A 70,824-nucleotide genomic window follows, 5' to 3' on the forward strand; every position below is an offset into this window, starting at 1 on the left:
GGACAGGCGTTTTTCTTTTTTTAATTTTCTTTCCAAAACAGTATCCAATATATTAAATAGAAAAGTAATTACAACCCTGCTATTACGTGGAAGGCATATGTAAGATCTGAATAAACTAAGCCGGCATCTTTTGCCGGCCCAGCCAAAAAGAATTTGTTGGTGGAGGTGTATGTGCAATACATTTATTACATTTATATTACCTTGGTTTTGTTCTCTCTTTTTTTCTGCTCATATCTGTCTGCGTATTCATTTTGTTAGGTAAAACGACAGAAAATCTGAGTAATGTTGGGAAAAATAATACAGTTTGACAGCTAAAAGTTTGAAATGTTCCATGATTTGACCTGATCATCGTTTCGGTGGCTCAATTTTTTTTCTACACTACATTATAGATAATGTAATATAAATTGACAAATTTTTCTATAGAATACTCAAAGTTTCTGGTCTTTGCTCATGCACTCCGCAGAAACATGATACGGCTCAAGTACAACCCAAAACTGATAATTTACGGAAGAACACCATATATATATATATCTATTATTTTATCATTTTCGGGTTAAATCAAGACACAAAATGCATAGAAAAGACAAGTTTGCCCCTCCAGAGAGCAGCATGTAACTTGGTTGGGTCTAGTTCAAACCAGACCCGAGCCCCATTCCCTCCACTGATCCCATCTCCGAAAACCTAGAAATTGAAGTCTGCAGTGAAACATACCTAGCCGGGTTACATGTTGTTGGCCTGAGAGATAAATCGTCTTTTCTAAGTGTTTTTTTCCTCCATTTGGCTTGAAAATGATAAAATAATGGTCACGTTATCTTTTGGCAAATTACTACTCCCTCCGTCCCATAATATAAGGGATTTTGAGTTTTTGCTTGCACTGTTTGACCACTCGTCTTATTCAAAAAAATTTGGAATTATTATTTATTTTTTTACTTACTTTATTATCCAAAGTACTTTAAGCACAGCTTTTCGTTTTTTATATTTGCACAAATTTTTTGAATAAGACGAGTGGTTAAACAATACAAATAAAAACTCAAAATCCCTTATATTATGGGACGGAGGGAGTATCATCTTTTTTAGATGACCTTGAGTGTGTCACATCTTTGCGGTGTCCAAAGCAAATATTACAAACTTTAAGTGTCATGTAGAAAATTTTGCTATTTAAGTTTCATTTGTTGCACTACACCTGTAGATGAACATTAAAATTTTTGTAATACTCCCTCTAACCATTTTATATTTGACATGGTACTTAATTATTCTTAGGGTGTGTTTAGATTCAGTGGTGTAAAGTTTTGGCGTGTCACATCGGATATTATATAGAATTTTGCATGGAGTGTTCGAGCACTAATAAAAAAACTAATTACAGAATCCGTCAGTAATCCGCAAGACAAATTTATTAAACCTAATTAATTCATCATTAGCAAATATTTACTGTAGCACCATATTGTCAAATCATGTAGCAATTAGGCTCAAAAGATTCGTCTCGCAAATTAGTCACAATCTGTATAATTAGTTATTTTTTAGCCTATATTTAATACTTTATGCAGGTATTTAAACGTTCAATGTGACAAGGTGTAAAATTTTTGCATGGGGTCTAAACAGGGCATTAGTAGAAAGCAAGATTTTTCTTACTATTTTTGACGGGGTTACCGTTATCCAAAGGTGGTATTAACCCAGAGGTTACTAAAAAAATATGTTTCCAAAATCAAGAAGATTACCGCACGATGCTACCACCTTAGTCAAAAAGGGGTAACGGTACAAGATTGCAACAAAAGAAAAAAATACACAGTACAATTAATATAGGCATAGACTCTTATCTCTAAGTTTTGCGTCGATAGTTTCTTATATACTCCCTCCTTCTCTAAACGTTTGACGCCGTTGACTTTTTTAAACATGTTTGACCGTTCGTCTTATTCAAAAACTTTTGTGAAATGTGTAAAAATATATGTATACATAAAAGTATATTTAACAATAAATTAAATGATAGAAAAAGAATTAATAATTACTTAAATTTTTTAAATAAGACGAATGGTCAAATATTTTTAAAAAAGTCAACCGCGTCAAATATTTTGAGTGAGGGAGTATTTTTTTAACATTGTAAAATCATATGGATCCATTTGGTGCATCTGCTATGAATTTAGAGCTGTCTGTGTGCATGTGGTGGCTGCGGCTGGCTGCGGCTAGAGGAGAAAGTGAGCTAGGAGGGGGTGACGTGGGACGCCGCGGAGGCGGCACGTGGCGGGGGAGCAGGGGAGACCATGGTTGAAGCGAGCGAGCGGGCGCGCGAGCTCGGCGTCCGCGCGGGGAGCAAAACTCCCGGGTGGGAGGAGAGAGAAGAGGAGGGGGAAAAGCTTTGAAGAGATCCGAGTTTGCGGGGGGAGGGGGTGCTCTGGATGGGGGCACCACGTGGGGCATTGCGGTGGTGGTGGTGGTGGTGGCGGAGGAGGCCGAGGTGCGGGTGCGGGGGAGGAGGAGGAGGAGGAGGAGGAGGAGGAGGTGGAGGAGGAGGAGGAGGCGCGCCGCAGCGACGGTGAGGGTGGAGGACGCCGGCGAGGTGAGGGGGCTGCCGCCGCCGTCGCCGGCGACGGGGCCGCACGCCGGCGGCGGCAGGTCGCGCGGGGCGCGGCGGCAGGGGGAGACCATCGCCAAGGGCCACAAGAACTATGAGCTTATGCTCAACCTCCAGCTCGGCATCAGGTGCGTGCGTCTGTCCCGTCTCTTACTCTTCTTCTCCTTCTTGTTCTTTTTTTTTTATTTTTTGTTCGTTCTTTCGATCCGGGTGCTCCATCCAAATTTTCCCTACATGGATTTCCTCTCCTTTTTCAATGTATTTATGCTGATTGCGCATTTTGAATTTCGTATTATGCAATGCCATCGCCAATCTACCGTTTGCAAAAAAAGAAAATGGTTACAAGGTGATGTTTATTACATGATTTTAATTAGATTATTCTGGTCCCATGGCAAGCAAAATTTTTCTATTTTTTTCAATGGCTAGCTACAAATTCGGAAATGCCGAATGATTTTACCTCCCCCTCCTGCCGGGGATGTGGCAATTTTACAAGAAGTCATTGTTTGCACGTAGAGGAAGCGACACATTGAAAAATTCAAACAAAAAATTCTATGCCTAACATGTGCATTTGTTTATTGACTCGAGGCTGAAATGGTGGTAAATTGGTGATTAATTGGAATTTTACGACAAGAAGAGGGGATTCTTATTATTGAAAAATTTAATATGAAGTCAAGCATAATAACAGCAGGACATACTGTGGGCCAAAAGCATACTTGCATATTTTCATTTAAGCAGATATTATATCTTCTTACACTAGAATAGTAAAATGCATGTATTTGCAACAGTTCAGAATGAATTTGTCTATGCTCTAATAACTTTGTCTGGGCAATAGACATGCAGTAGGAAAACAAGGCCCGATTACGCTTGATTTGAAGTCATCAGCTTTTGACCCAAAGGAGAAAGTATGGACAAGGTTTCCTCCAGAAGGATCAAAGTACACCCCTCCTCACAGTTCTTGCGATTTCAAATGGAAAGATTACTGCCCGCAAGTGTTCCGGTTGGTCATCACTCCAATGACTTATTTGTGTGTTATGTCTGCATTTAGCTTAATTCATTCTCATCAGCAGTACAACTTGTCCTGGATTGAATCACAGGACACTGCGCAAGTTATTCAAGGTTGACGCGGCAGATTATATGTTATCCCTTTGTGGTGATCAGGCTCTCCGGGAGCTCTCATCCCCCGGTAAGAGTGGAAGCTTCTTTTATCTCACGAGCAATGATCAGTACATGATAAAGACGATGAAGAAATCTGAAGTAAAGGTTGGTGCATCATGTTTCGTTTGCCCAAATGCTTTCTGAATTCACATCTAACACTTCTGTACTAAATCTACAAAGAACTTGCTATCATGTAGATATTTCTTAAGATGCTTCGAGCTTACTACAATCATGTTCGGTCATTTGAGAACACACTAGTCACCAAATTTTTTGGTCTACATTGTGTAAAGTTAGCTGGAGCTAACCAAAAGAAGGTCAGTACTTAATATATATCTGTATATCATGCTAAAGCTAATTTATTAGCCAATAGATTCTTATTAAGCCTATAAATCAATATGTCATGTCTGCTCATCTGTTTGCTATATTATTACCCAGGTTCGTTTCGTCATCATGGGAAACTTGTTTTGTTCTGATTATTCCATTCATAGACGATTTGATCTGAAAGGCTCATCACTTGGACGTACAACTGACAAGCCACAAACAGAAATTGACGAATACACTACTTTGAAAGACCTCGATCTTAACTTTATCTTTCGATTGCAAAAACACTGGCACCAAGAGTTCCTAAGGTAAGTGAGACTAGTGCAAGAGTGAGTGGTCATCACATTTTTACTCGTTGTGTTAATGTAGAAGTTAAATGTGTTCAAGCAGACAAGTCGATAAGGACTGCGACTTTCTTGAGCAAGAGAACATCATGGACTACAGTCTTTTGGTTGGTGTACATTTCAGAGACAAAAGAAATCTATTAGCAAGTGAAGGTAAGATGAAAAATATAATCAATTTAAGTTTTTGACATGGTTGTTCTATACCTTACGAAGTGCATGGGTTGAAGGTTCCTTTGATAGTGATAGTAGCAGAGCATCATCGCCTCACCTGTCTCGAGGAGATACTGATCCAAACAGGTAAAATAAGATACTTGATTACTCTTGTTCTTGTTGTCAATACTTTTCAGGCATACACATGCTATACGATCTTCCATATTGAGATGCCCCATATGCTTCCTTGATATTCGCCTTGATTCTAATGTTATGTTCAATGGGCTTCATTGCAGTAGAGATATATGATACTTGTCATCAAGAACTAATAGGCAGCATTCATTGCCACCACCATTTTACCTCCTTTTCCTTGCACTTCTATATGATAAGAAATAATTTGGCTGTATTGATGTCTCCAAGTTATAATTTTAACATCACTAAGATTCTTTGGGTGGACAGGTTTTCGAAGATAAAACTTGGGTCCAACATGCCAACAAGAGCTGAGCTAACTGTACGAAAGAGTGAATGTGAGCCTCAGATCATCGGAGAGCCTACTGGGGAGTTCTACGATGTTATACTATATTTTGGGATTATAGACATCCTTCAAGACTATGATATCAGCAAAAAGCTTGAGCATGCATACAAGTCCTTTCAGTATGACCCAACATCTATTTCAGCAGTAGATCCGAAACAGTATTCCAGACGCTTCAAAGATTTTGTGTACAAAGCGTTCCAAGAAGAGAAGATAGACATCTGAAAACACATTGGGACTCCAGAGCTACCGCAGCTGCCGACATAGATGCTGGTCATATTTCAGCAGGTTTGATGCCTCTACTTGTATATGATCAAGCAGAAGCCATCAGGCTGATCAAGGCCCTGCTTGCAGACCCCCAAGGAATTCAGATGGCTCCGATTGGGACAACGGTGCTTTTCAATAATCTCAGATTCAACAGTCTTTTCTTCCCCTGAAAAATAGACACAGCTTCCTATCTACAGCTACTTTGTTACAATGGCCAGTCTAGCATAGCACATCAATGCCAGGCTATGCCTAAATATAGCTATATACATGCATATAGAATCCACTAATGTTAGTGTAGATGCTGACTTGAAGATTCATTCTTTTTTTTGGCACACTTGAAGATTCAACTTACAGACAGAAGTTTGTAGTGACAAAGTTCAGAGATGTAAATGTTTTATGAGATAACATGTCGCTATCCTCTTGTTTATGTGTGTTATTAACGAGGGCATATTCGCCTTATGTAACTCATATGAATCATTCTAAAGTCCATAACTTTAGGAGATTCTTCACTGTTGAAGTCAATGGCATGCAGGAATATCTGAGACTGACACCATTTTTGCTACCACCTCTGAAATCAATGAAACGTATTGCTCAGGGTATTTTCTTAGCATTCCTGAACCTGATATCAACGGTAAGATGGTGTATTTTAGCTATGGTGCTTAGGTCAAAGTAAGCACATACTGTTGTTTTTGCCGGGTTGTCAGATTTCTTCCAAGATATTGGGGAAAATTAACTTAATGATTTGCCACCCGGACCCATATGTCCGACATATGAGTGTTAGAAATGTAGGATCATTAGGTGCGGATCTAGGGGTGATATGCTATTTTTTCACGAACGCGCAAAAGGATTGCACGTCAATATAGGGGGGGGGGGGGATTTGATATGCTAGCTCATAGCAATAATGGGTTGATGTTCTTGAGGGGTGAGCGGAGGGAGAGAGAGAAAGAGAGGCGTCGGACTTGGAGCTTGATGCGGCCACGGCGACGGTGTAGCGGAGTGGTGTGGCGTTGGTGTAGATGACGACGGCGGCGGCAGTGAGACCGTGAGGAATCCCCTCACTTCAAGGCCTTCCTAGATCGGAGGGACTTAGGGTTTGTGGGGAGCACGTGTGCACGGGAAAAACTCACTTCGCGTGTGTCGGTGACTCCCCTTTTATTGTGGCGCTGCGTGAGAGGGGCTCACGGCCATGGAACGGCTAGCGCCCCCAATCAGGGCGCTTACGTGCGTGGAGTGGGGAATCGGGAAACAATGAGGGCTCACACATCATTGATACATAGGTGCCAAATAGTTAAACAGTTAAACGCCAAATCTAAGAGTGGCAAATAGATATTGGAGATGCAACATTTGTGAGATGCATCTTGTTTGCGCTAAAATTGGGAGCATTCTTCATTCTTCGGTTTTCAGTTACACAGAAACTCTTCCCAATTCAAATGCTATTCATTGTCAAATTATACATGAGGAATTACCGGCCAGACGCTCTTGAAGTGGACGACATTTACTTAGCATGACTAGCTATTTATATTCACAGTAACATAACAAATATTACTTCATGTTGACTTGCAACAACTGACTCACTAACAACAACAAAAAAAAAGATTGTGTTTAGAACTCTACAAAAATTCATGCTGAACTCCCTAATTTCATAAGAAGAAGGAAATAATAAAAAATTACATGGGATTGGGATCACCAGAATCCTCCACATGTTGACAACAACATCTTTGCTATCAATCGCAGCGAACCAGCGGTCAGTGATCCGTCGATGCCTTGCCGGCAGTCGTCCGAACCAGCTTGCATACCATCAAGCAAATTAACAATGTCCCAGAGGACCAGCATATGCCAGTCGCGGCTGCTCCGTGTCAAGGGGCTCACGCGGCGCTTCATGATCAAGCTCCGCCTAAGGCCAGTCCCAACCTAAGACATTAGACATAGTTTTCATAAACTCCACATCATCAACAAACTACTATTAGATACTACTCTTTCAATACAAACACCATTATTCCATACTTAAATTTAATTCTACTTATCTCTCATGATGTGTTGGATGTTGTGTATATACTACTCCCTCCATACTCGTAAAAGAAGTCGTTTTGGACAGCGACACGGTCTCCAAATACAACTTTGACTTCTTATTTCTATAAAAATATTTATTAAAAAGTAATATATGTATACTTTTATAAAAGTATTTTTCAAGACAAATCTATTCATATAATTTTTACATTTTCAAATTCAACAACTTAAAAGTTATTCATGATTTATATTCCCAAGGTTTGACTTAAGCATTGTCCTAAACGACTTTTTTTACGAGTACGGTGGGAGTATGTCTTATGCAAGACCTGATTTTCTTCTCTTTTCTCATTTTTTCGCTTGCCACATCATCTTTCATCATAGGTGATAGCTTATTTAATACTATAGAGACCATCCTGATCATTGAGTTGGAACTGGCCTAAAAGCCGCGCAACCTCTCGATCCAGCGCTGTGGCCGGCCGCCGCCGCCATTGCTCACCTCCCGCTCTGCTGGCGGAAGCCGAAGAGTCGTTTCTTCTCTCCGTTTGGATTTTTCGTCGACATCCAACGGTAAAAAATATTTTTTTTGCCGTAACAGTATTGAGAGACCCATCATACTTTCGGCCCGGAACGATACTGCGGCCCACATGAAGCCTATTGTGTTTTTGGTCCGGAATGGGATTGCCGCCCACATGAGGCCCATTAAATTCTGGTCTGAAAGGAATTACGGCCTACGCGAGGTTTCTTTTTGGAATAAGATCACCGGAGGTTCCTCAACTTAACAGCGAGATTTTTTTGAGATCTCTTAACCACAAAACCAAAAATCTTCACCCCTAAACTATACAAAACCGTTCACTCAAGGTCTCTAGGCAGTATATATGAGTGGTTTCACTGACGTGGCATCCTAGTTAGCCAAAAAAAAATTAAAAAATACGTGGAGCCCACATGTCAGCTGCACTTTTTTTTCTTCTCCTCCCCACATGTCAGCTGCACTTTTTTTTTTCTTCTCCTTCTCTTCTCTTTTCTCTCTTCTCTATTTCTCTTCTTCAGTGAGGGAGGCTGGCGGCAGGCGGAGCAACGCGCGCAGATGTGGGTGGCGCAGCAGAGGGCAAGCGCCAGCGGAGCCGCAGCGGGCGCAAGTGCGGCGGGCCAAGCAGTGGAGCGCGAGCACGGCCGCGGGCAGAGAAGCGGAGGGCGAGCGCAGCGGCGGGTGGAGCGGCGGAGGGCGAGCGTGGCAGCGGAGCAGAGGTGGGCGAGCGCGGAGACGCATCCAGCCCACCCCAACCGACCAAAGCACGCCCTTTGCCCTCGGCCATAAGCCCCGCCGCCAAGTCGCCGTCGCCGTCCTCCTCGTCGTCGCCGAGCGGCAGCGATGACTTCGCGGTGCTCCTCGACGCGGAGCTCGAGCTCACCTCCGCCGCTGACTCGGCCTCCGCCGGAGACGACGACTTCGAGGAAGACCCCTCCCAGCCTTCCCTCCTTCCTCCTCGAGCTCCCTCATGCCGGCGCCGGCGCCTGCAGGGATGGGAAGCCGACAGTGCTGGCCGTCGTGGTCAGCTCGCTTGCCGCGGCAACGCTGGTCCCGGCGCTAACCGGCTGATGCGTCCGCGGATCGATGCCCTGGCTCATGAGCTTGCGCTTGATGTGCTGTTCCACCTGCAGAACCAATCAATCAGCACCAAGAACACAAGAAGAGCTAACCGGAGCAGATGACAACACGTTGAAATTTGTTTTGCTTACTTGTTGTCGAGAAGGGCGTGGAGCTTGATGGTGAGCTCATCGTCGTCGTCGGTGAAAGTTGCTGCACTTGAGGTCGGGGCTGAGGTAGTTCATCCAGTGGAGGCAGCAGCTCTTTCGGCAGCGGAGCAGCCCCATCGCCTTGGGGAGGGAGAGAGGGTCGACAGGGAGAGCACGCCGCTCGTCGGGCGGCGGCGGGGCCCGTGGTCGAGCACCCGGCACGTTCGAACATCTCCGCCGCCGAGCTCGCCGTCGCGCCGGCCGCCACCTCTCCTCCGCTCCCACCGCCGCCGTCGCATCGACCGCCTCTCTCTCCCTCTCCGCCGCCGCCGTCTCCGCTCCGCCGCCGGCCACCTCTCTCCCCCCGGTCGCCGCGCCTGCTTGAGACTCGAGAGAACTCGGAGAGAAGAGAAGAGAAAAAGAAAAAAAACATAGAAATGTGGGACCCACACCATTGTCTCACTTAAATGTGGGCCACACATTAATTTTAATTTTTTTTGCTGGCTAGGATGCCACGTCAGCAAAACCACCCGTATATACTGCCCAGGGACCTTGAGTGAACGGTTTTGTATAGTTTAGAGGTGGAGATTTCTGGTTTCTGTGGTTAAGGGACTCGGTATAAAGTTGAGGGACGGCCGGTGAACTTATTCCTTTCTTTTTTTCCGGTCCATTTTTCTCGGTCCAAGTGAGCCTTACGGTTCGGTTTGTCTCTCTCATGTTGTTCGCTGTGTTCTAATTTCCACTACGTACGGTACGACACAGCATGGCATCAGAATGGACAAGGGAAAATTACTTGCAATGGTAATAAAGCTAAGCTTCAAACACAGATTGTTTATGCACCAACAGGGTTCTCATTTAATCATTTTCTTTCTCACCTTCATCAAACCAAGTGTTATAAACCAAACAACCGTACAAACGCGTAACTCTATTCCTTCCTTTTGAGTAGCCACACAAAAATACAAATATATACTGTTATAGCGCTGGAAATTTTTGTTTTGAATGGCACCCCACCTTGACACATTACATACAGGAGACTATAACATCACACTCAAGTTGCTAACTCGTGCAAAGCGATACGATAAAACCCGTATTGGAGAACAAAAATAAATTTACATTCTCAACAGCAATTCCTACGAATGATTAACATGGATGGGAAAAGAATAACTACCAAGAATATACAATCGTGGAACTGAATGAACATCCTACCTTGGACTGTCCCAAGGAGAGGGCGGCTTGTTGTATGGAAAACCCTGAGAAGCGGATCCATGTCCTAAATCGAGACTGTGGAGTTGTTCCATCAGTTGCGACCTCCGCTCTTTGAAGAAGTCTAGCCTAGTTGTCAGTTCTACCAAAGTGGAGGAGGCCACCATTGGTTGCCTCCCATAATCAACACCCTGCCATACGATAAAAATAAGAACAATCTTCCTTTGGAGGATATTAGTAGTGCTAAATAGAGTGGCTGTGATTTCCCTAACCTCAGTAAACTTTGGGGCATTGATAGCCATAGCAGTGTTATCTGTTGGCATGCTCGTCGATGCCTCCATGCCTCTTGAATCGCTTGAAGATGCGTCCAAAGAGAGCTTGCGGGTGAGTGGCCTTGAAGAACCATAAGGTAGCACATGCTGCTTGATATTTCTCCACTGTGATGAGTCCACCGAGCTCTCCTGCCATGCCAAAATATGATCCGATGTTAGTCAGGGATACAATGCCAATATCAGATTAAAGCGAGTGTGTTTCCTTCAGTCCTTCTGGTGGAAACTCCTAACAATATTATCGTGCAAGAAATTGTTTGGGTACCACAACCCACACATCAAATTAGAGCAATTATTATTTGTTTAGGAGACATGATCAATAGCAGTAATATCCGTTTCCAAAACTGAAAATGAGTAAAAACTAATAAAACAGTATAATAGAGCATTCTTGTTATGCTGATGTGCACAGGGGTCAAGTTGGACCTGAAATTCAACACACCTCTGTGTTGTTATTAAGCTCACAATGTGTAGAGTAAATAGTTCTTAACAAACCTCATTTCTCTGCTTCTCTTGGTTGCAGAAGGCAAGGTTCATGTCGAATCCTGGCTGAACAAAGTTCCTGGCACCAATAAAATAGTCAAAATAAGATACTCCTAAATCATTAAGCTCAGTAAAGCATATCCAATATGTCTCGATACATTGAGCTATCAATTAGTACTGCACAGATTGTTTTCCAGTGAAATGTTGTCCACAATCAGATTTCAAGTAAGCATCAGTTGCAGCATAATTCTGTGGCTGCATACCTGCAGCCACTCTTTACAGAAATGGGGCCACTTGGATGAAACAGAACAATAAACACAATTACAGAAAATCAAAAGGTGCCAAACCTACTGAACTAGCAACATCCATCCGTATAAATAGCAGCAGTAAAAAAGAAAACAACAAAGTTGATTACTTACTGCTGCGAAAAATGGCCAGGAATACGGTGGTAACGATCATTTGCATCTACCATAGGGCCATACTGGTGTTGGCGCTGTTGGTTGAGTTGGAGATGAAGCTCTGCAACCTTCTGCTTTAACCTTGCAACATCAGCTTCAGCAAGAGCAATCTCCTCAAGTTCAGCTCTCGTCTTGAGAAAAACAATGAGTGAAAATGAGACTCCGTAAAGTAATTCCATAAAGTAGAGCGGTCACTAGAGGTACCTTCGTGTCCATAGCACGTGAACTAGAAAACTGACTGGAAGACATGCTCAATCCAACCTCCAATGCAGCTCTAAGATCTCTCTCTGCCTGTAGTTGCTCTTGCAACCTAGACACCTATCAATATCACACTTGTAGAAATTACTATCTGAATGTTTCAGTCACCATCAAATATATCACAAGTGTTCAGCCAAAACCAAATGTAAGGGAAAGTATCGTTTTGGTTCCTCAGTCTATGGGCTATGGGTAAAAGTGACTTTTGTGCAGGCATTATTTCATTTTAGTCCCTCAATTTTACAGCATTTCCAATGCAAGGGATGAAGGCAACCTCAGCAACAAATTAATCAAACTTATCTAGCCTCTGGGTCAGGGTTAAAAAAAACTGGTGGTAAGCAGTCCAGGTCCTGGGACTGGTTAGGGGATGCTCACCAACAGGAATGATGTTGAGATTATATTTATAATTTATAATTATTCTGACAGTTATCAGTGCAGTAAAATCCAGTAACCAGAAGGTTACTGTATTTCACTGATGAATGATAATACCAGGATTATTGATATTAGGAACCCTGATCTGATTCAACGATAAGCAAGGCCCAAGGAGCTATCAGTTCAAATGTCAACGAGGGGATCCAAGTCTCTGCCTGGACCTCATTCTGAATTGCTGGAAATCCAGGCAAGAACCAGGATTTCTGTGTTTTGCATGTAACTAGTGAACAGTGAGGCTTGTGATTGCTATTTTCAAGGAATATAGACAGTGCTGATGATTCAACGTGTAGAAAAAGAAGAGACAAGCTTCAAGAAACACACAAAATAAAAGGCAAATGAAAAGAACGCTAGCTGCACAATGTCAATAAAACTAGGCATTTTCCAGCAAACCAGTGGGATGTTGGATTTGAAAGAATTCTAAGATTCAGAACCTGCCTAAGGGACAAAAAAAAAGGGTATCTTTCCCCAATATACTATAGTAAAACATATGCACTTGACGACCAAGCAAATTTGATGGTACAAGGGAATGCAACATACATCCTGTTCCAGGGCCAAACGACGTTCATGCAGTGCTTGTTTCCTTCTTTCCAAACTTGCCTGTAGAATTGCATTACCCCTAGCCTGAAGCCACTCCTTGTTAGATGGCAAGCATAAAATAGAATATTCTTATGTGCATTTTCTTCACATACCTCTTTGGCAATTCTGTTCTGCAGATCATTCTTTGCTATTTCGAGCCTTTGAATAGCAAGCCTGGAAGTTTTTATTTGCAAAGCAAAATTACAATCAATTAATCTATGGTATGCATATTCAACAAATGAACAGCAGCAGCGTACAGTAGCAATATCAGCAACCAGGGAGTGTCCTTAGCAAGTTATTGATCCTTTAACTTCTCTGGATTAGGTTAGGCTTAGTTAGCAAGTTATGGATCAGTAAGTTAAAGGATTAGGTTAGGCTTAGTTAACAAACAAGTTATTGATCGATATAGGAAGGTTTGGGTGTTCAAGGTATTCCATTATGACGACTACTAAGACTTCTGTTTCAGCCTCATTCAAAACAATGTTAGACCCTAGGTTAATCCAACGTTTCTCCATTTGGATAGGGGAATTCCTATTAATCTATCGACAGCTTATTAGTTGGGAATATTAAATTGAGTTGTTAGGGGCATTATCATCCTTTTCAGCAGGCAACTAGGCAAGAAATGAAAATAGAAGTCCGTAGACTCTCCCTTCTCAGCCAGAGGCCTCAGTGCCTTGGCAGCAGCAATGGAGGGGGTCAAGGAAGGGCAAGTGCTAGAGCATTGGCAAACATTTCCACAGTCAATATAGAATGGCCTAATGCAATACAACTGCTCAGATTCACAACTTTAACAACTAAACTCAACGAAACAGCACTGTAAAGTGTAAACAAAAATGATTTGTTGGTGCTTTAGTGGCAAAGGGCTTACTCTTCTTCACCAGATGAGTCGACTGATTCAGAGTGTTGACTCTTTCTTGCCTGCATAAAACATGCATATAGAACTCAGAACAGAATAAGGTTTCTAATAATTCCAGAAACAACTTCAGGAACAATATGGAGCCAACTAAACCATAATTCGATGGAGTAGGAAGGTGGAACAGCAATGCACTATTAATACCCAGTAGCTCCAAAAAAAAGGCAGAAAAGAAATAAACATAGCTAGGTTTTTCTTACATTATTCCTCCCCCAGAAGTTACTGCGTTTCACATGTGGGTGAGATCCATTGATTTTGGCTGGCTGTCTGCTTTCTACAGAATATTCACCGCTGTGATTAGCCAAAGATATTCCAGGATCCAAAGAAGAAAGTATTTCTCCCATAGACAGTGGAGTCTCATGGCTAGATATTGGGTTAGAAGGATTCTTTTCACTCAGCAATGTTTCCATATATGCTGAACCATTTTCAGTTGAATGACTTTTTGGACCTTTGCTTAACTCAATCTTTACTTCCGCTGCCTTAGCATCTTCAGAACGTTCAGCATCTGAATCATCAGCATGAACAACCTGTTCAATCAGGTGAACATAAGAAATAAAGTATTAAGATTGGGACATTCAAAAGTACACAGAAATAAAATTAAAAATTGCCTCTCAACACAGTATTGAAGCTAGAAAGGGAAACGCACAAATGAGATACTCATATAACCTAGAAATACAACCACCAAAACTTCAAGACATTTCTTCCATGGAACAAGGTAATATTCTAAAGTGGAAGATCTATAGGCAGAAGCATTTAACAGAAGATGACAGCCTTCAGGGTTATATTACCATCAATATAACCATAATAGATCCATGCCGCAAGCTCTAATCCATAAAATACATGGAAGTGGAAATTTACAAGCATAACCCAGACTGGCATGATTAAATAATACTGCAAGATGATAAAAACAATAAGCAAGGGTTCTCAAAATATTGTTTATTAGTTTTTCTGAACCCAGGCAGTTTATCGCTTGGCGGGACATTGCTGGGTTCTAAGTTTGCATGCATTCAAACTCACTGGCTGACCAGGTCAAATGGTTTTGAGAAACCATATTTGTTCAGACCTAGCAACAAAGATTTCACCCGAGTCTTTCGTATCTGTAATGATATCTACTGGCAGGGGTCAAAATGGGTCATCCTATCATATCCTTTGGTCCTCCAAAAAAAACTACAACAATTACATTTAAATTACATATTCACAGTTTGCAGCTGAAAATGTACTGGTGTCCAAAAAACAAGTTCCTCATAGATGTACAACAACTCAACAGGAAGTCAGGAACTACTTTTAATGCCCTACTAGTTTTTATCTTCATTCTTAAGACCATAAAAAGGCATACTTATACATGTACAACAATAAATAACAGCAGTAATAACCAGATTAGAGATTTAAAAAGTAGGAAGCATATCAAAACCTTGTAGTCATAGAGGTCACTGCCAGCGTATCCACTGCTCTCACTCAGTTTTCCACTAAGTATTCGTTCTGCGCCATTCTCATCATCCATTTCCTGATCTACATCATTTTCAGCATCATGAAATCCATTACCCTTGACATCCAAATTTACATCATCTGTTGATGCCTCGCTACCGCTATCTTCAATTTGAGACTCTGGCGACAGGGAGCATCTAAGGTTGTGTTCACCCTGTAAGATATATAAATATGAATGATCAATAGATTAGTGTTGTCTTTATTTCTAGTTCACATTTCAAAATATGTTCTACACAGAAAAGAAAAAGGCATAGCTTCCAGCAGACAGATTCCAATGAAAAAGAATTAGCGCAACTGTTGATGTGAAGTATTGTTAGCTTTTCGATGGATAATGGTAATATCAACAGATTGTTCACAGAAAAGGTGAATCCACAAAAGGAGTTGAGAATCTTACATCAAATATACTCTCATATTCCTCTAAGAGAGTTGTGACAATGCCTTGAGCACTGTTAGCGGCATTTGCAGCAGCAAGAAGCTGTGCAGAATCATCGCCATCCATATCAAATACCTCATCCATTTCACATTCACCAGCAAGAAGTGGACGCAACAACAGAGGAGCCATACAGGCAGCAACTGCTGATGCTGTCATTCGGTTCTCGGAAGTATGAGAAGCGATAGTATACATCATTTTCAAAATTCTGCAAATAAAATCTCAATTAGAAAAAGGAGTTTTTGACATATGATTATTATCCAAATTCTAATTGATCAAACAAGACATCTAGATAAAGATTATTGAGGTGTTGCTACTTCAAACTTAAAATTCAACCAAGGCTAAAATAACCAGGTTAGTATATGCTCTATTCTGTAAGGGTTCCAAAAATCAAATTATGGAAGGTGCTCTTACGCTTCACCCTTTGAGAACCGCCACAAAGTTTGAAGCATAAGTCAAGGGTGGATTCCAACTACTTACCCTTCACTAGTGCTTCAAGATTTGTGTAACTTGTATTACAAAACATGAAAGCACTTGTAACAAGGTTTTTAACCCATAAACAGTATAAATCATTTAGCATAAGCTGGCGGACTTGAAGCCCAAGCGAGAGTAATAAAACTTCCTAGAACATTTAGATGCAATCCAGTATAACAAAAAAGAAAAACAGAAAAAAAAATTGATATGAGGAAAACCATGAAACTAACCTCTGCAGTAACCGCCGATTAGGCTCTGGAAATGTCTCAGCTATAGCTGAGCGCATAGCATTTATCCGAGCATCCTTAGTCTCCAACCCTAGGCAAGTAAAGCAGAATATAGACAGTTAGTCAAATAAAAAGACAGCAAAGGAAATGAGAAAGCATGTAAGATCTTAGCGATAAATGTACATCAACTAGCATCTTAGATGCTTGCCTAGATCAACTAAAATTCAGAGGCAAAGAATACACGGGAATAGAGGAGCATACTATGAAACTATATAGAAATATAATCATCGCCATACAAGGGGACATGCCAATGCCAGGCACTTTTGAGCAAAATAACTACATAATTCAAAAAGATAATTATCCCCATTTCCACAGTTATCTACAGACTTCCTGGAATAGACTGAGATGGAATTAAATTGTAAGTGATACACAACAGGACCCTAGGTGTGTTTCCTAGTATCCTATGCATATGTCAATACTCAACAGCGACGGAATATACTAGAGCAATATCACTTAGTTTAAACTGAATAGAACACTTACGAAAAGCTTCCAATAATGCTGTACAGCAGGAAGCAGGAACTGGAGAGGATGGTAGCTCTCGGAGAACATGCTGCAGAGATGTTTACATGAACATACAGTTAGTGATAGAACGGATTATTCAAGCTCCCAGCACAAAAAAGAAGAGGTACCGTGACAGAGTTACCTTTACACAATCACCAACAATGTGAGAATCTTCATCCGGTGCAAACTCCGTCCTTCCTGGTAGGGGATATAAACAGGCACAATAATGGAACCATATGCAAATTAATCAATAAGCGAAGACAAAAACAAAACAGAGCTACCAATACCATCAAATTAACAATACTAGTCATAGAATAAACTAAGAAATGGTTCAACCTTGCTCGTATTCCTGCAATCTCCTGTCAACCTCCTCTACATCTGCAGCCTGGCGTAGAATTCCTTCCACCTTTATCCCTACAAGAAAAGATTAACATAACTATTGTACATTGTACAGATGCTAAACTAGCAGTACTCCAGGTTCTAAAGATGGTGCTAGTTAAAAATTATTTGTGCACCCACCATATTTCTCAAGAAAACGCAGAGCTTTTTCTAGAAAAGAAGGGCTTCCATCAATATCCTCAAGTGCAAGAAGAATTGGCCTGCCAACAACTAACGACTTGATCGGCCTCTTCTCTCTCCCTGCAAATAATTGGAAAGGCATGAGTTAACAACAAACAAGGTTGTAATGTTTAGGAGAAGAAAAAAAAAATGAAATAGCATAAGTAGACCAACAATTTGGGATAGCTCCATCATATGTGTCAGTCGTTTCATTACGAAAGATCCCATTATGTCCCATCACAAGAGCTGCATTTGGAGCCTGCGCAAGAGCCTCTTCTAATGCTGTTTTCCACTCAAATAAATCTTCAGAAGTTTCTGCCTGTATTAAGCAAATATACAACATTCAGAAAATACTAATAAGGAGTAAGGAGCATGAACATATGTCTGATCATTCAATCTCTCATCTGTGTTGAGATGATCCAATTATTGAATAGGAAAGGAAAAACCATCTTACCTTAAGGGTGAATGCACGACCATCACGGCCATCTGGGAAAAGGACAGTCAATAACTTCTTGTCTTCTCTGACTACCACACTGCAAATGATAAGAGCTTTTAATACAGTATTATCTGTACATCCTAAAAGGGAAAAGAAAATCTCAAGAATGAGGTAAATACCTCCCAGAATTATTCAAGTCAATTCCTCCCAGAGTAACATTCACTTCACCACCTCTCTGGGGCAAGGTACTCTACAATGTCAACAAAAGGTTTATCAAGAATTAGGAAATGGTTGTTGTTACACAAGTTATAACTGCACTAGTGGGTGGGTGGGAGAGAGAAAGAAAGGACTCATTAAATAATTTAACTCAACTCCCTATCGAAAATAGAAAAGGAAATGCACATCAATTGGGAGAAAACAAGTTGTTCAAAACTTAAGACAGGAGAGCTTATATAACCAAAGCATGTTGTGTAATTGATTTGTTATGAGCACTAGATGTTGAAAACTCATGCATTTCAAAGTATTGCACACATGCGAAAAATGGGTCAAAAATTGAAACTATATACTATTAACTATCAAATTATCTGTGCACGGCAAGGTGGCAATGAACTTTTTTCTCCCTAGTAGGACTTGTCTTACAAGCAGAACAATTTATAGTAGTTTCAACAAATAAGAGTGATGGCACTTAAAGCCAAATAATCACATTCTGTGGTGGTTGTGCTTTTGCCGGAAAAAGTTCATATGCTATACTTCATCTATAACATCAACTAAATTCAGGGCTCTGAGAAACAAGTTATGCAAAGGTATACCAGGCTAATTATTGACTTCTCAAGCAGAGGAAACATATAATGATAGAAATACTAACAGGATCACTCTTGAAGAAAACCAATGATGTTCGTGTGAGGATGAACCACCGTTTTTTCCATGATTTCCACCCAATTCCTGAAAATTATATATAAAAAGAGTTTTATTTACTGTAGAAGAATATGATATCATATTAGAAAGTTGTAGAAGACATACCAAAAATAGACAATGTGATACTGACTCACAACACATGATTTAATTCAAATATGAAAGGGTGATTTTGGTAGATTAACTAAATTACAATTCGTAGGAATCAATCTGCTCAGGAAAATCATGATTCAGCTGGCAGGAGTCATATTTGGCACTCTAATTGAATTTCTGAGGCATAAGGCAATCCAAACTATCATTTGGTTTGGATTTTGGAGCCTTCCCCATGGCAACAGGTTTATCTTTCCCACGTAAGTTGGTGACAAAGGCATGATACAAGCATATCTAACTTTGAGAAAAGTTATTCTCTAGATAATTCCTGGATTCGTATAGTTCCTTTGTGCGTACATGATTGCTAGCAAGATACTTCAACCTGATTAACCTATGTTGGAAATTACAGAACATATGTTCCTCCCCCTTCGCTTATAATCCAAGAAACCAAGAAATAATTAATATCACAAAAAAGAAGAATATTATGGCATCCTCTATATAATCATGGTGTCGGCGTTCATCACCAAAAATATGTGAGTGCCTCAATTCTTTGAAGAATTCAAACAGAGACACAAGAGAAAATGGGAATATTTGGACTAACTTTACATGTTTACATCACATAAACGGCCTGAAACAACTTATGATACATGTGACAGAGGTAGAGAGCAAGAATGTACCCTTTGATGAAATGAAGAGAGGTCCACTCTTGAAAACCTGGTTAGCACACTAGTTGACATCAGAAATGTGAACAGGACAATAATATTAAATGTACTAAGAGATTGCAATACCTAGCAAGTACGTAATATGTATATAGACAAACATTCAAAATTCATAGTAGATGAAATGGAAAGGAATTGTATATGTATATCCGATACATGACCACGTTGTTAATTAACTCTTGTGTGTTCAACTCTAGTGCTAACTAAAAGCATACTGCTTTATGCTCAACATGATGAATAAAAACAGTTCCAAGAATTCCCAAATTAATTTTCTGGAGAAAATCACTGTGCATGGACCTAACAAAGTGAATATGATTAGGTTTTCATTACTAAAAGTTGCATCCTGTGATGTCATGATAACAAAATTAGTGTTGATGGTAATGTCATAGTAGTATTGGAATTTGATCTTCTAAATATAGACGAGGTGAGCGCAGCAGGTAGAATGTAGATTGATGCTAAGATGTCTATTTCTATCTTGCTTTATCAAGAGTTAGGGCTTGGGGAACTGAACTACTGAAGTTGATCAATTTACCATGTCATCTGATCTGAGTTTACATGCATGTTTATTTACAATTTACTAATGTAATGGGAAGCCACGCAGAAAGCTTAAGCACATTCATGAAATGCATATGCTAGACATCAAACCATTTAGAATTCCCCAAATCTAGTTTCACGAAATAATAGATGTATCTGCATGTGTAAGCTTCCTAAAGTCTACTCCCTCCTTGTGCTGACAGCTGATCATCTTCCAACCAGATATTATTTCTTCCTTTCTTACCTGTGCACCGCTCCACCCTGCTCTTATCATTTTTGCTCCAAATTATCCTTCACGGTTACCATGCCACAAATCTCCCACCCTCAAATTCTCTCTCCACTCGGCCCCAATTCACGCGTGTCACCATCACGTCAAACCCCACGCAACATCTGACACACCATTCAGCCGTAATCAGAGCCAATCTCAGGTCAAAACCAGGCAAGCTTCACGATGCCCCCATCGACATTCGGCAAGCATCAAAACCTCCACAAATGTAGTTACATTTCCTTATCCATTGCATGTTCCGGTGATTATCCTAAGCTGCATTGCCAGCACCCCGCCAGTATGACCATCGGTATGAAGGAAATCGAAGCTCGTGGGAGCCCCCCAAAAAAGGGCAGCTCATCTGATGCAACCCGACTGAAGTCGAAACCTTCCTATTAATAGCAGCTACGCAGCATCTCCTTGCCAGCAATGCCAGTCTAGAGCAGAAGCTTGCGGCGGCCGCTGAACCCCCTATGAGGTCCAAATTATAGAGCCGCGGGAACACGAAACCGAGATGCCCGTAAGCATCAGATACCAAAACCCACCCCAAAATCCCCCAAGCCACCACCCGCGCATCACGCACGCAAGGAAGCTAGCTAGCTACTCCTAGCTAAGCCCAGTCCACACGGAGAGGAGAGGCGACGCGACGTGAACGCACCGTGTTCCCGCTGGCCGCCGGCGCGCCCGCCCGCTGGTACCGGTCGAACGCCCCGCCCGCCGCCGGCGCGGACGACATCCCTTCCTCCCTCCCACCACCTCAGATCGGGCCCGCTCACCCGCGCTACAGCGGCCGCAGCCGCCGCCGCATTGGATCCGGCCGACGCGTACGGATCCGCTCGGGGCGCGCGGATGGCTCCGCCCCGGCCCCGGGGGGAGGTGGCCGCGACGGAGTGGGGTCTAGGTCTAGGGTTTGGGTTTTAGCGCGGCGGTGGCTCGCCGTCACAGGAAGGATTCGGGCGGCGGCGGCGGCGACGGGGGAGGGAGGAAAGCGAGGCGGATGGATGCGAAGAGCGAAGGGAGAGAGAGGGGGAGGGGAGTAGGATGCCGTTGTGTTGTGTGTGATGGGGCGCTGCGCTGCTGCTTCCGCTTTGGCAGCTGGCTTCGCTTTGGAGCCTTTTGCTCGCCTCGTGTGCGTGCTGCGTTGTAATCGTATCGTACGCCTTGTCGAGCAAGTAGTAGTAGCGAGTAGCCGACGAGTTTACTACACTGGTTGGTAGGTGATGGTTTGGTTTGGTTGATGTGGGTTTTAGCAGCTTACGCTGCGCTGCTATAGTGTGAATCGACTGTGATCTCGGCGATTCTATTATATGTATTAAAATAGATGTAATTTAATTAAAAACAGGTGTCACTTGTCGCGAGGGATACTAGCATTGTATCATTCAGATAACCTTCACAATTAATGTTGATGGGTATTATAACGCGACTTCGCCGAATCGCAATTAGGAAAGGTTGGATTCAAACACGGCCTAATATAGATGTCGGTTTTATGCTCCACTCAATCCTCTTAAACCATTATTCGATCTATACTCGCACCGAAGTTGGTTTAAGAAGATCTAGTTTTTAAAATGAAGGATACTATAAGAGGATTTAGTTATAAAGAGACTTGTGGGATGGCTCTTTTATTTTATCTCAAAATTATAGCATCCTTTCACCATTGATTTTTTTTCCATATCCAATCTTATTTATAGGATTGCGGGTGTTCTTGAACACCTAGGTTTCTACAAGATTTTGTGCATTGATTACTTTATTTCTGTCTCACTCATGTTGTGACTACGTTCTATGATCCAATGTCAATCACAGAGGTATGAAAATGTAAATGTGTAACGAGCCAAGACCATGACAACGACACAAATGAAAGGAACGCAACAAAAATCTAATCAATGTTAGCAATCAAAAAGTACGTTGATGTACCATTAATGATTCTTATGAAGTAGGGAGGAAAATGTAGGTGCACTAAATGTTAATGTTAGGAATTGCCAATTTATTGGTTAGTATTTTGTGCTTGTAGTTGTAGGACAACGATGGTGACTCAAGAAAATTTATATGAAAAACCAGTGAAAATCAAATCTAAAAGTTCTCCAAATTTATATAAAAAATTTATAAAGATAAGTATAAGCGTGAACTACATTACCACGAAATCTCAAGTCCAAATTTAACTTTATTTTAAAGGAAAAAACAAATTTTGAGCAAATAGTAGGGCACTATGTATTAAGGTAATCTATTCATGACTACTTATATACTCCCTCCATCCCAAAATAAACTAACCTCGTACCGGATATACCGGATATGACACATCCTAATTTACTTATCACTTATTTTGGGAAGATCTTTTGTCATTACTAACGACCAATTTATATTGTTAAGATAGGTCCTGGAAAAAAAAACTACTACTACGTAGATAATAGGAAACGTGCAAATATTCATTAGGTTTTCTTTTCCTATATAACATTATTATTTATTACATTTTATTAGCACGTTTTTACATGTCATCAAAATTTATGACTACGTGTGCTGGGTTATCTAGAAACTTTCAATATATCTATTTTTCCTACATTATTTTCAATATAAAATAAGAAAGGCCACTATGCCACTTCCTTCGTCACAAAATATATCAACTTACGATTAATACTCCTTATGGGGCATCATCTATTCGTACAAATCTGAGACTTATCAAGTGCAGTACTAACATGACAGAGAACGGAAAAAAGAAAAAGACATTTGCAGATTATTAAACCCTCTAATAAAGTGTTTGGTGCCGATTTTTTGTTTGATTAAAAGTGGGCAGTTGCTGGCAGGCTGGCTGGCTGGCTGGATGGATTGTTGGGCCGTACGTTGCGCCGCGCCAATGGCCCGTGGGGGTCACCACCACTACCTTCTCCCTTTCCCTTTTGTTTTGTCCTCTCCTCAGCTTCTTTGTCCCTTTGCTCGTTTGCTCGCCTAGCTAGCAACTCCGGCCGGTGGCGGCCACCGGAACCGGCCGGAGGCGCCGGCCGGCATGCCGGACCACACTCGCCGCCGCATCGTAGGCGCTGGATGCTGCCACATGTCATGCTGAATCTACTTTTGTTTGCTCTTGGTTCATTTCAGACGGTACGTGTGTGCACCACACCTCTGCATATGCATGTTATAAGACGATTTGATCTGTCGATGTATCGATTAGATTCGGTAATAACATCTATATAAATTTAGTTAGATACATGAAACAAATACATGTATCCATATATGAATCTATTAAAAACACCGAAACATTTTATGATGTGAAATAGAGGAAGTACTGAATCATTTTACGTTATTTTTAGTTGTCTAAATAGAGGAAGTACTGAATCATTTTACGTTATTTTTAGTTGTCTAGGTTTTTCCTCATGGTGCGGTCCAAATGAGAGTAGAGAAATACGACCAAATGAGAGTAGAGAAATACGATAGCTTTGGTTGAAATTAATCGGTGGTATGGTCACTTTGTGTGTTGATTCTCTGATCGGTTAGAGACCAATGTTGGTTGGTACTAAGTACTACATAATACAGTTTATGCTTGTCTCGATTAGTTCTTTTTCTGTTCATCGTTGGCTCCTTGTTGTCCCGAAGTGAAATGTCAACTTTCTAAGAGAAATAATGAGCTCACAAACATCATTCAGACAACGAAAAGAAATGCATACATGATACATGCAAGAAAAAGCATGGAAAGCTAAGTTAGATGGTATAATTGCCATGTGAGTACTCGCTTTGAACCTTTTTGCGAAAAATCAGGATCCAAAATGACTTTTGCAGTTTTGCTCTCGCCTCCCACAAGAGGGGGAAAAAAGGTTTGCATTTTGTTGTATTGAAAACAACAAATTCTAGTACATTAATCATGCATCAACAACAACCAATGACCAACCTGGATCTTAATGTCTCTCCCACACACACACAGAGAAAGAGAGGGCATTAACATCTAATTAACTTCTATAATGTTTCAGTAAAATTTTATTTCTACATACACTTAGTACTAGTACATGTCAATCGGCAAGTGCATCACATGGTGCCATTAATCTCGACCTATCCATAGTATCCAGGGAGGACCAGGATGCAGCCACCATATTAGCTTATTTTGTACTTCATCTGTTTCATAGTATAAGTTATTTTAGCATTTTTCACATTCATATTAATGTTAATGAATCTAGATAGATATATATATGTTTAGATTTATTAACATCATATAAATATGAGAAATATTAGAATGACTTACAGTGTGAAACGAAGGGAGTAGTACAGGAGATCATAGCTGAGCTTAATTACCCGTTTCAGTTACGACGTAGTAACTGCGGCGTACTGGTCATCAGCGTTAATTCGCTGATCGATGCATCCATCCGAGGTACTACAAAAAAAATTGTCCCGGCAAGAATGCCATGAATGAGTTCTGGGTCCATCTTGTTTTTTTGGTCTTGGACCCGCGTGTAGCTCTGGCAATGGGACTACATGCCAACTATACGGATGCAAATGCGAGCTGAATAATAATGCCCTTCCTTGTACGGTTTGGTAAGGCTCCTTAGTACGGTTTGGTCGCCTCGTGTTCGGTGTTTATCACACGGCAAAAACAATTTAGTACAGTTATATTGTTCGTAAAAGTAATATCTCTATTATTATAAAAACACGGTTGCTCTCCTTTTTCCTGTCAAATTATGGACACAAGTACACACAACCACCCATTCTCAATAAAACTAGAAAAGACAATCAAGTGGGTTGGTTAGAAAAAAAACAATTAATTGTTTTTTAAAAAATATTGAATCATGTCCTATTTTTAGGCCCTTGCAATGTATCCCAAATAGGTCTGTGCATCCTCAAAACCGTACTTTTGCCACGGTTTCGTTTGGCGTTACAGTTAACTATGATAATTTACTAGAATTAATTTAGATATTTTATAGCTTCATTCTTTCTTCAGCTTATCAGCCGTAACCAAAATTTAAATATTTAAAGTCGATTTTGATTTTTTATTACGGTTTATTTTTTTTACATTAACTTTTAAGTCATTAACAACGCATATATAAAATTTTGACTCAAATTAGTTTTTATCATTAATAAATGATAGCGCCTACAATCATCTTGAAGCGAAACGATGGGGCTATAATATGTTTGGCAAACTGTTTTTCTTTATTTTAATTTGCAAGCTAGTATTATTGTCTTTCGAAGATATGAACAAACAGTAGAGAGATGACAATATTTTTTAAACTTTCTTTAAAATAAATTCTCTCAAAAAAAATTCTCTCAAAACTTGCATCCAGATGGCAACCTTTTGCCTTGGTAAAAGGATGCTGCCATGCCGTTAAAAACCATGGGCGTGGCACCAATTTGACCAAAAGATCTTTTTAAATTAAGTTTCAGAAGTTTTATTTTTAAAAATTTAAATTAAAAGGTTTTTTCTTTTGAAAAATACTAGCAATAGCCCTGTAGCATGGAGGACCCCTCTGCCGTTACAACATAGGAGCGACAAATTGCCAGTTCAACTGAACTAAATTACCCTTTGAACTCAAATAGAAATTGCTTCAAAGGTCTTGATATACCACTGAGAATAATGGGCATCTTCTTGGTTATTTCAATTCTTTTAACAAAGCCATGCCAGGGACTGTACTATCAAACAAACAAAGTGATTTTATAGACTGATTATGAGGGGTAAATTATACATCAAGGTAACTCTTTATGCTGTTGCTGTTGGAATCAACTCGATGGAGAGAGACCATAGACACTGGACTTAGAAACTCTCCTCCCTCTGAAAAAGTATCGAACCAATCATAACTGCGATTCCAGTCACCGCAATTGTGAAGAGCAGACGCTTGTGCTGTGCACCATGCATAGGCCGTGGCGGTCTTACTGGTGGAGGAGGACGCACTTCTCTCTCTGGAATGATTCTGGCACTGAAATTTGAAGCATCTTATCAGTACAAGATTTGTAGTACTTCACATTTGGACTAGTAAAATTGCTAGTAGCATCTTGCTAATCATGAAAGGTATAAACAAGAATCATCAGGATACAAAGCACCAGTTCCATTACTCTGATACACATTATCATCTTGAAAGAAGTGGGAAACATCTAATTGAATGATTGAATGAATCTGACCTACATTGACTAAAGAATGCAGGGATCAAGGCTCAAATGCTAAGTGTATATAATTTGCATATAATAGATTGCAATAATTTAGCTTGAGAAAATCTACCTTCACTGAAAATGAACAGTCAAAGAAGTATGCAACTCTCGTATTAAAATGATAAGAATTATACATTACATCATACCAAGGTTACATTAACGATAAAAATTCAGCATGTGTTAAGAGAAACGCCTAAGATTTTACCTTGATGTCTGTGCAGAAGCATTTGCATTTGCATGACACTGTATTTCATGTCCAATCCATTCACGTAGTCTAACATACTTCTTGCATGTTTGACAAAATTCTGTTCGGTTTCCGCATACATCCTGCATCTCAAACTAGTACGATTAAAACATATATCTACGACTTAAAAAAAAGATGTATTCCTTACATATTGTGTGTATTATAAGATATTTGGTTGATGCCATATAGTCTTGTGTATAATTTTCAGAATTAAGGGCAATTATTTTTGCAATTAGCTCTAGATCTTATAGTATATTACTTGTTATAAATCGAAGGCACGGGCATACTGTTAGTAAAAAAATAAAAAAAAAGAGATTGTTTCAAGGTAAACAAAAAAACAGCACCTGATGTTCATGAAGCTCAACCGCAGGCAACTCAAACTCACAATATTCACATGCAACAATCCTTTGTGGGCACTGTTCACTTTTATGAAGATCCCAGATCTCGCGTGTTACAATTTCCTTGCAAAGAGTGCAATTTACCTGTATGTAACATGATTAGAGTGAGCATACATTGCCGAAAAATACAATTGCTGTACAGATCATGGAACATGTAAATTCTAATCTTCTTACTATGGTATATAGAATTGTAATGTAGCATTAGTTCCTGGTTTCAGTTGGTATGCAAAAATATCATGCATTTGGCAAACATAACAGAACGTGTATCCAATTTGTACGTACAACAAAAAGTTTACAGGCTGATGATGGTTGGATGAAGCATAGCAACCACAACCATGGTGTATGGGGTTTGTGGTGTGCAATTAGTAATTCCACAAAAAAAGCCACACTGTCCCACCATCAACCAGCATGCCACAGTGCTTCCCTCTTGCTCTACCCTTCCCTTTCTTTTCCTTTGTAATGAGACTCTGGATACAATCCAGGAAACGCTGCTGATGCCTCATATCCTTGGTGTGGTGGCTTCAAATAGCAAAGAGACAGCAGTGGCTTCAGCGAGCAACATGTGAAGAAATTATGGTGGTGACAGACATACTGACACAAGAAGCAACAGCTGTAGCTACAGTTCATGCTCCCTCTTCCCTTCCCCTACTCTCTGCCCCTTGGTGCATAGGGTCACTGATTTGGCCAATTCGTGCAGTTCAGGTGTCGTTCCACAAGATCCTAAAGTCGCAGGCATAATGCAATTCAGTTCGTGCAATTGAACATGTGGCCTCATGGCATGATTTTGGTAGCTATTGAACGAAAATTGTTCTTGTTTATAACTGTAAGCCTAACACATTTAGTTATTATTATTGCTGCATGCTTTGCTTGCTTCAAAAACCAGTAATCCCTCTACGGAAAGAGTTTAAGAATATTAAAGCTTATTGTGAGGAGTAAATATGTACCTAAAATGATCAATTAAATTATAGGTTGGAGATCTCATCATCCAACTATGGCAGTGATATATTCAATAGCGGAGGCAATCTCATGTTCATCTTTACTACTTTAAAAGAGTGTAGTGGTGACGGTGAATTCGAGTCTACACATTACAAAAAACTACTCCATCAATCCACCTCTTCTACCTATGAAGCTCGAAGCTACCATGTAGCCGGAAAATATGAGATGGAATAACAGAACCACCCTTTGATCCAACATGTAGAGAGTACCCAGAAGTTACTTTGAAACTCCAACATGTAACTGGAGATGTAGATGCACAACTACAAAAAAACTCCAGGGTTACTCTGCTACAGAAATACTCTCTTGATTATAATTAAATATTAGAAAATTACCGTGCACTTTGAAATAGTTCTTTTATGTTGGTTGGGAGATTGTTACCTTTGCAGCGCATGGGCATTTGGCTAGTAACTAAGTTTTCACGCCAATGACCAATGGTAGTAAGCAATTTGGTATGTAACTATGTATACATTAAATTTTGCACGTTCATTCATGGATAATTGTGCCACGAGATAGTGGAAGCCGTATTTTTCAGGAGTTAATGACAACTGCAGGTCCCACTAACAGAGTTACAGAGGAGATGCCAGATGTGCAGGGATCTTCTCTCTCTGTTTTTCTTTTTCACGAAGGGAATCCAGAACATGGGCCACTATCAAAACCTATTTCAGTTTTGATTATGTAACAGAGAAATAGGCTATATTCCCCTTTTAAACTAAAAAAAGATTAATCACATCCCTCGAGTTGCATCAAGTAATACAACTTTCTAAGAGTACCACAAAAGAAAGTCCTAATTGGTGCAGTCAACTGTCGAGTGCCAACATATTGCTCACCTGGGTCCTAAGATAAATAAACAGATAACACTGAAATGGAAACATCCCAAGCAAATCACAAGTATGGTATAATGTTTTGAAAGCCCAAAACTCAAGATTTATGATGAGGTTTTGAACATACTGGAGCATGGCTTTCATTGAAGTGCTCGTCCATAAGCTTTCTGGCCACCATTTCTCCACAGTGTTCACACTTTTGAAGGTTACGAGCGCAGTGTGCCGAATGTAAGTCAATGTTTGACGATGGAATTTCTCGCTGGCTGAAAAAGAAAGAACACGTAAACAAAACTAAAATTTGTATCTACCATCCAACATGGCAAATGAAGAATGGGCATGATGCTCATGAAATCAGCACTGCACCACATATCATAAATTGTGTTGAGCTAGCCTTGACCAAGGGTAGCAGGTAGAAAAATTCTGAAAACTACAACTAATATCATGCATATTTTTTTTATGAGATTAGAAACAAACCCAGAAAGTGTAAAAGCAAGCAAACTGTATATCGCATTAATACAAAGAAATGCATCGGAAGTGCTCTGGTACTAAATATGCCAAACGACGATCCATTATTATCCATTTGGTTTCTGCAAATAGCACTGGGCTAGTTTGATGAAACAATGGTCTACAAACCCAGTGCAAGCACTATCCCCAGTTCCCGTAAGCGCATTAACCAAGCATAAAATGAGCTCCGTTCTCCTCAAACCAAATTAGTGGGTTCTAACGGAATCAGTGCTACCTCAGTTCAATTGTAAGGGTATGCAGTTTCTTCTGCTGAGTGCTAACAATTCCAGATAAAAGTCCCAGCAACAATAAATTTTGCTCTCTATGAAAAAAAAAACACTTACTCGTAATTACAGCCTATGTACTTTGTTTCGTAGACCAATGAATAGATTCTTCCTCAATTATTTTAGGAACACGATACTATAATTGTCTGATGAACTTCGATCCATTACATTGCAACGATGGAGAAGCCTCTATTCAATCCCGATAGCGCAAACGCTCATCGAATCGATCGGATCCTCATCCTCAGCTCAGATCCACTCCCACACGAGATCAAAAAACGAATCAGAGCAGCAGCCTCGCCCTCACCCCCACCGACACGCACAGACACGCCACATGACAGGGAAAAGCAACAAACAAACCGAACCGAACCGAGAGAGGGAGGTGGGGCGGGGGGGATCGCGCCGCACGAACCAGTGGGCGCAGGTGGATGTGGCGGCGGCGGCGGCGGCGGCGAGGGCCGCGGAGGGATCGGAGCCGGCGTCGGCCGCTGCTGCTGCTGCCGCCATATCGCCCCTTCGCTGTGAATCCGCCTCGCCGCTTCCTGGCCGGCGCCGATCGAGCAGCCGGCGGCGGAGACGACGACGACGCGCGCGGGGTGGGTGGTGGCGCGGCCGGAGGATTCGAGGAAGATTGGAGGGGAGGAGGAGTTTGGTGGAGGTGGAGGAGAAGACGAGGCGAAGGGAAGGCGAGAGAGGAGAGGAGAGGAGAAGAGGGGAGAGAATTTATGAGGGGGGGTAGATGGATCATATGGAGGCATGCTTTAATTACAATCGGGGATTTCGGATGGTCGGTCTGAGGCCTGAACAGTGAATACACACCACCAGCACCACCGCCCATGCGTGCGTGCGAGCGTGGAATTACTGTCACTCACTTGGAGGACCATTTCAGGGAGGCATATCAACCATTCTCGTCCAACTGTTAAAGACACACTCTATCTTTTTATCTTTGATAAAAAATTAAACTGCTTTAAGTTTGACTAAATTTATAGAAAAAAATAATATTTTCAACCCAAAACAAATTTATTATAAAATATATTCAATTATTGATTTAATGAAACTAATTTGGTATTATAAATATTATTATATTTATCTATAAACTTAGTTAAACTTGAAGTAGTTTGACTTTGACCAAAATCAAAACGTCTTGTAATCTGAAACGGAGGTAGTAGTATTTCCTTCATTTCATAATACAAGTTGTTTTAACTTTTTAAAATTAAACTTCTTTTAAATTTTATAAAATTTATAGAAAATATAGGACTGGTTTGATTTGAGGCCTAAATTAGGCTTACCAATATTTGGCAATTTCAATAGTGTTTAGTGTCTATTTAGTTTGAAGCCAAATTTTGGCATGCCTAAGAAAATAGATCATTTCAATAGTGAACTTAAACTATTTTGACTTCAATCCAAACACAACTTTGCCTTACCAAAATTAGTCATGCCAAAACTTACCAAAATTTGGCACTGACAAAAATTTGGTAAGGCCTATTTAGGCCACAAACCAAACCAACCCATAATAATACTTTTAACACAAAAAAAATATATTATCGAAATATATTCAATTTTAAGTTTGATAAAGTTTGAAACTAATTTGATCAAACTTGATAATTTTTGACTAGGAAGAAAATCAAACAACTTATAACATGAAACGGAAAGAGTAGTTTAGAACCAAGTCACCAACTAGATATAAGTTTAATATTAAAACTAAATTATAGGTTATCTTTAATTTTCTTTTTCTATCTCTTCTTCACATGATAGCTAGTACATTATATTAACCATGTAAAGAGCGGGCTCTTACATGATAGCTAATACTTCTCTTTTTTTCCTCAACTCCAAATATAAGTTTATAGCATACTATTAAACTTGCTTTAAGAATTTGTTTCTCTATTTTTTTTAGCTTTTACTCTCTCGTTCTCTACACGCACGCTTTCCAAACTGTTAAACGATACTACATTTCTTTATAAAAATTGAAAAATTGCTAGAGAAAAACATATTAATTAATTTAATTTCCAATTTTTTAAGTTAAACTTAATTAGTCATGTGCTAATAATTCGCATTGTTTTGCCTGCATGGAGAAAAATATCCCAACCATTCCAAATGAACGTAGCCTTATCTACCTTAGCTAAGGTACCTAACGGTTTAAAATTGATTTGAGATGTTTTTTTTTTATCATAGCTTATTTTTTACTAGTGTTAACTTTGAATCATTATGAAAATAAATTGCTTTGGTTTACACCATTCATTTTCTCCATGGTTTATTAGCCGTATGCCCCATTTTTTATTTATAATAATTAATAACATTTAAATTGAATCAATAGTAATTACTGAGTTTTATTTTACAAAATAAAATGTAGATAGATAGTGTCCAGGTACAAACCGTTGAGAATCGCGACCGGGTGTGGAGGTTATTCGGAATGGTCCACGATCTTAGTGACCAGCACGGAGCCCATAGCCTCCTCGAGAGAGGATAGAGCTCCAAATCAGACGTCCGATTTCCTCAAAAATAATCGAGTGATCAAATGTCGGGTGAAACATTAAGACCGGTTTAGTTCCTAATTTTTTTAAGTGTCGCATCGGATATACAGACACACATTCGAAGTATTAAATCTTGTATAATAACAAAATAAATTACAGATTCCGCCAGGAAACTGCGATACGAAATTATTAAGCCTAATTAATCCGTCATTAGTAAATATTTACTATAGCACCACATTGTCAAATCATGGCGTAATTAGGCTTAAAAGATTCGTCTCGCAATTTTCTAGCGAAATGTGTTTGTTTTTTTCTACATTTAATACTTCATGTATGTGTTTAAACATTCAATATGACAGGGTAAAATTTTTTATTTTGGGAACTAAACAGAAAAATCAATCACTGAAACATTGAATCACTGTACCGGAGCTGCGTGAATTGCGTGAGCCAGACTAGCAAATTCGAATGCGGAAATCCCTTTTATCTCAAGTGCCCTAGGGAGCGCCTGCGACGGCGTGGTAAGCCTCCTCGCGCTACAGGTTGCCACCCGCCGCCTCCTTGTTTGCCTGCTACTTCTAGTCCCTTTCTCGTCGGCTCTACAGGTTTTTTTCATCTGAAGTAAGACCAGTACAGATCCACGGGAACCAATTTGAAGAAAGCAATTGATTCATGTGTGATCTCTACTACATTATCGAGGATTCATAACACTAGTAATCTAATCAGTAAAGAAAGCCTTTTTTTTTGCTTTCACGAATATCCCTACAAAAAATTGAGTCATACTGAATAATTAAACTTCAGAGTTCAGATGCGGAGATGCCGATCAAAACGATATCTATGATATCACACTCAGTAATTTTGCATCTTGGATGTATTTCTCAGTTGAAGAACCCTGCACCCAAAAGGATCCATGGCTGCACACCGTGTAGGTAGCTAATTACGCTGCTCTCATCATCTCCTACTCCTATCAACTATTCATTCCCATTCCAATGCATGACTGAAACTTGTGCAGAACTTGGACACAAAATTCTAGTGTTACAGATGAAAGAATTCGATGCATGCGTTACTCTATCGGAGCTTGAACCTGCCGCCCGCGCCGCGCGTGCTCGTTCCGACTCCGACTCGGACTCGAGTTGTTAACCAAGAGGGAATCGGATCGGATGCCACCCATCCTCCATAAATCAACCCAAGAGCAGTACACGACCGAGCATTGATCGAGTTAACAGCAAATTAAAGCAGAGAGAGATGGAGCAGCCGGAGGATCCGAAGCTGAACCTGGTAGACCTACTACCCGACGACGTGCTCGCCGACATCCTCCGCCGCCTCGCGCCGCGCCCGCTAGCCGCGTGCCGCTGCGTCTGCAAGCCCTGGCGGGCCGTCGTCGACGGCCACCGCCTGCTGCGCGCGGACCTCCTCCCGCTGTCACTGGGGGGCATCTTCGTCAACTTCCACGAGGTGTTCACGTCCTTCTTCCTCCGCCGCCCGTCCGCGCGGCCCCCCGCCGCCGCGATCTCCGGCAAGTTCGAGGACTTCACCCCCACCGCCGCCAGGAGCACCGTCGTGGATCACTGCAACGGCCTGCTCATGCTCCGCAGCCGCTACGTGGTCAACCCGGCCATGCAGCGGTGGGCGGCCTTCCCCGAACCCCCGCCACCTCGTCCCGGGATCGCGAGGAGCTTCTACCATGACGAGTACCTCGTGTTCGACCCCACCGTATCTCCGCACTACGAGGTGTTCCTGATCCCGAGTGTTACTCCCGAGGAATTTGTGTCCAAGAAACTGAGGCCAAAGGTTGAGGAATCAGAGTGGCCACCCTCTCCTTGCTTCTTGAGTGTGTTCTCGTCGAGCACGGGGCAATGGGAAGAGAGATCCTTCGTACGTGAAGGTGAGGCCGCCGGGACGATCGCGGATATGAGATCGCAACCGCTATTGGAACAGTACAACGCGGTCTATTGGAAACGTGCACTCTACGTACATAGGGAAGCTAATTTTGTTATGAGGTACTAGAACTAACTAGTCCTTAATCATTTTTGTTTATTATATATAATAATATCATTTATATTTAGGGTAATATGTTCTCAGCTGTTTTTGCTTACTACTTTGATCCATTTTGCAGAATTTCTCCGTCAAAAAGTAAGTATCAAGTAATTAAATTGCCTATAGCGCAAGATGGATATGTGGATCCTTTTCTTGCAAGATCGGAGAAGGGCGTGTACCTCGCAGTACTTGATCGGTGCCATCTACGGGTTTGGATTCTCAACGAATCATGTGAGCAGATGAAGTGGGAACTGAAATACGACAAGGAAATTCAACTCTCGTTTCAGCGCTGGAACTACGATGAGGAAAGTGTCGGACCATGGACTTTACACTACAGCCGCCGTGATGTTTATGATGGAGATGACACTAATTACAATGCAGAAGTAGCGGAAAGGAAGTTCGAGTGGGACTCTGACAGCGATGATGTTCTCGACTTGGAGGATAGGGTTCAAAGGTCTTCTCATGGTGGTTTTTTAATCCTTGGATTTCATCCTTACAAAGAAGTTATCTTTCTAGATGAAGGATCAAGTAGAGGATTGGCTTATCACTTGGGTACCTCTAAGGCTCAAGACTTAGGTAGGTTACGCCCCAATTTTTTCGACCATTGGCACGTTGAAGGCGTTAATCGGTCGTTCGTGTATACGCCTTGCTGGATTGGAGAGCTCTCTAATGGGATATAGTTATATATATATCCGACTCGCAGTGTTCTCATGATAATTGTATACTTTGATGTAATTGACCGACTTCAATAAAAGTTCTCATTATCTAAAAGAAGTTGTATATAGTCCCTTTGTGTTGTTTCTCTTCTGATATCACTTTGAAATCAAGAAACATCTTTCACATATTTCCTGATGTTCCTTAACGCTTCCATTTCTCCCATAAAGAAAAATGTTATCCTATAACCTCCCTCTAGATGACAGGTTGAGGCTTTACCCTCATGGCCTACGTATCATCTCTAACCTTAGATGGCCCCTCCGTGTAATTGGCATAAGAGGTTCCTTAATTTTTCATCTAAAATAAGGAATTATATTTTTTTTAGGGAAAGCACTGAATAAGGAATTATATTTGATCAAATCACCCAGCATATCAAGTTTTCATAATCTTCTCTTCTACAAATTAACGCCCGCTCTTAGAACAAAATCAAGGCAATATTCCACAAATACGGGATTTAACTTTAGAGTGACACTTAATAAATCCCTTAATTTTATTTACACACAAAGAAATCTAAAAAGACCACTGTGAATAAAGGTACATTTTCAGTCCTTTTTATACATTAAATTTGATACTGTAGAGGAATATTATTTAGAATTTTCACAATATTTATACTTGTACTAATTGGGGCTCTGCTGCATGAAGAATAAATCTAAAGAGGTAAAATAGTTAAAAATTTCCACATTAACCGGAAATTCCCACATTACTTCCAAAAAAGACATACTCCTAGCTAGCCATCCAATGCACGATACAAGTAATAATGCCTACGAGTAACATTTAGTTTTCGTGTAGATACAAAAATAATTTAACACGGATGGACAAATGCCCTTGATCTTTTTTTCAACCAGAACTGGACAATTTCGTTTTTTTCTCACTTTCATGTCCAATATTGATTACACCCCTACTTTTTAGGGTTTTCGTTTTTTGCCCACACTTTTTTGAACCGAAAGAGACGTTTACCCCTAGTTTAGATGGAAGTTAGTGGGACCGGCTGTGGGGGATACGGCACCCGGGTACCTCACGGTAGCGGCCCAAGTTAGGCTTCGGGGGTGGGCCAAGGGCCCATGACCGATATAGTAAGTCTAACATAGTTGGGCAAGACAGGGAGATTATAGTAACAGATCCCCAATCATGTAATAGAAGACAAGTATCCAAATTGTGAGGATACGGGGTCTTGATTGGCGCCGGCGGCCTGAGATTGTATAAAGAGGCCGGCGTCCTTCCGAAATCCTTTGGGCTTCTCGGTTCATTTTCTTTCCACGAATACAGAGAAAAAGCACACTGGACGTAGGGTATTACCTCATCTCGAGGGCCTGAACCAGGATAAACACCTGCGTCACCATCTCTCCTTGATCTAGCGTACCCCATAAAATATATTGCCGATCATAGAAATCGACAGTTGGCGCGCCAGGTAGGGGGCGCTTGATCGTTTTCAAGGCGGAGATGGCACCCACTGGATTTGAGATCGCCAGCACCACCACTTTCCCCGCCACCACCCAAATCTCCTTCGGCGCATTTGACTTCCTCGTCGACAGCGCCGGCAAACTCCGTCAGGTGAGCCCAGGGGTCACCGGGCCGGTCATGGCCTGTCGCTATGCTCCAGGAACCAGGTTCTCCTTCGGCAGCCTCGACTTCATCGCCACCAGCTCCGGCGTCCTCGAGCTGGCCCCATGCGAGCCCGCGCCACCGACGACCACACCAACCATGCCCCTCGGCATCAACAACTTTGCCGCTTCCGGCCCAAGCACTGCAGGCCGGCAGCATCGGCACCAGCATTTCAGCGACTGCCCCACCCTCACGCTCCCCGGGGCATCATGGCAGCTCCAAGCGCCGACGTCCCCGACTTTCGCAGGAACTCGGATCCCATTGGGTCGGCTTGCTCGATGAAGCCGCACACCCTTCGGACTCAAGCTCAATAAGTTCGAACAACACGCCAACCTCAAGTCATCCGCCCCGCGAGATCTTCGTCGTCTTTCAAGAGACAGATGAGGAGAAAAAGGAACACGAAGAGGAGAAGCGCCGTATCCAGCAACAGCAAGAAGATCTCACTCGGTGCCTCAACGAGCTTCGGCAGCGCGGCCGTCTCGCCCAAGACGCTATCCTCCAAGTGAAGCTAGGAGAACACGGCGTCTTCACCACGCCGTAGAACAACATGATCGCCGCCAAGGCCCTCCTCGACAACATGCTGGTCCCAGTCGACCCGGCCGTGAACACCACCATCGCCCAAGTGAAGGCTATGGTGGAAGCCACCGCTGTTCAACACGCTGATGCACTGCCAACGACTTCAACTGCCGGCGGTTCCTCCGACAAGAGACAGTCCCGACAACCAGCCTTTGAGTTGAAGCGCGTCAAGGCGTCCCAAGCGGGGAGTTCACACCCCAGTCTGCGCACCAGCGACCTAAGAGACAAGATCGAAGCCGGGCGCCGGCTAAACGCCGACCTCCGTAACGTCATGAACGAGCATCGCCGACTTCGTGACGCTGAAAGGTTGCGGATTCACGAGGACGACTTCGACGCTGGCCGTCGTCACACAGACGTCCAGCCGGACGGCCGCATCATCGTCCATCGACCTTACCAATACTACCACGACCACTCACCAGACCACATCCCACACCGCGACGACGGCGCTGAGGGCATACCGGCCTTCACCGACAACCTATGCCGAGTCCGCTGGCTAGCCAACTTCAAACCCATAGGCATCGACAAATACGATGGCAAGACCGACCCCAACGCATGGCTCGCCGTCTACTCCACCGCCATTCAAGCTGCCGGGGGCGACCAGGTGGTCATAGCGAACTACCTGCCGGTCATGCTGACCACCGTCGCCCGAGCATGGCTGACAGGGCTACCAAGGTACACCATCAACAGCTGGGCCGAGCTGAAGGGACAGTTCATCGCCAACTTTCAAGGCACTTTCCCTCACCCGGGCACCCAGTGGGACCTCTACCGGATTGTCCAAGGCCACAACGAATGCTTCTCCGACTACATTCGCCGCTTCACGGAACGGCGCAACACCATCCCACACGTCACCGACGCAGAGGTGATGGCCGCCTTCCAACAAGGCTGCAAGAACGAAGACTTCATCAAGTGGTGGGCCTGCAAGACGTCACTCGGAGGGTGCGCCGCTCTCACCGTCCGACAGATGTTCGACCGCGCCAACAAGGACGCCAACTCCGAGCTAGCAGTCTACGCCCAAATCAAGAGGAGGCCTTCGTACCAGCCGCGTCGAGAAAGCAACTCCTCCCGCAGTAGGCCACCCAAGTGCAAGAGTGATGATAAAGTCAACACCATCGAGCGCAGCAACGCCCAGCGCAAGTTCCGCCAACCCAAGAAAGACGACTTCGACAGGATGATGGACGGTCCATGCCCATACCACCCCGAGCTCAAGCACTCCGCTAAGCAATGCTGGCTACTCAAACAGTATGCCCAGCAATTGGCCGACAAGAGTGGCTCAGGAGGAAGAACACACGATCCCTCTCAAGACAGCGACAAGACCAAGTCACAAGCTTTCCCGAGCCCTCACGCCGAGCTCAACCATATCTACGGCTGCCCCGATGCATACGAGTCCCGACGCAAGCAGAAGTTAACGCAATCTCTGACACACCGCAATATCTACGGTGGTCTAAGACCTCGATCACATTCGATCGATCTGACCACCCCGACCACCTCCCCCACCCAGGTCGCTATCCACTCGTCCTCGATCCGATAGTGGAGGGGGTGTGTCTCAAGAGTTTTGGTATTTTTTACGACCACAGATAAATCCGCAAGCGCACGGAATACCGCTGTAGCACTTCACCTTCGGGTGACCCCAAAAGGATATCGAACTTAGGGAACGTGTGTAATCTATCTAAGGCTAAGACTATCTGTTGGTATTTCTTAACGACATTACTAAAAATATAATTCCCAGCAATGACGCAGAAATACTTCTGGTATATTATGGTTACAGAGTTCATCCGCAAGCGCACGGATATACCATTGTAGCATTTCACCCGAGAGTATTCCAAGGGTATCGTATTTATTTTATCCTGTGGGAAGATCATGTAGAGAGAACTTGACTAATAATTTATATGTTACTTGTGATAATAATATCCTAAGCAGGGGTTAAGATAATCCAAGGGTAGAGTTGTCAGGGTTATGGATACCACATACCTAGTAGTAGTTGACTAAATCTTGGCAGGACCCACCACATACCATGTCTTATACGGAAACAACCTTCGGATATAGGAGGAGTTCCGCATAAGGAAGGATGAATGGAGTTCTACATGGAAACGACAAGTACTACTCGGATTGTATCCAAATTGGTTTCCCTAGTTCTACTTGGACAAGGGGACACCTATGGGTATAAATACAAGGCCCCCTAGGAGGAGAGGGGATACGGAACAATAGATCAAGACGCAAGATCAACATACAAGCCAACATACGCCAAGACAAGCCGCCGGATATCGACATCAGAGATAAGCCTAGGAAAACCCCATAGGGTACCCACGGGAACCAAAGAGAGGAATCTAGGGCTATCTCTGATCTCGTCGGGCATAGATTCGAGGAGGAAGACTACCCTGTTGTCGACTATGAGTCAGCACTTCAGACCGCCAAGTCGACAACAGTTAGATAGGCTACCCCAAATATTGTACTGGTGTAATTATGATGAATAAGAGCAACGACCGGCTTCGGCCAACAGGATGTAGGGCTATTACCTGACAATTCAGGAGCCCGAACCTGTATAAAAATCTCTGTCTCCATCTCTTTTACCTCAATCTCGCATATATCCTAGTACCAACGATCCCCATACTATGCAAATACCGGAATCGCGACATCAAACGTCGACAAGAGTGAACACAACCAGTAGCTACTCATTCTCATAATATATTATCTAAGCTAAGTGGAAAGAAAAGAGAAAGATAATCTACTCCTATACTTTTAATAAACATAATATACATACATTCTAGTTATCCGATATACTAGCTAATACCCTCTATCCGATGCCATCCTGGTACTTCGAGAAGCCACCCCTGACTGCCGAGTTCCTTACGACAGCCCGTCATGACCATACAACCGGGGCTAAATACGGAGGAGTACCCTCCCCAGGAAATTAACTTAGGATTATATACACGCGCGGAGGAATACTCGTACTGAGCTGTCACCATCAGCGGCCCACCTCTCATCCGCAGCATATAACCCCAAAAAATAATATCTCGTAATCTAGACACCACGTCTAAACTACCAGATACTACTCTAATATCATCTTCATGACATAGAGTAATTGCATAAGCAAACATTATACCCGCACCAAAGCATCTCCCAGATAAGCTAGCAGTATATTCAGTATAACATGAACATAATGTAAAGCTAGCATTCATATACTCAGAAAGTATTTCAATACCATAAATGTATACAGAAGAGTATTCTAATAAAAGTATAAAGCTTATAAAGGAGGAAATAAAAACTACTAGAGCCATACCCGAACTCTTCCGAAGGCTTCCGGACCCCTGATTTCTACTCTATTCCTATTCCACCAGCTTAATACTACTAAACTAAACTTGAGAGAATATGAAAGAGCTTTGCTTGAGGTGTGTGAGTGAAGTGAGAAGAGGAGCTCCTTTTATAAGCAGGTAATGACGGTTATGACGGTTGGAATGGTCGGTAATACCCTCCAACCGTCATTGGGTCTCAATCCCAGCCGTCTATCCAAACCCTTCATCCATTGGCGCCCCGGGAGGTTCGGCCGAACCATGGGCTGGGCCAATCTGGCCCATCGTCGGCTGGCGGCCTCCTTTATTACTCTCCTCCGTAGACTTGTGAATTTTGGCCTTATTGGTTGTGTCATTTCTGAGTTCTTGGCTCATTCATACATAAGTCTGATTTTCGACCTCGTCCGATTGATTTATCGTCTGTGTTGATGTCGATTCTCCTCCACTTTATTGTTATTCTCTGCAAAAATGTTAGTAAACCTAATATTAGTGGAATATTATTATTCTAACATATATATGCATTGCAAGCATCACTAGTTCTCTTCTATTTTGGTAATATTGACGGTCAAAACTGATCGATAACGACTGTTAACAAAACTCCCCAAGCTTAAACCTTTGCTCGTCCCGAGTGAAGGATGAAAGGAAACAAAGACTTGGTTGTTGATCAGGAGTTGTTACTATGCTGTATATCTCAAATATACAGGTGCAAGGTATATGTACTCTCTCTCAGGTTAAATAATCTTTGGCACGGTGGCTTACCCTTACCCCTGATTCCCACGAGACACTGCTTCTCCTTGCCTTGGGCGGTTGAAAGACAGAATAGCAATTAGAGCATCAATCACCCAATATTTATTCAACTTCTTATTCCGGAAGTTTTCAAATGATTTTGCAAAAGAAAACTAAGTTCCTCAAATGATCCACTCAGTCTCTCTAAGTGTATCAATTTGAATTCCTCACCATTTCTGCCTTTTTGATTCCTACTCTAAGGTTTGATATGTGGATCTTGGTAGAGATCAAACATGATATACTTGCATTCACATTTATTACTAAGTCAAAAACTCAGACTAAAGCAGATAACTAAACACACTCAAGATCAAGATCAAGATCGTGCAGTGTGTGTGTGGTATATGATGAAAATGGTTTATGAAGAAAAATAAATAAAATGCTTCTCCTTTGTGCTTACTTTCTTCTCCCAAAAATCCTTCCTTATTGATTAGGAGAGGGCATGGCTACATTTTTTTTTCAACATCATGCTCATGCTTGTGAGAGCATAACTTTATTATTTTTCTTTTCATAACCATGTCTTTTCCTCCTTATCTGGTTCACCAACAACAATCTGGTGCAGATGTTCTGGTACAGATCCAACGAACCAGAGCGCTCAATCGCTCATATCATACCACCTCTCCCGAAATCACCGTACTAGTCACATCACATCCCACGGAAACCTAGTCCGCCATCACTACGATCGCGAGGCGTGCGCGACGAGACCTCACCTCGCTTCCCACGCGTCGCACCGACCCCCAACCCCTTGCAGATCACTCTCCCTCCCTCAGTCGCCGATCCGCATTCGTCGCTATCGCTGCCAATTCCTTCCCCACATCGCCGCCTACCCGCGTCACACCGTCTCCTCCTCCTCCTCGCAGATCGCCGTCTCCAGACCTTGAAACCGCAAACGCTCGGAGACGACGCCCCTCCTCGACCAACGCCCGTCCACGAAGTAACCGCCTCATCGCGCTGCTCCACCTCACCGACGGCTACACCGAAGGGGCCGCATCTCGCTCCAGCGCCATGCATGGTGGTTATTTGTGGCCTTCGCCATTGGCGGGGACGGGAGTTCTCCGGGGGAGCGGAGCAGCGGCGAGGTGGTAGGTAGAGCTCTGAATTCAGCGTCTCTGCATCCTCTCCTCAAGGTCCTTCCTTTCATTCTGTTGTCCAGTTTCAACATCTTCTTCGTTCATTGTTTTTCTGCCTGATTCTGTCTGATTTGGTTTGGACTTGAGCTATGAACGATTACGAGCAACATCTCTATTTGGGCACGTACTCTGTTTTGCTTTGCCCAAAGCTCATGAGGTTTTTGCCTCAATGCAAGTGGAACAATCTGCCATTCAGTACATCAATCAATTTTCTTGTCAATCATAGGTAAGTATTAAGTGTATGCCAATGTGTTTGGGCCAACTGATTTTCAGATTGCTTAAAAACCCACATATTGTCCAATGCATTCATTATGATCTGGAGGCTACTCAGAAATAAAGAAATTTAATTTCATGCATTATGTGGGGTAATAGGGCATCTGATAGTTTATTCTACTGATGCGCTGCTGCTGAATTTATCTTGAAATCAATTACTTCTAAAGACGACTTCTCTAACCCAACAATTAAGAATTACTACAAAGCTTTTGTTGACATAAATATCCCTGCATGAAATGAATTGGAACTACTACTCCCTGTATTATACACATAACACAATCTGAACATAATTTATCCATGTAATTGATATCAGAATTGAAACCTACAAAGATAATCCTACTATTCTTGCTAATTAATGACCACTGTCTTTCAGATCCATTGGGCGATACGTTGCAGATCCACTTTCCATTTTGTTTTGGTAAAATTATGGGTCTTCCACATTCTGTTTGGCCCCAGCTAATTTTAAGTACAAGGTCGACCTCCTGTTGTTGCTTCCTGCTCCACCATGATAGGCTCCGTTATGTGTGATGGGTACCACCTATAGGGGTTCTGCCACAGCGATGGTTTTTCTTACTCACCGTCCAATCCTCTTTCAAATTGCTCTCTAGGTCAGGTAATTAGGTACTATCTTGACTATCGCTCTGCTTTTATCTATGCTTTTAATTTTGTTCTATTCTGCAGCATAGAGATATAACATACACTCTGAATTTTGATGCTTTGAATATGAATTTTTCATTATTAACATTTGATATGTTCCAAGACTTGAAGGAGTGATTAGCTCAGATGATTAGCGCTTTATATTTTCAGATGTTCCTGTTGCTTGCTGTTTAGACTTCACATTTTTTTACTCGGTCAGTACACAACTCAGGACATCTATTTTACATGAGTACGATCATGAAAACATTTGACCCATTATCCTATGTTATTTTATAGTACTAAGCAGTGATAAGATATCGAGTGAAATATATAGCCGGTCCTTAAACTTGTAGGGTGATGTTACTTAGGTCCCAAAACTTAAAAATTACATATTTAGGTTCATGAATTTGGTTTATTGTACCACCCCCGTTCCAATTGCCCTTTGACTATGTTTGACCGCCAACGTGTCACGCCGCGCAAGCAGCACTTATGTGCTCAGCCCCCTTCACATCACAGCGCGTCGCTTATACCTCCTTGTAGCTATAGTGACACCCGAATCCCCCCCCCCCCCCAAAAAAAAAAAGTCCCCAAATCATTATTTCCTCTCATTCTTAGAAAATGTAGCCCCGATTAGCAATATGCCATTGGTCTACGCTCCACGATGGCCTTATCCTTGCACAACGTGCACTTAATCAATGGTACCTTCTTCCGGCGACTGTAGGGCGAGGACGAGCTTGGAGAATCCATGCGATGCCAAGTGTGCAAGTTGCCTCCCGCTGTTAATCTGGCCGCACCGTGCCACCGCTTACCTTGCCGGACTGTGCCGCTTCTTACCACTAATCTCATCAGCTAGGCAGCCATAGCAGCTACCTCGCTGCCTCCCACCGCTAACCTCACCGTCGAAACCCTAGCCAATTTGAGGATTCGAGTTGGAATGTACTGGTCAGGGCTAAGTGCAAATGAGTTGCCTGTGTAGCGCGTCACGTTAGCGGTCACACATAGTCAGAGGATCATTGTACTATGGGTGGATGGTATATTAAACCAAGTTAACAAGCATAAAAGTGCAAATGCAAAAAAAAAAAAAAAAAGGATGAGGACGAGCTGCAGAAAAGAGGGAGGCCTGTGGCGTATGCAATGCATTCCAGAATTGCGAGAGCAACCGTGAGCTTCCTGAAGATATTCCTATGATGAGCAGGTAGCCTTCATGTTTGTGTATGGACCAAAGTTTTGTACCTGTACTAGAAAAGTTGCATTGATTGATTTTAGGAAATGTCAAGTACAAAAATCAACTGTCATAACAATGAGGATTGCCCATCAGCTCTGATAAGAACTTGATTAACTATCTTCTATTGAGAGGATCGGATGAACTTATTACCCGAATCTATTCACCAGAAAAATTTATTTATTAGAGGTAGATTCTTACATGACTATGAAAGCCAGTATATATGCTTTAACAATTTTTTTTTTAAGAAATGACGTCCAAGGCATATCATTCTTCTTATCAAAAGTTGCGATTTATTTTATGCATGCGACAATGTATTGAAATTTTTGTTAAAATTTATGTAGCGATTTTCTTTGTAGACCACATGGTAAGAGGTAAAGAATAAATGTCTCCGTAGCCAGCCCATAGCGTTAGCATGAACGAGTATATTATTGCAAAAGTACAATGGCATGATTCCAATTTACCCTTTTTAATTAGTCTAGCAATACCGGCCGTGCGATCAAAATGAATAAATGTTCAATTCATGCAAGAAACATGGACATATATACTTTATATTTTAAAAGTCGAATGGTCTTCGTAAATACTTCCAGAGAGTAAATATGGCTTATATATAAATTAAATATGGTTAGATCAGTACATAACAAGTTATTACGTACGTTGAGATAAACACTTGCAAAGAGTAAATATGACCTATTACATTGATAAGAAAACACTTATAAATTTAATACAGCTATTACATTGAGAGAGAAAAAAAAAACACAAGCGCGCGATCGATCATCCTCTTTGCTGCACCATCATCATATCTCTCCTGATTTTGCTGATGTGCCATTCATCCAACACCTCCTCCGAGCATTTCCTTCGTGCGGGCCAAAGCATGACGCCGACTCTCTCCATCGCACCAAATTTGTTCGCAATACGTAACGATCCATACAAGTCCCTTGCCTCCTCTCCGCCCCACCAGCCATTGTTCCTGTGACTAACGAGGAGTCCACATGTCATCACTCGCCATTTCACTACTTCATCGGCTAGCTTACTGGTAAGATGCGTCCCTGTGGACCATCCTCTGAGTTGCCAGTCACGGATTTTCCTGAGCCGTACCGCTTCTGGCAGGGTAACGATCAGGGTTGCTAGGGCATCTCCGAGAATCCTGTCATCTGTGGTTGATGGATCGTAGTTGGATAATGCTTGTATGGCATCTAGCACGGCCTGTTGGCCAAGGGCGATCCTAGGTAGGTCCTTATGTCCACGGTGCCCAGCTCCTAGAAGAGAACCATAATTATCATTGATCTTGAGGGGCGTCACATCTTCGCGAAAAAGATGGGCGTGCCTCTCGAATGCGTGCCAATCTCCACTCCTGTTGGCAAACCCAAGAACATAGAGGTTGTCGTCGCGCATCGACAGCATCGTCTCGTCACCGTCTCTGCCGATGAGATGCGCCATGTTCCACGACTCTGGGGCTTCACTGACAGGTCTTTGTATTTTCAGGATGACTATGTCATACACTCGTAGCATGCTAGATGTGCTAGTGATGAAGGCGATAAACGTCCGAAGGATGGCATGGTAGGCCTCCCTCACAAAATCAAATCGCAGAACTGTGGGATTAGCCCACAAATGTCTGAAAAAAAAAATAGGTAGCAACTATGTATCAGTGCACGCTAGACACCAAATAAATTTTCACTAAAATGTTATTTGTAAATCCTTGGCATTGCATAGAATCCAAAACATACTTTTCCATTTTACCCCTAGGAGCAATCATATATTTACCCACATTAAACTTCTTTGTTTATCTTAGTTACTACCCACAACACTATATACTCCAACATTTTAAGGGCAAAATGATCATAAAAACTTGACTAGTTTTACATGCATAGTTAAAGTGCCAATTCGATCAAAAGATAACTTAATGGAGAGAGTAGCATATATACCTGTTACGAAGAGGATCCTTCTCAAAGGATGTCACAGGCAAAATAATGGAAAGAAGCACCACCACCTTAATCGTGAAAGTAATCGCCATGATGATAGTAAGTTTGATTAGCAAGCACAAGTTCACACTATATAGCCTTTTCAGATGGTTGTTGGTGATTAGTTGGTGATTGTTAGTTTCTTTTTAGATTGGTGATTATTAGGTAAAAAATGTTAGGAACACAGTAGGTTTCTTGTATACTTGTTTGATGAATATTTTTTTTACCAAAATTCAAAGGTAAATAATAAATAATTAGTCAATAATTTCACATGTGAATATTGTTTGCAGCCCAAATTTACAAAATACATAAGGAAAGTGTCTGATCTAACTCGTTTTGTTGCATATTTCAAATAGAAAATACTGGGTTCGACCAGTTTATGATTTCGATATATGATTTGAAAGTTTCGAGTAGTTAAAAAAAAGAAAGCAATTAACTAGTAATAGCTGCACCTAGTTGGTTTGCTACTAATCACGTGGCCACATACGCTTATTATCTGTAGTGTGGCAGTAGTAGACTCAAGTTAATGCAAACGACGTACATGCCAGTGGGGCAGGCAAGCGGGTATTTTTAGCTCACTTATCTCACTTCTAATTTATTTTTTCTTTTAAATTTTGTACTATCATATGAGAAATGAACTAGTAAGCGAATTTTTATTTGGATAGCGGGACTATCCCACTTGCATCCCTACATGCAGGGTATTGACCACGGAAACTCGTCAATAAGGAGGCTGAAACACAACCATCAAACTGCATCTCTGTCTGCCCCCCCCCCCCCCCCCCCCCCCCTCGGCCTCCGGCGATCGGACTACCCAAGTACTATTTGAATTTCAATCGAAACTAGAACCTTCATTGGTGATCGGATCGTTGATCCGATACTTTGATTCCGATAACAAACTGTACAGACATGTTCGGCTCTCATCGACGATTGGACTGTTTATGTGTTGTTTTAACAATCAAAACATATTTTGCCCCCTTACACACGGGAGTTATTCTTTAATCATAGGCAAATTAACCATCCTCTATTTAACGCCAGCTACGAGGTGCGACGTGCAGATTTAATACACTAACTAGCATGGTGGCCCGCACAGATTGCGTGGCTAGCATCATTATATTTTCTCTCATATAATAGCATATATGTTTTCTCATTATATTATTCAAACATATTAAAATAACATCATAATTTTAAATTTTACAATAACTTTACGAAACTACAAATGTGTAATATTCATATTGTATTTTATATACGTGTTAGTTATTAATTATTTTTAATATCAAATTTTAGTTATTTGTAAGTTATATATATTCCTATATGGACTCTAGACTCATCCTTTAATATTTCTTTTTTTAATTTCGAATTTTCTGTAAATTGTATTTCTATATAGACTCTAGGCTTTTCTTTCAATATTATTTATTTTTATTTCTGAATTTTTATTATTTTTAATTGTATTTCTATGTGGACTCTAAACTCATCTTTCAATATTCTTTAATTTTTAATTTCGAATTTCAGTTACTTCTAAATTGTATTCCTATATTGACTTTAAATTCTTCTTCCCATGTTTTTCTTAATTTTGAATTTTAGTTATTTGTAAATTGTATTTTTATATGGACTCAAAACTCTACTTTTAATTTTATTATGTTTATTCCAAATTTTAGTTAGTTTTAAATTCCTATATGGACTCTATACTCTACTTCTAATATTCCTTATTTTTTAATTCCGAATTTCTAGTTTTTTTTAATTGTATTTTTATATGGACTCTATACTCTACTTCTAATATTCCTTATTTTTAATTCCGAATTTCTATTATTTCCTAATTATATTTCTATATGGACTCTATACTTTACTTCTAATATTCCTTATTTTAAATTCCGAATTTCAGTTATTTCCTAATTGTATTTCTATATGGACTCTAGTCTCCTTTTCTAATGTTCCTTATTTTTTAATTCTGAATTTCAGCTATTTCTAAATTGTATTTCTATATAGACTCTAGTCTCCTCTTCTAATATTCCTTATTTTTTTAATTCTAAATTTCAGCTATTTCTAAATTGTATTTCCATATGGACTCTGCATTTTCTTTTTCTCCGATTAATGTGAGAATTTCTAGGCCATGAGAGTGAACGTGGATGCTCCTTTTTCTATTCCTTTAATAATATAATAGATTGACATCATGGTCGGTTGTCAACACGCTCAAACGGTCTAACAAGCTGACGAAGCTATAGCCACCACAATAAGTTCACTTTGAATCTCTTAACGAGTGGCCATTCATCCCTGAACCTGTGAACCACAATACCGGATATCTCGACCTCCAACTATTAAAACCGGCGTAATTTGACTCCCTCAGCAATTTTGGAGAGCGGTTTCGCTGACGTGGTGCCTACGTGGTGTTGTTGACCCGGTCCTCGTTCCACGTAGCATTGACGTGACGCTTATGTGACATTAGAATTAAAAAAAAAACTAAATAATGCTCCGCGCGTTACGACGGACTATTCATGTGTGCAATGCAGCTATAAATTTTCAATGTATAGACATGAGAGATATTATGTACCTATAAAAGCACCTCACATATGAAAAATGAAATACTTGTTTTAGTGGTTTTTATAGCATACAACACGGGAAAATATGTAGTGCAAACCACATATGTAGTAGAAACTTGGAAACTACCGTTGGATCGAGAAATGGACGTCCGAGATTCGTCCACGTCACCATGAGTTAAAATTTAACTCGCGGATTCACTCATGAGTTAAAATTTTACTGGGAGTTAAATTTTAACTCATGGTGACGTGGACGAATCTCGGACGTCCATTTCTCAATCCAACGGTAGTTTCCAAGTTTCCACTACATATGTGGTTTGCACTACATATTTTCCCATACAACACTAAGTGGTTTGAGTTATCTCATAATCAATGAAAAAGATAACCATTGATATTTAATGTCTATTGGATGGTTATGGTGACGCATGAAAATGATCCAATGGCTCTTGTTTTGTGGTGATGTGGCTCAATACATGTTTAGCTTTTGGTGCCAACTAAAAAGGATGTGAGATTGATGCATTCTAATTAATCAACATATCGTATTCCAAACTGCAGTGGTAAGAAGACATTCAAGGAGGTGGTTAACTGTCTCCAGGTTCGTAAGGTGTAATTGATATTAGTCATTTTGCCATACCCTCCTTGATGGCAATCTGTCCTTCGTCCATATGAGGTTTTTAAGCACAAGCCAAGTGAAAAATCTTGCTTTATATTTCGAAGGTGCTCATGTCCTACAGATCATTCCCCCATATGCCCTTCCCACGTCCTTTAATTGTGTTATGTAGAGAATATATTAATTTAGAGAAATTTTAAAGGGAGCATCAAGCTGATGTTTTTATTAGAATAGTATATATAGGATTTGTTCATGAACAAAGATGATTAAAGTGAACTAAAACCACGTTACTCCTCAGCAACCCATAAGAAAAGAAAGACAAACAAACCTCGAACGTCTTCCATGAAGCTCACTTCTGAAATTTTACCTAGTAGCTTCCAAGGTGATAAAAGAGCACCATAACGGGAAGCCAATGAAAAACTAGATGCTATATGAAAAAAAGAAATTCGTAAAAACCTAGACAATACAAATAAATATAAAGTGGGAATTTCCGAACGCAGGACCCCTGGTCGAAACAGATTATTGTCACTGATTATATACTTAACTAGGTCATGCCCCACGCGCACATTGCTGCGGGAGTTTAGTATAATAGCAATAAGTACAAATAATATGTAAGATAGCTAAACATTAATATGATTTATGGTCATTTAAATATTATATAGTATGATGATCCAAATATAAAAGAAAGGCGATGAGACTTTATGAGAGAATCAAATGAGAGAGGTAATTTAGAACATAGATTAATCATCTAAGGGCTAAAAACAATTGAGGTGATTTGGCTTAATGAGAGAAAAGATACATAACATTAACTAAGTGATGATTAACTATATAGTTATATAAGATATTATAAAAAATAATGGATAGATATATTTAAATATTATGTGAATTATGTGGGATGATTATTTAATATGTTTGCATTTTAAAGCTCTAAAATTTAATAAATATAGAATTATAGATAATATACTATGCACGCAATGATGTTTTAGGTGTAATAATTGTTGGCAGATGATGATATAGCATCTTGTAGGTTGAGCTTTAGGATTTGGTGGGTTATAATTTTATAGTAACCACAATACCGGATATTTCGACCCACAACTATTAAAACCGGTGTAATTTGACTCCCTCGATGGTTTTGGAGGGTGGTTTTACTGACATGACGCCTACGTGACAGTGTCAACCAGGTCCTCGTTCCACGTGGCGTTGATGTGACGCTTATATGGTATTAGAATTAAAAAAAACTAGATGTTGCTCTGCGCGTTACGTCGGATTATTCATGTGTGCAATGCAGCTATAAATTTTTAATGTATAGACATGAGAAATATTATATACCTATAAAAGCACCTCACATATGAAAAATGAAATACTTCTTGTAGTGGTTTTTATAGCATACTACACTAAGGGTCTGAATGTTGAGTTACCTCATGATCAATGAAAAATAATAACCATCGATATTTAATGTCTATTGGATGGTTGTGATGACACATGAAAAATGATCCGATGGCTACTTCTTGTAGTGGTTTTTTTATAGCATATACTACACTAAGTGGTCACTGAATGTTGAGTTACCTTTTAATCAATGAAAAATGATAAGTGTTGATATTTAATGTCTATTGGATGGTTGTGGCTACGTATGAAAATGATCCAATGGCTCTTGTTTTGTCATGTTTTGTCAGTGATGCGGCTGAATGCATGTTTAGTTTTTGGTGCCAACTATATAGGATATATAGATATGTGTAGGGCCCATATGCTATTCAAAAAAAATATTGGGGGACCCACATGTCATCTTCTCTCCTTCCCTTCCTCCTCGGCGGCGGTGGGGGCAACTGGAAGGCCGCCGTTCTGCAGAGCCTTCTGAGCTTCGTGGTAGAGCAGGAGAAGAGCGTTGTTGTGCTGCTCAGCAACCTGGTGAGGTTCGCCATGGACAAGGTCACAGGGACGTCTACAGTGGCGACTGGCGAGGCGGAGGCGCGGGAGGACCAAGATGCGGGTGGAAAGCAGCAGCAGTCAGTGATTGAGCTAGCGCGCAGCTTTTGACGGAAAATCCGCGCTCGGCCGATGGTACCGGGTCTGTGTTGGCACGAACTAAGTCAACGAACAGTCGAACACAACGGTCTGGGAGATCTGCTTAGCTCCAGTGCAGGTCCAAAGGTTGATGAGGTGCGGACGTGCCAGTCAATTTGATCCTGCAGTTGACAAGATATACAAATAGCAGATCAACTAACCGATCGGCTGACAAGCCGATGGAGTGATTCCAGCCGATGCCGGTATCAGTCGATAGTGATAGGATTTTGAGCTATCGGCCATATGTTTGATGTAAAATCTGACACTTGATGTAAATAAAGACAATCGGCTGATGATAATGTAATATAACAATAATATAATCCTGTAGAAACCAATCAGCTAACAATGATATGATAGAACAAGTATTGATCCGAAAGTTAAAGCTTACATCGGTTGAAGATCCAATGTCATAAATCCACAAGATTAGACAAACAGTGAAACCTTTGTTGCTATCGGCTAAATCCAACTTGTATGCAATCCTTGTAAGCCGATGCAATGTCCAGATAACTCATTGGCTAAAACCCCGATGAAACCTTTATTAGCGATCAAGAAGCAGGCTAGAGATTATGGTTCTAAATACGACTTAGTAGGTCGAATGTACTGATGCAGCACTAAGTATGAAACACAATATCTAGACAATCAAGCCCTTGACTGATTTTCAGGGTGGTAGATACCTTAGCTAATCTAATTTGGGAAAGCGACTTAGCCGATACCGGCATAAACCCTAAAACGAATATCAGTCGTTACAAGTAAATCAAGCTACCAAACTAGATTAACTAATATATATGATAAATAGGTAGGCAAATATATCAACTAAACCAGAGCAATCCAAGAGGACGAAGCGGTGCAGCCTTGAACGATGCCAATGTAGCCAATAAAATTGTTAGGGCCGGCGCAACGTAGGACTTACCCCCTATGTCGGAGATCGAAAGCCGATGCAGCCCTGCGTCAAGTGTCAAGTTCCGTCGGATGATAAGTAAAAACCTCAGTAAAAAGGATGGCGATGTGCCGAATTTGTATTGATTGTGGAGATAGTTTACAATCACCCCAGGTGTACATATTTATACCCATGGGTAGGTACTAGTCCTTATTGGACAAGAAAGAAACTTTCCTAAAGATAAAGTAAAACATAAAGTCTTTATGGGACACTAAACACACTTTCCTAAAGATAAAAGGAAACTAACAAATACTGCCTAATTAATAGATAACTTGTCATGCCGCATTCAGCATCCTTCTTGAACTCGGTCACTTCTAGCTAAGCTTCCTTTAATAGATTAGTTTTCTTAACCGAATATAGCAAGAATCCGACTATTGGCGACTTGATAATTCTCATCGGCCGATTCCAAAACTCTGAAGCCGATATTGATTTTAGGCTGATGACGTCTTCAAGGCTTACCAAATTTCATTGTTAACACAGCCCCCCCCCCCTCCCGAAAAAAAAAAATTGGAGTACGAGAGCTCATGCTTCAATATTATCTTCTGTCTAGTCTTAATAACTCCAAAATTGATCTTACTTACTGTCTGCATTAGATGAGCTATGCTATCGAACTCGTGGCAAAATAATTTATCCTTGATAGGTGTTGATAGCCCTTGGAATGCAAGATATGCTAGTTGCTCATCACTTAGACTCAAACTATAACATCGGCTGCGGACATTACGAAATCTCTGAATATATTCCATAACCGATTCTCCTTCTTACTGCTCAACCGATATTAAGTCTATATTATTACATAATTCTTCCACAGCAACGCGCGGAGTACCCATCTAGTTAATCATAGACATTAGCACCCATATCCATAATTAATCATACTCACTAGCACACATATACACAGAATTAATCGCTTGCCCATCTGAACATGAATAGCATCATCACAATTCACAAGGTTTGACAGATCTGATAAGAACTGTCCCTACACATCTACTTATTCAATCACATAAGCAGTAAAATGTCTCAGTCGAAAGGTAAAAGTATCAGGCAAATATTCAATCACATAAGGTCCAACACTAATGCTTGCTCCAAAGGATGTCTTCACCCTGAATAGAAGTGCTAAAAAAAGAACATAAGTGCTCCTCTCCTGCATGTCCAGACCGCCATCCATGCGTGCTTTACAGAATGTCCTTAAAAGAGATAGTGACAACACTATTATACTATGCCAATTTACAGAATGCTGCAAACGCCAGATGTGCAACTCCAGGAAAAAGATGAACACTAGTGCTGAAGCAGAACTGAAATGGTATAATACTTGTTTAAGGACCCACTCAAGTGCAAGAGAAATTATAATATAGCACTAATGCCACCATGAGCTTCAGTGGCCCGGCTACTTCTTGCCATTATCTCTGAATATCTTATGATCTAGGTTCAAATTTTTAAATGGAGTTTCAGGTTGCAAACCAGTGCAGTACAACCGATTTACATCAGTAAAATTGAAATATTTCTGAAGTACAAGGCCTATATGTGCTAGTCCCAATTAAAACTGAAATAGTTTTCAATGAAGTTCAAACCGGGAATTTCAGTTATGTTCATATTGGCCATGAGTTGCGGCCAAATTTATCATTGGCACAAAAGACTTGAACATGGGTTCTCAAAAAATCTAGAACCATAAAACATACATATCTATCATACAGTACCAATGTTGGTATTCAGGTAGAACTAGTTCTTGGTGAATCAAAGACAAGGAAATCAAATGAAGGGTACGGTATATAACTTGCACCTATTGTTGCTAGGATGAAGTATATGGTGCTTTCCTTTCTTTTGGACTAAAAATAGATAAAATTGTACATCCTAAAAACAGTAATACTAGATGTGTTTGAATACAGCTAAATTGTACCATGTGCTGCTTGTTCTGAACTTGGTATTTTCAGATTTCAGAGCAACTCTGCCATAGCTTGAGTTCTAACTCTGCTTTTTTTAAGAATATTTACTCGGCTTAGCAACATATCCAAACGAAAAACAGGGATATGGCAGATCATATAAACAATTGTGATGTTGTTGGGAAATTTGGACTTGTACCCACCAAGTATAAGTCTAGCTATGGCTCGATAGACACAAGCACCATGTGGGCCTACCCAGCATGTTTTATCTAGTTTCGTTCCAACTTAAAATTGAGTAGAATTTGGGTTTCAGGTCATAGTTGAAGCAGCTAATGCATATAACTGAAAGTAGTAAGACACAGCTACGAAAAGAAACTGCTAAATTGATCATGCTTCAGATTCTAACATGGCAACAATTGTTTGTTTTGAGCATGGAACTTCCAGAACCTATAATCCTTCGGTTTTCATTTTGATTCACAAAACTGTACATGATAATGCGGCAAGGCAACTCACGAGAATATGAACATCAAAATTACTAAACGACTGATGCCTGGAGCTTTCTCTAGTTCCTGGCAGCTAAGGTAGAAATTAAATTTGAAAATATATTGTTAATTCAATTTTTTCTTATAAATATTCGGAATGTAAATTTTTTTGCGTAAATATATCGCCGGTCTCGCACAAACGTTGCATGAGAACGACGTGAGAATGACGTCGTGGATGGTATCGCGCGGCGAAAGTACGAGACCGCGTGGTCTCGCGCGACAAGACCACGCAGTCTCGCGGAATGGGAGAGCGAGACTGAACGGTCTCGCGGAGTCAAGCAGCAGCAGCAGGGGTCCTGCCTGATGCAGCAGCAGCGAGCCCCGTCGTAGTCTATTTCATCTCCAACCAGCAAGCAAATATTCCACATCTTCTCTTCCTCTTCCACAATTTCATCTTTAGCCGTCACTGCTAAGACGCCTATGGCTAAGTCAACTCAAGCTCCAGCTCTCCTCTGCACATTCTCTCTCCATTACTTTGCATGTACTGATGTAGCTTGTGCTGCTTCAGTTTTATTTTGGGGAGAACAAAGGATATGCATCAATGCTTCATTGTTCATCATCATCTGTCAAAATTGTTGGTTGCTCCTAATTTCAGTTGCAAAATCTGTCAAAATCGTCGATTAGTTTTTCATGTCTTTGAGCTTGTACTCCATCACACATATGCAGTTAATTTTTGTGCTTGCTGGTCGCTGCCATCCGATAATCACTCATCAATTATCACCGTATTTTATTATTGTTAGCTGCTTATCATAATCCCATTTTACATCTCCAAATTATCATGATGGCTTGGAGTGGTAGTTAGATCATTAGCTCATTGCTTGCTACTGTCAACACGTTCACTAGCATTCTTTGGGTCTTTTGCTAGTAATGTACATCACTGCTTGCTGCACATCTATCAATATTGACTTTTGTTATATCCATCAATTATTGTCCTCTACAAATCAAATTTTCTTTGTTTCCTATCTAGTCTATCTATTCAAGTCCTGCTGCATACTCCCTCCGTATTTTAATGTATGACGTCGTTGACTTTTTAACAAACGTTTGACCTTTCGTCTTATTCAAAAAATTTATATAATTATAATTTATTTTATTGTGACTTGATTTATCATCAAATGTTCTTTAAGCATGACATAAGTATTTTTATATTTGCATAAAATTTTTGAATAAGACGAGTGGTCAAACGTTGGTTAAAAAGTCAACGGCGTCATACATTAAAATACGGAGGGAGTATATACTAGCATCGTCGTGTCATTTACTAGTTCCCATTGAGTCCATCGAAGTCATTGCCTATTCTTCAATTTGCCGAAGTCTTGCCAATCTATCTCCATCATCACTAGTTCCACATCGGAGCTAGCCGTCATCATCAGTTCATCACCAGCTCCACATCGGAGCAGGTCATCTCCAACTTCCCCAACTCTCCATCGGAGTTGGTCTTCATTATTGTCCTGTCATCATCACCAACTCCCTGCCGGAGTTGGTCCATCATGCTCCCCGTTGGAGCTGACATCATCATCAATCATGAAGGACCGAAGAACAGTTTGTGAAGGTCCTTCAATATCATTGTCACCATCTCTGAATCAATGAAGAGCTGAAAAATAGTTTGTGAAGGCTTAAGGTACTAAAGGCTGAAGAACGATCCATGAAGGCTCCAAGGTCCGCTTCATTGAAGATGAGATGAATCATTTCTTCTTCATCATTTCAAGAACTGCACACTTCGACGTCATCATCAAGCATGGACTTTTGATTTAGTTTAGTGTTTAGTTGTAGTTTTCAAATGCAACGTTATTGCATACACATTGCATTTGAGTAGGGGTGTTAAGTGTAATAGTGTGTATTGGATATTTTGGTTATTTCCCATCCCTCTTGTACACAATATATTGCCCATAGAGCTAAGTCAATGCAACAAGTTTATCCCCAATTTCCTACTCCCTGAAATTGACACACACATCATGTGGTAGATGCGTTTTGAGGCGTTGGATGAGACGATCAAACGGCTACGGAATGGATGAGACCTTTCGGTGTACATTTCAGTTGGGTGGCCATAGCAAAAAGTTTGAATTGATCCTTTTTATATTAGTATAGGTGTAGTACATTTGATTCCACCATTAAAAAAAAAAAACCTCGACTTAGCTTCCGCCATTGCCGCCCACAATATATGGAGCCGTAGAAAACATATTTCATTTGGACCCTAGGGAAACATCATAAATATATGGAGGAGAAGTTCCTCATTCAGGCCCTTATCTACACCAGGCCCTTAAAACGTAAATAAACAGATATTTTCTTATCTCTAATCAAACACACCAGCAGATTCACAATCCTAATATTAGATCAAAATCTACTGAATGATATCATTGGAAGCACATCTCTTCATGTAATCCGTTGATAAACCGACTAAAATCAATAAAGTCCGAATAAATTTGGTCCAAAAACTTTAAGTTCAATTTGAATTTTATCTGCTTTCTATTAAAAGCTATGCCCTCGTGCCTTTTGTCTTAAGATATACTTGGTATTTTTTAAAAAAAACTTAAAAACAAGTGGTTTGTGTTTTCGAACCGTTCCGAAGTCCGGAGTCCACTGAAATTATGAATTCTGGATACCCCAAACAACCAAATTAACAAAAGAAAAAAACATCAGCCCTCAATCAATAGTCGTCCAAGTATTTTAAAGAACCAAATTAACAGAAATCATCAGCACTCACTAGCTGTCTCAAATTTTCCAGTAACCGGAATTGTTCAGTGGTCATCTCAAGTATTCTAAATCATCAAACTCAATAGTTGTCTCAAGTATGAGAAGAAAGTTGTAAAAAAGTATGAGGAGAGACAAACACAAGTACTAGCGACGACGGCGGCTAGTAAGTCTGTCTACAATCGCATAGGAAACGACTGATGCCAGGTACGCCATTGGATTGGTGGCTGGTTGCACTGGCTGACCATATGCACTGGTGGCTGGCTGCACTGGCGCTGGCAAACTTCTTGAGGTGTCGGGACAGGGACAGGCCCGCAGGGAAGCGTCAGCGCAGGATGCTCTTGGAAGGGCAGCGCAGGAAGCCCTTGGGAGAAGTGAGGCGCGATTGCGGGCAAGCTAATCTGCGGCACCAGAGGACCTCCTGCAGGAATAAGAATTCTTATTTAGTTCAATTGACCATATGCAAAATGAAAATGAGTTCAATTGGCCGTATTTACAAGCAAACAGAATTATACTATTTTAAAGAAAAACTCATACCTTGTGATCGCCTTCTCACGAACAGCCAAATCACCACCAGCGCGAAAGCAAAGAGCATGGCCGATCCAAACCCAATTCCTAAACCGATAAACATCGGATTAGTAGAAGTTGACTTCCTTGCGTTGCACTCCTTGTTACCAGTCTCAATCAAAATATTTACTTGATGGCCCTCTTCTTTTGTGTCCTCTTTGTGCCTTTCACCTAATATAGAGAATGTGTTCAGTAAACAGTTAAACTAGCTAGGCTAACAGATCAGATAAGACAATGTTGTTCAGTAAACAGATAAAGCAGGCTAACAGATCACACAAGCAAAGGGAAATATACCTGATACATAACAAATGGACGATACATCTACACTGGATGATTCTGGTTGACCCGTGCACTCTCGGTGCCAATCCATAACATCATGAACATTGAAACCTCTAGAAGTAATTGGCACAGATCTGCCAATTTCACACAAAACACTAGCATTGCCACAAGTGTGGACAGCAGATTGTAAAAGGTCGCAACACACTGCGGGAGAAGCACCATACTGACAAACTTGAGCAATGCTCGTTGAGTACTCACCGATGTCGCAATCAGTTCCATGGTTGCTTCCTCTCACCGTACAAATCAAGCTCATCATAATAAGAAAGGGCTACGCTCCGGTGCATTTTACTTGCAGTATTCTACTCCAAGTAGAATTAATCTCAACCGTTTATTTTAAAGGGTAGATTAGTAATCTCTTAATACAGTTTAGGGTAATTTTGGCATGGGTTGAATTCTTTTTCTCATCTGGTACGGCGGAGTCGTCGCTTTTCTTTACGTCCGACGCAATCCGAGCTCCTGACGCATGCACCGCATCAGTCATCGCAGGCGGTGGCACGGCAATATCAGGTCCAAACCAGTATGTTGATTCTTTGAGATCCAACCTAAACAACCGTTGATAACTCGAATCTTACTCACAGCACAGCGCCTCGACACGCAGGCCCGCATCAGGTTACCGCTCCTCCTCACCCGGCAGGCGGCGGCCGGGCGAAAATCGCCGGCGGTGCGGTCGGCGGCTCGGCAAATTACAGTTAGATAATGACAAATTACGATAATACCCCTACACGAATTATTATCTCTGGACAAATATGCCCCTCCATATTTTTACTACTATAAAATCTGGTGGGAGTAGAACTAGATCTCAACCCTACGATTAAATACGATCAACGGCTCGGATTAATTTCTACTACAAGTAGAAAGCACCGGAGCGAGCCTCAATAAGAAAAAGAGTAACTGCAACGTACAACGTTTGTAGATAACAACCTGATAAAAAATGAGATGGAAATCAAGACAAATACATGATTCATGACTAAATTACATCGTCAAGAGAAATACAATCTTATGTTCTAAAGACAAATCATCATAAGAAAATCTACAAAAGGTCATATTCAAAAAGTCTCATGTTCTACACACAAATCATTCTAAGAAAATCTATAAAAGGTCCTATTCAAAATGGAGCTAAAATTCAAAAGGCATAAAAGGTTTGGATCTGCATATAAGTCGCATTATACCTCATGAGCTTTCTGTTCCGTCTGCTTGTGCCATTGACTAAGGATTCCAGTCACTCCCTTCTTGTTATTAAGCTTCTTGGAGTACCATGGTCCAGACTCACTGCTAGAGTCTAGGCAGCATCTTGTCCCATTCTTGTCAACAGAAAATCTGATAACATTAAATACTGGGCATCAGTTTGGAAAAAAAAACACCAATGTACATAAATAAAAATGCAGGTCTAACAAAAAGATGATAGCACATGCTATACTCCCCCAGGTCAGGGAAATCGTGTAATACTTCATTTACACATCATTTCAGTTGAATATTCACGGATCTTTTATAAGATTGAAAGATATCTAAGTCATAACCATTTTAAAGGGAAAAAATATTTCATCCCACATCCAGATATAATTGATATGCTAATATGCCCAAAATCCTTAACAAAGACCATTCAAATATTCCATCAACAATCTACATTGAAAATAAAGGACTATTTGACATTTTTAAAAATCAGATTTAAAAGCTTTCCACAATGTAAAGGACTCTATATTCCTTAACATTCCTCAAGCAGGGGACTATGTAACTAACGGCATTCACGGGTTGAAGCCAAATAATTTATCATTACAGCAATCAATACATGATCTTAACATATAATGTGTTAATAGACCTGTTGTTTTTAACAGCATGCTAACAAAGGATCCTAGGATCCAAATAATGAAATTTAACATACAATGTGTTACTAGAAAAACAGTAATTCAATGTTTTGGGCTGACAATGCAAACCATGATTAACCTTGTAAGGAGGACAAAGTATCTCTGTCATTTGGGAATACTTATTCTGAAAAGAGAAGATTTTAGCTGAAAGGAAAACCTCTGTAGTATGTCTAGTCTAATGTAGAATAATGAAGTGAATTTCCTCGGACTAAAAATTCAAACTGTGAACACCTCAACAAGTATTTCAGAAGGTCAACAATCTACATTGATTTCCCTTAACTTAGAGAACATAAACAGAAAGGGAGTTAAAGTTACAGAAACAGCAGATGAAAGATAAGTACAACAGCTGGCTCAAAGGAATAGGGGTAATCCCCTTGTACCTTCTGATTTTATCATCCTGATGATTTGTTTCAATGCAAACCCCACCTAATGCTGTCTTTGTCTGAAGATTTTGAAACATTAGAGTTTAGAATCAGTACTCATTTGTTGACAAGAGAAAAATGCTCGCGGAATAAATTTAGCTGCACAGCATTATCTACAGATGCAATCAAAGTGTGCTCTTAAATCTTACCACACATTTTACAAGATGTGTTCTTAAATGTATTCTTGTAAAATGTAATACATGGTGTCACTAAAATTGCTCTCGGGATAAATTTCAACAGCACAGTACTTTAGCGAGATACAATAAAAATGTAATACAAGAAGATGCTATCTCAAAATACATTCAAATTGTACAGTATTGACACTTACGCATTCAAAATGCAATACATCTTTTCTCACCCAGAAAAGATGTCAGGAGGATACATTAAACTGTAATGTACTCTACAGGGATGCAATAAAGATGTAATACAAAATAAGAAATAAAAAGACATCTAAGAAACGTTCAAATATGCTTTGGTTTTCGTTTTCTGCCAAACATCACAAGGATGAGATCGGAAGCCTCGATACTTTGGATCATATCACATAACATCTCGCCGTCTCAAGAACAAATTAAGCAGCATTAAAATTCGTAAACGAACAAAGGATGAGATCGGAAGCCTCGATACTTGGAATCATATCAACAATCTCGCCGAATCAAAACAGATTAGGCAGAGCATGAGATTCGTAAACGAACACAGTGCACACGAAAACGTTTATCGTGATCAGCAATAAAAACATTCAGAATTAGCACTCGAAACCCATGCCTAGAACCGGATCTAGGCCGCTACCGCTACTATATCGATATAGAAACAACAGCAGAAGAGTAGTAAACGGTTGTGCAGACTGCAGAGATCTAGAGGGGTGGGAAGGGGAGAGGGTAAGATGAGCTCAGTTTGCTGATGGGAACGTGGTTGCGAGTGACGTACACCATAGCCTCGAGAAGAGTGGACGAGCTCCTTCTTCCATACCTGCGCGAGATTGTCCGAGGCCAGCGCCTCACCATCTGGAGAGGCCGCGGCGGGTGGCGCCAGCGCGATCTCCATCGCCTTCTGCCTCACCAGCTTGTCCGGTGTCGACGTCGACGACGACGAAGCCGCCGCCTGCGGAGCCGGCGAGGTCGACGGTGGAGGCCTCCGGACGGTGACAGGGGTGCTACCCGGCGGCGGCGGCGGCCACACGACGCCGGTGGGCCGGTACGGCTGTGCTCCCCCACCGCCGCCTCACCCCGCCTTCCCCGCGGCCGGGGCCGCCGCGCACACCACCATCTCCTCCGCCTCCGCCTCCGTAATCCATGGCAGCGACAGCGAGCGCAGAGAAATGCAAAACGAGAGGTGGTTGGTGGGGTGGTGCACTGGTGAGGTGTTGAGGCTACAAGGCAACAGAGGGTGAAGGGGGCTTTTATATTCTTCGGAGGCGTGGTGGAGACCGGCGAGAGACCCACTGCAAGGGAAAAGGGGGGGAGGTGACCTTACCTCGCGGTGACTGTATGCGCGCGTGTGTACGGGGGGTGTGGTTAGGCTAATCAAACTTGCTACTCAAGAATCAATATTTAGTCTGGTTTTGGAGAATGCAAGTAATTGCTGTGATTAGGTTCAAATTGGAAATAATTAATCTGAGGTTGTTTTGTCAATTTAATTTTCGTTTAAGATCTTGTAGAGCCGAGCTGTGAACGTGGACTCATATTCAGGCGTAGCACTGTAGTATTGTTCAAAGTTCAATGGCAATCGGCAAAAGGCCATCTAGGATAAAGTTATTTTATTAAATTTAAAGTTGAATATATTTGTTAACTTTGTTTTTATATTAATTTAGTTAAAATTAAAGAAGTTTAAATTGAAAAATACTGAAACATCTTATAATATAAAAACGCCAGGGAATACAGATTATTCAATAATTAGATATTTGGTGGTATCTCCGGTAACTTGGTTTGCACTAGTACCTACGTTCTCTGGCCTCAGAAAAGAGATGGTACGTCTTGGACTCTTGGCTACTGCCAGCGAGAGGCAGGCTGTAGGCTGCTGGCTAGCTGCCGCTCGGTGAAAGGCAGCGGCCGGCCGGGCTTTGCAGGAGGGAAAGAGAACCCGACGAGAATGGATTGAGATCCTCTGCGGTCACTGCCCGGTGCATTTATCACTGACATGTGGGTCTGATGATCTTCAGACCCACATGTCAATGATTAAGACGCGATGCAGTTGACTGTAGAGTATCCTAATCCGATGAGAATATACACGGTGCTGCCTGGATACGTATGCACCAACAATCGAGGCTACTACTATACACAGCCTGTTTAGGCCATGACCGACGCAGACCGTAGTTCCGTTTGTTAGGTGGGCAAGGCTACACAAGAGAGCTTATTTCTTCAATAGAGGTAATACCCATAAGTGAGACCTTATTTATTGTAAAGTTGCGTAAAGCTGCACGACCAAGAGGCCTCAAGCTGCACAGCGCGAGCCACGGCTCGAACCCTGGCCTTAGACAGACGCCTCGCGCAGGGGTGCGCGGCGCGTGCATGAGGTTCGGGCCTCCTCGCAGGCACGTGCTTTTTGCTGCTTTTTGGCATCGCGTCCGCGTGGGAGAGGCTAGAGGTACGTGTCACGTCTTTGCGTTGGCCAATGGTATGCGTCCCCGCTCGACCGGGTAACATTGGTTGCTGTATTAGAGACTTAGAGTACGTAGGACTTATTCTTGCACTTTGAAGTTTGAACTCTGCAGATCGCGAGGTGAAACGTACAGGGAGTGTCCGGCGGCCAGCTTGATCACGCATGCATCCGATCGATCAGCGCCCCCGAAAGTAAAAGCAAAAGGTAATTTTCTTTTGAGTGATAAATGACATAGTATGTGGTAAGGTGTGGGTATTATGTTATTACTTTCTCCTTTGGAAACTAATCATCATATAATGGAATCAAACATTTCTTAAATTGATCATCATATAATCACATGGATACGGATTCTATCGAAATACAATTAATACAGGATGGGAGAATGTGTGCATGCTATAGTATAAATGATATGGTGTTTTAATCGATATATGTATTATAGAAGTGTGTGTATGGTGTGTCTTGATTAATACAGTTTAAATTATTCTTGTTCTTTGTGTATAAATATATATAATGATCATTATATAATGGAAGGAGTAGGCTCTCTTGAGTTTGGTTAACATGGGATCTGAATTTCTGATAAAGTGATCAACACCTTTTACAGGCTTGGTGTGTTCGGCATAAGAGGTTCCCAACTCCTCTCCCCTGTGTTCCACACGCACATTTTTCAAACTACTAAATAGTGTGTGTTTTGCAAAAAGTTTCTGTACGAAAGTTGTTTAAAAAATCATATTGATCCATTTGTAAAAAAAAATTAGCTAATACTTAATTAATCACACACTGATGAATCACTCTGTTTTCCGTGCACAAGAGATTGATTCCCATCTCCTCCATCCGAACACAGCCGCCTTACATGCATGCCCTTGCCTTCCGCCAGCACGGGAATTGAGCTGCGTGGGTTGGTCAGGTTACCACCGGTTACCCCAGTACGTCCCCAACCCACCCACGTGCGATCTGCGTGCCTCTGCCTCCAACCAACAACAGAAATCCCCATCGGCCCCAACCCCCGACACGCCCGCGCATCGGGACATGGCGCGCCCACCTCACACACACACATACTCCCTCTCCGTCTCAAAAAAAAAAAAAACAAACCCTGATTTCCGTGTCTAATATTTAACCGTTCGTCTTATTTGAAAAAATTATAAAAAAAATTAAAAAGACAAGCACGCATAAAATATTAATCATGTTTTATCATCTAATAATAATAAAAATACGAATTATAAACAAATTTTATATAAGACGGACACTTAAAGTTGGATACGAAAACCTAGGGTTTATCTTTTTTTTTTGGGACGGAGGGGCTATCTCCCTCTCTGTGTGTGTGTGTGTGTGAGCGCTCGATCGGTGACAAACCACGTGTACGCATGGGTGCGTTGGTGGTGGTGGTCAAGGGGGGGAAGAGCTCTTCAATGGCTCGGTCTCTACGACTCTACCGCAACGACGCTGCTCGGTCGCGTGGCCGTGGCGGCCGTTTCCGCCTGGCCCAGCTTGCCCTCCGCGAGAGAAAGTATCAAGAAAGCATTTTTTTTCTTTTTTTGAAAAAAAAAGGTTGATGCATGTTACTCCTAGCTAGCTAGCTAGCACAGGGTTTGCAAGAGCTTATTATTAACCGTGCATGCGTGGTAAGTACGAGTATTATTAACCGTAGTTTGCAAAACTAACTCAGGTTTGAACTGCAGTACCAGGTGTATGTCCGTGTGTGGTAAATAAAACATGCACGCGGTATATGGAAAACTGTATTCATCCCTTAAGGGGGATATTCTCTCATTTTTTATGTCACTTAAAAAATCATCAAAAAAATTTTAAAAAATTAGTACGATAGATCAATATGTGATATGTCACTTTATAAACATGCATATTCAAATTCAACTTATACATGTAGAACAAAAATAACAAATTTGACTATGAATAGAACGCGTAATTCACGGTTAATTTTGTTATTTTTGTTTCGAATTGTATAAATCGAATTTTAACTTACATGTTTGCGAAAAGATATATTATGTATGGATCTATCTTGATAATTTTTTTCAAACTTTTTTATAATTTTTTAAACACCATACATAAAACAAGGGGATGTACCCATAAAATCCACTTCCTGCGGTACATTTACTGTAGTACAGTCCAGGGCCAACACACAAGAACACGGCGAGTGCATAACTGCATATGCATGTCTGTCTCACGTGATGGCGTCGCAGATCACACGATCGATCGAGTGACAACAAATCTGGGCACTCCACGTACCCCTGCCCTGCGCCATGTAGAGGGCCGGGTCCACTTGGCTATCATCTCCTCTGCACCACGTTGCATCTGGTCGCCTGCCCGCGTTGCACGCATTTGCACACAGTATCTGAATATCAACACAAGCTGGGCTATAGCTATACTACTAGTTTGAACTGAAGAGATGAGCAGCTAACTAGGGATTAATTCATCGACCTTAGCTGATTAGATCAAGGCTAAACCACCTTTCTTTTTTGTTTTGATCAATCGTTTTAGGTTTCTTTTTTTGGCCAATTGAGCCTAATGAAAATTTCAAATCAGCACCTCAAGTCTTCAAGTTTCAGTCAAGCTGCTGGGACGACCGCTTTGCTTGGACGCATTTGCATGCAACGCACGCAGCAGCTGGCGCACCCGTGTTCTTGCATGCCGGAGACTGTGCATCCCCATCAGCGCCACAAAAGTAAAAGCAAAAGTTAGCCGGCCGGATCAGGGGCCGGGTGGATCGGAGCACGTACGTAAGCAGCGCTGCACGCACCGTTTCTTTTCTTTTCTTTTCAAAAATTGTCTCTAGCTCGTTCGTGAGGGACTGCGTCTCGTCAAACTAAAATCCACTTAACCATGCACTGGAGTTTTCCATTGACTGATCACTAATGTGTGCTAGGTGTACAGGGTATGTGATTACGTCTGGAGTCTGGACCACGCTGTGATTGTACGTAAGCAGGTACAATAAGTTGACTGAGCAGGCTCCAAAAATATCCAACTTATTAAATTCATATGTGGAAAAGAGAGGAATAGGAGAGAGAAGAAAGCGAGCGACTAATCTGCCAGGAGATAGCACGGGTTCATGTGCGCTTTGTGGGTCTCACGACGAGCCATCCGATCCCGTGTGACATGCAGCGTATTCCCTCCCCTTCCGCAGCCCATCTTGTTTCTCTCCTCACGGGAGTGTCGCAGATCGATCTCTGCCGGCCACCGCCTCGCAGTTGTCTTCCGCGTCGATTCCCCGCCCAGTCTTCCCGGCGTGTCTTCGCCGACCGCCGTTTGTGATTGTCTTCCACCCCAACGCCTAGCTCAATCTCGCTCAAAAGCCTGACCAAGAAGGGTCTGTTGATGTCGTCGGCGCCCGTGGTGGCGGCGATGACAAGGGCGTTCTTCTCGGCGACTCGGCCGCTGGCATCGACGAACGCAGCGCTCACGGCGCAGCAGATCGCGAACGTGGCGGCAGCAGCGGGCGCCGACGACAACCGCGGGCTGGCGCTGCTGCTGGCCATCGCGTCAAGAAGGGGCCGATGCATCTACGAACAGAACAAACGGATCTCATCGTTGATGGAGCAGCAAATAGCTTTCTAATTTGAGTTATTGTCATCTAATCTCTTCCTAATTCTTTTGTTCTTCTCATCTATTTGCTGTCTGTGACTTTTATTTTCTTTTTATGTATAGAGCACTCCTGAGTATTGCACAACAACGACCACAGGGATTAAGTTCACTTTCGATCATGTATATCAATATATGCGTGTAAAATACATTTTTTTATGGATGAGATACAACCAACACAATAGCCACTCTGTTGTACAAGTTAGCTTTAAAATCAACTATAAAATGACATGGATACGAGTGGAGCCATCAGCTGGCTATACTATTGACCTTGCTCTTACTGTCTTACATACACTAGGTTTTTTTTCGTTGAAACAGGTTAAACTGGGATCTGAATTTCTCACACAGAGAGAGAGAGAGAGCCGCGTGGTACAGCTAAAGTTACCCAACCAAAGTGCCTCCGGCTCTCCAACCAGAGCAAGGCAGGCAAACCACGTACGCATGGGACGGGCCGATGGGGGACTGTGCGACTGTGCGTGCGTTGGTGGTAGAAGAGATTGACAACACCTTCTTTTTCTTATGCTTACGAGATAATTTTTAAATTAATTTTGTTTCTTATCATACTTTATTTTATAGCATTTGCTTTTAAATAATTAAAAACACGTATGCAAAAATTGAGTTAGTAATGAGGAGCTTGGAAAATTATATGCATAAGCGAAAAGATAGGACCGTCTAGCCACTAATTAAGGATTGAAATCGGGTGTAGTCGTAATTGCGGCCGCACCATAGGACTACATATATTTTTCAGTCATTTCATTTTTATGATCAATGGTCCAAATTAGTCATAGTTGCAGTCCATCTTACTATTGCAGCTGATCTAGAACTAGGGCTGTCAAAAAAGCTCGGAGCTTGCAAGCTGCTCGAGCTTGATTCGTTACAGGCTTGATTTGAGCTCGGCTCAAATACTAGACAAGCCAAGCTTAAGCCTAGGCTGAGGCTCGCAAGCCTAGCAAGCTCGAGCTCAAATAGCTCGGTAGGGTTTGATTAGCATAAGATGCATTGCACGTAGGAAGATATTCTTGATGAATCAATGTATACTTATCATCGTGCTTGACCTGCTCAAGTCTCAAGACCTCATCAATGCTTCTCAATAAAGTAATTAATCGGCTGCTAGTAATAGTACTACTATTCCTATTAGATGTAGTAGCTAGCTTTTGTTAATTGTAATGTTTCAAAGCCATGAATTCATGAGAAAAGCTGCAGAGGCTTCATTCAAGACAAGTAGCACCCATTAATTTTGACTACCGATAATTTGCATTAATATCTCTTATACAAGAGTAAGTTCTTTGGAGTTTCACCAAGTCAAGCTGTCAAGCTCGAGTAGGCTCGAAGCTCGCTCGAGCTCGAACTCGAGCTCAGTCCCAAGCTCGATCAGTATCCAGGCTTGGCTCGAGCTTGGCTCGAGTTCATGTCAAACTCAAGCCTACATGGCCAAACTCGCTCGAGCTTGGCTCGTTGACAGCCCTATCTAGAACTACTCGTAACACACAAGCGACCGATCATCGATGCTGTGAAGTGGCCATGTGGGATCCACTTGGTTGTCTCCTCTACGCCTCGCACTATCGCAGCCTACGACTAGCTGGTACTCCCCCCATCCAAAAAAACAAAAAACAACTAGGAGGAGAGGATATGAACAATGTATCTAGACATAGAGACATCCCTATGTTCAAACACATTGTCCTAGCATAAATCACATCCCTAGTAGGTTGATTTTTTTTAGATGGAGGAAGTATACGTGTCCAAAAGACATGTCCTCGCTCCGTTTCATAAAAGCTTAACCTAGTATCGGATTAAAACATGCTAGTACTATAAATATGTATAGCATGTGTTAAATTCAATACTAAATTAATTTTTTTATGGTGGAGAGAATACAGAGAAGACACGCACAATACTCATGCTCGAAGTATGAAAGAGGATCAAAGCATCAAACCAAAATACTTCCATTGTCCCGTAATAAGTTTACTTTCAGCTTCTTTCATTTGTCTCAAAATAAATTTGTTTTTAGAGTAATCATTATATCTGAGTTTGTAGAAATAGAGAATAATGTATTAGAAGTAAATGAATGGAGAAATGGTTGTATTGAGATTTGCTAAAGTAAAGACACCCTAGTCCTTTTAACTTTGTATCGGTATGTGTGCAAAATGAACTTATTTTAGCATGGGTATTACCTTGTTGTGGTTTTATTTGGATCCAGAATTTTAGAGTTGTTTTTCAAGCTAAGTGATTTTACTGACTTTAGAGAGCTGAGGTCCTGCTCTTTTTCTCATTTTATATTTTCGATCTTCATTTGCACGATTCTCAAGCTTCTAAACAGTGTGTTTCTGATGTATGAATTATTTACCACATCAACAAAGTAGACAGTTAGCTTTATTCCAACAGTTAGGGCGTGTGCACCTAGTGCAGGGGCTGGAAATGTGATATTTTCAATCATCTAATAATTCGAAGTGGACAATTGCAGCTAGCTGAAGTACTTTTTGAATAGTGAGCTGGAAATTGCCAAAGCATCACCCGTAGCCTTCACAGCATAGAGCTCCTTCCCGGACTGCCACTCATTCGAGTAGGCAATCCAATCTTTCCTCCATTCCTCCAGCTGAAAACTCTGGTTCTCTTGTAGGCCTTTTGTTAATCGACTGAAGTATTTCGATGCCCTTGGTAGATAGTAGCTCTTCAGCAGTCCACTCCAAAATTTATTGGCTGGTAATATGGTGTCAAGAAAGGCAGGAAGGTTAATAACCTAGAAGTATAACTAGCATACATATATCTGGCATGTACTTCAAAATTATGGAGGAAACAACTATATATATTACCATAGTCATGTAGTTTACTCTGCTCGGTCTTTGTATTGTCATACCACATTGTTACCTGTGTTCTAGCATTCCACTCATACTGATAGAAAAGAAATTGAGTCAGTCAACAATAAGAAAAAAAAAAGAAATTGAGTCAGTCAACAATAAGAAAAAAAATAATATCTGTGACTAATACTGGATGAAGGGTGAGAAATTTACCTGCTTTCGTTCATTTTCAGTCCTAGCAAGGCTTTTTGCATCTTCAAGCCAAGGCCCCAGCAGAAAATTATCATCAGAAGCTAGTAGTGTATCAATATCCACAATGAGCTCAAGGAATTTCTTCGTGTAAAAGTTTAGACCATTTGAATCTTTCTTTCGGTAAGCATTCATGGCATCAAGGTACACTTCATTTGCTAATTTCGACAGTGATTGCCTTGTCAGGTCAACAAGGTCATACCTGTGACAACAATTATCGTTAATTCACAGTTTTCTTTTTTTAAAAAAAAATATCATGTATGCAGAACAGCTTGTTTGATTAATTAGCAGCTGGCAGTGAAAGTTCTAACATATGGCTAAGATTTGTGTTCAAGAGTATATTCATGGGCTCATGACTTTGTTTCATTTTTGTTGTATTCTTGTCAAAGCTTCAATTGGCTCTGCTGTACATTTTTGGACTATTTTAATAATTGTGAGTACTCTCACATACATAATTACAATCGCACATGAGCATTTCACCATTAGTGTCCCCACATTTCAGACTTTTCCCTACTCCAAGCCTGGAAAATGTGGGTTGATTCTGTGAATGCCATTATTCTGACATGATTGGTAAACAAACTAAGTAGATGCATCTATGCTCTAGAAAGGCATAGCAGATCAAACAGGGATGAGATAAAGCAGATAATTTTGTTTTCTTTTTCTGGGAATTGGAGAAATGAATTTCATGTATCAGCATAAAGATGTTGAAACTG

At 41.2% G+C, this 70,824-nt stretch overlaps 6 protein-coding genes, 1 non-coding gene and 2 pseudogenes across 10 annotated transcripts in view; 3 read left to right on the top strand and 6 right to left on the bottom strand.

Moving 5' to 3' along the window:
• Positions 1-2,332: 2,332 nt before the first annotated feature.
• Positions 2,333-5,943, top strand: LOC127767977 (phosphatidylinositol 4-phosphate 5-kinase 4-like). Of its 2 annotated transcripts, none has more exons than XM_052293474.1 (8): positions 2,333-2,694; positions 3,399-3,563; positions 3,661-3,826; positions 3,919-4,035; positions 4,157-4,350; positions 4,430-4,539; positions 4,614-4,683; positions 4,996-5,943. In XM_052293474.1, exons 1-8 carry the CDS (start codon positions 2,669-2,671, stop codon positions 5,291-5,293), a joined length of 1,146 nt encoding a protein of 381 aa, XP_052149434.1. In that variant the 5' UTR covers positions 2,333-2,668; the 3' UTR covers positions 5,294-5,943. The 2 variants fall into 2 exon arrangements, with proteins under 2 accessions (XP_052149434.1, XP_052149435.1); XM_052293475.1 differs by having other exon boundaries at positions 2,337-2,694; positions 4,433-4,539; positions 4,996-5,941.
• A 1,075-nt stretch (positions 5,944-7,018) lies between these two features.
• On the bottom strand, positions 7,019-9,172 carry LOC127766253 (transcription factor MYB7-like; annotated as a pseudogene).
• A 752-nt stretch (positions 9,173-9,924) lies between these two features.
• Positions 9,925-21,519, bottom strand: LOC127767972 (rho GTPase-activating protein 7-like). Its single transcript, XM_052293466.1, has 22 exons — positions 21,072-21,519; positions 19,573-19,609; positions 18,759-18,835; positions 18,073-18,143; positions 17,912-17,990; positions 17,632-17,776; positions 17,419-17,538; positions 17,236-17,313; positions 17,042-17,097; positions 16,879-16,948; positions 16,342-16,429; positions 15,602-15,845; positions 15,134-15,361; positions 13,923-14,249; positions 13,678-13,727; positions 12,923-12,983; positions 12,771-12,854; positions 11,751-11,864; positions 11,508-11,677; positions 11,101-11,167; positions 10,552-10,740; positions 9,925-10,470 (listed from the first exon to the last, which is right to left on the bottom strand). Exons 1-22 carry the CDS (start codon positions 21,147-21,149, stop codon positions 10,279-10,281), a joined length of 2,625 nt encoding a protein of 874 aa, XP_052149426.1. The 5' UTR covers positions 21,150-21,519; the 3' UTR covers positions 9,925-10,278.
• A 4,372-nt stretch (positions 21,520-25,891) lies between these two features.
• On the bottom strand, positions 25,892-30,503 carry LOC127767979 (uncharacterized). The gene is made up of 5 exons (XM_052293478.1): positions 30,184-30,503; positions 29,114-29,249; positions 27,116-27,253; positions 26,733-26,854; positions 25,892-26,298 (listed from the first exon to the last, which is right to left on the bottom strand). Exons 1-5 carry the CDS (start codon positions 30,276-30,278, stop codon positions 26,136-26,138), a joined length of 654 nt encoding a protein of 217 aa, XP_052149438.1. The 5' UTR covers positions 30,279-30,503; the 3' UTR covers positions 25,892-26,135.
• A 2,978-nt stretch (positions 30,504-33,481) lies between these two features.
• On the top strand, positions 33,482-34,953 carry LOC127767976 (uncharacterized). The gene is made up of 2 exons (XM_052293473.1): positions 33,482-34,236; positions 34,353-34,953. The coding sequence occupies exons 1-2, from the start codon at positions 33,482-33,484 to the stop codon at positions 34,951-34,953; spliced, it is 1,356 nt and encodes a 451-aa protein (XP_052149433.1).
• A 2,829-nt stretch (positions 34,954-37,782) lies between these two features.
• On the top strand, positions 37,783-37,876 carry LOC127769182 (small nucleolar RNA Z256). The gene has a single exon (XR_008016747.1). It is a non-coding gene; the product is annotated as a small nucleolar RNA Z256 (small nucleolar RNA).
• A 7,229-nt stretch (positions 37,877-45,105) lies between these two features.
• Positions 45,106-46,502, bottom strand: LOC127767978 (uncharacterized). The gene is made up of 2 exons (XM_052293477.1): positions 46,422-46,502; positions 45,106-46,111 (listed from the first exon to the last, which is right to left on the bottom strand). The coding sequence occupies exon 2, from the start codon at positions 46,006-46,008 to the stop codon at positions 45,271-45,273; it is 738 nt and encodes a 245-aa protein (XP_052149437.1). The 5' UTR covers positions 46,009-46,111; positions 46,422-46,502; the 3' UTR covers positions 45,106-45,270.
• Positions 46,503-57,725: 11,223 nt separating this feature from the next.
• LOC127767980 (uncharacterized) lies at positions 57,726-62,178 on the bottom strand (annotated as a pseudogene).
• A 7,208-nt stretch (positions 62,179-69,386) lies between these two features.
• LOC127767973 (alpha-N-acetylglucosaminidase) overlaps positions 69,387-70,824 on the bottom strand; it is a 9,487-nt gene continuing 8,049 nt past the window's right edge. For all 3 annotated transcript variants that reach the window (XM_052293467.1, XM_052293468.1, XM_052293469.1), the window contains 3 exons: positions 70,076-70,313; positions 69,878-69,956; positions 69,387-69,764 (listed from right to left, as the gene is read on the bottom strand). In XM_052293467.1, the coding sequence (XP_052149427.1) occupies positions 69,529-69,764; positions 69,878-69,956; positions 70,076-70,313 (553 nt within the window). In that variant the 3' untranslated portion in view covers positions 69,387-69,528. The remainder of the gene's footprint in view (positions 69,765-69,877; positions 69,957-70,075; positions 70,314-70,824) is intronic.

This window comes from Oryza glaberrima, chromosome 3 (genome assembly GCF_000147395.1).
Source record: "Oryza glaberrima chromosome 3, OglaRS2, whole genome shotgun sequence".
In the NCBI taxonomy this organism is placed as follows: domain Eukaryota; kingdom Viridiplantae; phylum Streptophyta; class Magnoliopsida; order Poales; family Poaceae; genus Oryza; species Oryza glaberrima.

Excerpts from the sequence above, each read along its gene's own strand:
- LOC127767976 (XM_052293473.1), top strand. The coding sequence starts at position 33,482 with ATGGAGCAGCCGGAGGATCCGAAGCTGAACCTGGTAGACCTACTACCC. Across the intron at positions 34,237-34,352 it reads GAAGCTAATTTTGTTATGAG|AATTTCTCCGTCAAAAAGTA; the intron begins GTACTAGAACTA and ends TCCATTTTGCAG.
- LOC127767972 (XM_052293466.1), bottom strand. The coding sequence starts at position 21,149 with ATGTCGTCCGCGCCGGCGGCGGGCGGGGCGTTCGACCGGTACCAGCGG. Across the intron at positions 16,430-16,878 it reads AGCATTATTGGAAGCTTTTC|GGTTGGAGACTAAGGATGCT; the intron begins GTAAGTGTTCTA and ends TTACTTGCCTAG. Across the intron at positions 10,471-10,551 it reads ATGCCCCAAAGTTTACTGAG|GGTGTTGATTATGGGAGGCA; the intron begins GTTAGGGAAATC and ends ATCGTATGGCAG.
- LOC127767979 (XM_052293478.1), bottom strand. The coding sequence starts at position 30,278 with ATGGCGGCAGCAGCAGCAGCGGCCGACGCCGGCTCCGATCCCTCCGCG. Across the intron at positions 29,250-30,183 it reads ACATCCACCTGCGCCCACTG|CCAGCGAGAAATTCCATCGT; the intron begins GTTCGTGCGGCG and ends TTTCTTTTTCAG. Across the intron at positions 27,254-29,113 it reads TCAATGAAAGCCATGCTCCA|GTAAATTGCACTCTTTGCAA; the intron begins GTATGTTCAAAA and ends TGTTACATACAG.
- LOC127767978 (XM_052293477.1), bottom strand. The coding sequence starts at position 46,008 with ATGCTACGAGTGTATGACATAGTCATCCTGAAAATACAAAGACCTGTC.
- LOC127767977 (XM_052293474.1), top strand. The coding sequence starts at position 2,669 with ATGCTCAACCTCCAGCTCGGCATCAG. Across the intron at positions 4,036-4,156 it reads CTGGAGCTAACCAAAAGAAG|GTTCGTTTCGTCATCATGGG; the intron begins GTCAGTACTTAA and ends ATTATTACCCAG. Across the intron at positions 4,684-4,995 it reads GGAGATACTGATCCAAACAG|GTTTTCGAAGATAAAACTTG; the intron begins GTAAAATAAGAT and ends TTGGGTGGACAG.